This window comes from Ictalurus furcatus, chromosome 19 (assembly GCF_023375685.1).
Source record: "Ictalurus furcatus strain D&B chromosome 19, Billie_1.0, whole genome shotgun sequence".
NCBI classification, from domain to species: Eukaryota; Metazoa; Chordata; class Actinopteri; order Siluriformes; family Ictaluridae; genus Ictalurus; species Ictalurus furcatus.
This window is the reverse complement of record NC_071273.1, coordinates 10,968,958-11,041,046: the sequence shown is the minus strand read 5'-3', so window position 1 is coordinate 11,041,046 and position 72,089 is coordinate 10,968,958. Positions and strand designations below refer to the sequence as shown.

Below are 72,089 nucleotides of genomic sequence, written 5' to 3'. Positions count from 1 at the left end.
AAATAGTAGAATTATTACATGTCAAATGGTTCAAACATCTGTGACATTCATCCTATGAACCACACCTTTTCCTAAAGTCATGGTTGAAATGTTCTCAATAATCTTGCAGATTATATTAAACTGTAAGCAAAGTAGGTTTTCATTCTGCAATAAACGCTTTTGCCTTGTCTGTAATGTACAAGCCTTTCTAATAATCTTTTTATTTTTTCATATTTTCAGTGGCGTCTCAACAAAGAGGACAGCAATTTTGAAGTTATTACTTCGGAGTATCTGTCGCTTTACAGTGGTAAATTTTTAGCACTAGCAAAATGTTTCTCATTACAACACAATACAGTGATCTATCTGCACCACATGATACTATACACATAATAAACAGTACATTTGAGTATAATGTGTCATACAGTGAAATTCAGTACTGAATTGAACACAGTTTTTCAAAACAATTAGGACAGCCTTGATGTGTTATTTTCTACCGAGTAGTAAAAAATTAAATTTTTGCTAATTCAGTACATTAACACTCCCTTAACAGATATTATTAACTCCTTAGTTAACATGAACAAGCTAGGTATTTCAGCAATAATACATCATAAGTAATTATAACAAAGTACCCAACACTTGTATTAATTAATGTTTTACTTAAAGTAATAAACTAAATAAGCCAAACAATTAACATTAACCAATGTTCATGCTACCGCAATGGCTGATGTGAACCTTAGGAAACATCCATTATGTTAAATAATGCAGCAAATAATGTTAGTTAAGAGAACCTTAATGTAAAGTAGTACAGATTGTTTTTATGTTGAACACCCAATGTCAGTGAGGTTGACATTGTTTTTAACATGAATTGTAAACATTTAAGGATTACCAACATAAATAATGGGTCGCAAAGCAGAAATGTTCATGTAGGTCTGTATTAGTGGAACTGTTGTACTGTACTACTTGGGCAGAATAAACCATATGGTTCAGGTTCTATGTGAGTTTATGAGTTCAAATCCCAGTACAACCAAAGAGACATTCATGGGCCTACACTGAACACTCATTCTCTCTCACTTCTTCTGTAAATCACTTTGGTGAAAAGAATCTGCCAAGTAATTTATTTTCTGTGTGCAGATGAGTCTTCTCTATTGGCAGTGGACAATATAATAATCCCCCAAACAGCAGCTAGTCAAAGGTTGAGGCCTGACCCCATCTCTAATTCTGAAGTGGACATGGTCAAAGAAGACCCAAGAGACACCAGCTATAAAAGTGAGTAATTAATGATTTCATCAAAATCTCCAAATGCAATCCTATATCAGTGCAATTTGTCTGCATCAAAAGGTATCCATGGACCATTCAGAGTATAGCGCAGTTAGAGATTTGTGTTGCTGCCTCACAGCTCCATGGTCCCCAGTTTGAGCCTAAACTCAGGTAACTGTCTGTATTGGGTTCTACCTGTGTTACCGTGGGTTTCTGTTGGGTTCTCCAGTTTCATCCACATCCCACAAACATGCTGATAAGTGGATTGGTGGATTAATGACACTATATTGCCCAAAAATTGCCTCATGTTGAGTGTTCTTGGGTTAGGCTCTGAATCCACCATGAGTCTGATGAGGATAAAGCAGTTACTCAAGAAGAATGAATGGATTAACCAGCCATCATACTTCACAGGAAGTGCTACTTGTGGATTACACAACACTTCCTCTATATAAGCAGGTTGAGAAGGACTTACACTAACTAGGATAAGTGGTTTAACTTTCTTCTGATTGTGATTGATGCACGGTTGCTGGAAACACAGCGTTGAAAAGTTTTTTTTTTAAACAAGGGGGGCTAATTAGGATTGTGAGGATCCACGTATAGAACTTTATAAATGAAATCACAATATAAAAGTTGATGATTGCTGTGAGCAAGTGACACTTATATACTTACTTACATTTTTGTGAAAAATATACAGCCCAAGTATTTTCAAATGACTCTTGGTTCCCTGGTGGACTAGTGGCTAGCATGTGGCGCTAGCATGTGGCACTTGCATCGCCGCAGCCTATGTTCGATTCCTGGTCAGGGAATCAACCCCAGCCACTGGGGAGGGTTGCACCAGGAAGAGCATCCGGCGTAAAACTTGTGCCAGAATCAATATGTAGACGGGTGACCCGCTGTGATGACCCTGATATGAAAGCAGCCCAAAAAGGGAAAATTTAAATACGTGCATATTTATAATGTAAAAATTATTTGGTATTTTATAAATGATTGCTTTAATACAGGAATTCATTATATATATATATATATATATATATATATATATATATATATACACACACACACACACACACACACACACACACACACACACACATATATATATATATATATATATATATATATATATATATATATATATATATATATATATATATATAACTATTTTTTTTCTTGTAATATTTCAACCCAACAGTAGAAGCTTCAGGCCCAACCTCATCTAATCTAATCTCATCTCTCTCTCTCTCTCTCACACACACACATACACCAGTACCACTGCTGCAGGAGTCCCATTTGGAAAATATATTTCCTAAATGTGATTACTACCCTATTTACATATATGAGAACTCTACCATTGAGAGATACGATGGTGTAAATCATGTGAGTATAGTTTTGCTACTGTATTTTCTGTGAAGAAGTGCACTTTACCCCAAGCTTTCTTGAAAGCAAGAGTAAGAGATTCAATAGCATGCAAGAATAATTCATAAGAAAATATTTGAATTTAAACCCTAATTTTGTCTTTACTTAAACAATCAAGTAATCATGACTAAACATTACTTAAAATGTTGCATTTTGGACCTATAAATAAAAAAATCAATGTTCATTTAACTTATTTACCTACAAAATACATAAACTTAAGATTTCAAGTGTTTTGAACTCAAAAATGATTTATTAAAATAGCTCATTCTGGTCTTTCTTTAATGTGATTGGCCATCCAATAAATTTTTTCACATGACTGTACAAGTTTTGGGAGACCCCATTACTCAGTTAAATTGAGAGAATGAGTTTACAAAATCAATTGAGTACAGTCAAATTGTTAAGATTTTCAGTGTGGGAAACCTGGACAGAACTGACTTTCAATATAAATGGTTCCAAAAAGTCATCTGAGGTTCTCTAAAATGTGAAAATAAACAACATGTATTAACAAAAAAACAACACAGACAACAATCATACAGCATCATTATTATATAGATTGTTTGAATAATCAGAGGCACGAACGCTAAGATTCTATTAATACTGATGAAAAGCAGTTAGACATGTAGTTCATCATGGGTAAATAATGAATTGTGATTTTAAAGGTTCGCTACTCATCAGTGTACCCAAATGACTACACAAGGCTCGCTAATGAGGACATTAAGGCTCAGAAATGCTTTTACGAGAAGGATAAAGCATATGAGGAGGGGTAATATACTTACAATGTGTATATTAGTTACATACTGTACACTGTACTGTACATCTCAAGTTTACTGTACAGTCATTTACTAATGTTCTTGTGTTTACCTTTCCAGAGGTGGGTTTGGTCCATATCTGAAATTTGAACAAACAGGAAATGACGAAGGTAACTTACTAATAACTTGATAAAATGTTTTTCATGTTTTCTAATGTTTTTCACCTTAAGTTAATTGGATAAATCACTCAGTGTTCTAACACTGGATTTATTTGTCCAACCAACAGAGCCTGATAAGGACAAGCCAAACTGGAAGCAGGTCTTCAATGTAAAGCCGGTGGATTTTCATTCAAAACAGAGTGATTTTGTTGTCCACACCTGCAAGAGAGCAGGAAATATCATAATGCCCCAAAAAGATGTCATGCCTGTAATTAAATCCTTCAGGAATCAACTGCAGTTAAAAGAGAACACCAGGTAAAAGATCACACTGCTGTCTTGGCTTGTGAAGATGGCCCACAAGTAGTTTTTTCTGAAATTGACTTATGTTTTTGCAGTGATCTGGTCCTGAAACGAGTGATAAATGTGGAGAAGAAGACAAAGGCTGGTGTGGGCAGTCGCTACCTGCTGGAGATAGAGATGGAAGATAAAGAGGGGAAGAATGTTCTTATCTCTAAATATTTTTACACCACATATAACAAGAGATATCCAGAATTACCTGGTCTCTGCAACCCAGTAGACTTCGGATGGGACCCAGAAGTAAAAGTCCATGTTATTCTTACAGGTCAGAAATAAAGCTTTTTATGTACTCCATTGCTACTTAATTATTCTAACTCTCAATCAAAAGATCATGTGATTTCTTGATCTTGTGATTCCCAAATGCTTCTCAAATGTCATGTACGCATTTTGCCATTTTGCTTTATTTATCATCTTGGTATTTCTTTAATTGGATAACCTGGACACTCTGAAAACTGTCGACAGACTGTTATGAAGCAGTCTATAAACATATCAAATGAGTCTAAATGTGAAACAATGTTATGACTAGGATTGTAGACTAGTTGCTAATCTACAGATTATCTACTAAACATCAGCAACCTCAAACTGGACCATCCATATAAAGTAAAAGAAAAAAGTGACAGGTCATTAGTTTACATAGTGTATATGGATAATCTACTGTACATCAACTCTTAACATGGTTTAAAATTACATTTTTGACTGGTTGATGACAGTCTACAGTGAATATACAGTAAACTGTATATGTTTTCTTCATTTACTTTTTCCCTAAAACACTTCTGAACATTTGTTTCTTAATTAACTATACGGTAATTAAATTATAACTTAATTTCCTATATCAGAAATCCTTGTGTGTATACATTAGAAAAGTAGAATCACTCGCTGCAGTACATTGCTGGAGTATTTGTATCACTTGTAGTATTGCATGTTTGGAATGTTTTAAAATATTGCAAAACTGTTTCATTGCTTATTAAGGAACATCAGTAGCAATGTTTACCCTCTGGTCTTTGTCCAGAGGAACAGTGCAGAAACCTGCTGTCAGTTCCATAGTACTGGATTTGCTATTTTTGCATCAAACTGCATTAAATCGCTAAATTCTCCTTCCATACTAGATTGAACAAGGATACTTTCTTACTAAGCAAATCATCAAATCTTCAAATATTCAAATTTTGCATGCATGTCACATTCATTTACCTTTCACTCCAACAGTTAAAAATCAGGGAAGATGGGTTGTGCACTTCATCAGAGAAATGGAGAAAGTGTATCAAGTAACAGGAGACAAAAACTTCAATGTCATCATTGTAGACTACAACAGCACTGATATTGATATTGAGCAGGAACTGAAAAATGCTATATTACCAAGGTATGGTCTTTATTCACTAAAAGAAAAATGTCAACAATTGTTCATCTTGAATATCTAAACAAGAAGGTCCTTTTTTTATTATTTCAAAAAATATATATCTTTGCTTAATTTATGTTGTGTGTATGTGTTCAATTGTCCTGCACATGAACAGCTACCAGTTTATGAGCCTGGGGGGACGTTTTGCCAAATCGCTAGGAATTCAATCTGGAGTTGATCTTGTTAAAGTACGTAAGCAAGATTTTACACTGTAACAATTACAAAAAGGATATCTTATGTATTATATAAATTTGTATGGCAATTGTACTGAATGGATGGGTCTGCCCAATACATTTAAGGTTAATTTCTGTAAATACAGTATATACAGCCATGTACATATTAGTGGAGGGCACTGTACATGTACATACATACTTTTTTATTTCTTCCTTCAGGATAACAACAGTATTTTGTTCATGTGTGACCTGCACATCCACTTTCCTCCGTCGATAATAGACAATGTGCGTAAACACTGCGTACAGGGGAAAATGGCATATGCTCCCGTTGTGATGAGACTGGACTGTGGAGCCACAATACAAGCTCCCACAGGTACTCATATTACACCATTAAAGAGTCAGCAGTACCTAATAGTCAATAACACTAAAGCAAATTATCTATATCTGGCATTCTCCTGGTGGTCCATTGCCCTATATAGTTCTTTACTCTCATCACACCAGATCCTTATGAAGACCCATACTTATGAAGACCTACTTATGAAGACCCATAAGTTCAAAACACATTAACAAGCTAAATACTCAACAGTGAATCAGAAAAAGCAACAGAAAACCCAAAATACACAGCATGTGCTAAAACGCAGGGAGCAACATCTAAAACAGTACGTTCATTTAAAAACAGAGAGGACAGGTCTTTATTGACGATTGCTATTGCATATTAGGTACAGTGCGCTTTAGCCTTAAGGGACCTCAGAAATTGGAGAGATGGAATATAAGCCTAATAAGGTTATTTTAGATATGCTGAAAACTTTGCATGGCGTTAATGTGAGTATATTCACACTGAACACTCCCCTAAGGAAGTGCGGTTATTCAGGTAAATAAATAAAAAAAACAGTTACTCCTTACTATAGCAAAATACATGTACGTAACTTCACATTAAATTGTTGTTGCTAGGTTGAGTAGATAACAAACTGAAAACATGCAGTTCGTTTTCTTTGTTTTTGGTATTGCTGTTGTATTTTTTGATTTGCTGCTGTGTATTTAGCTTGTTCATTTGTTCTGCATTTACACCATGAAGGGCATGATAGATATGTGATTTTTCAGATCACATGTGTTGGCAGTATGGACAAACTCTAGCTCTGTAGGACAATGAGTCTCCAGGATGTTATCAGCATATTAAATGCTCATATCCAATATGCAACCCTGAAATTTTTAATGTGATGCAGGTTTCTGGGAAACTGAGGGCTATGGTCTGGTGGGGATTTACAAATCAGACATGGATAGAATTGGAGGCATGAACGTTAAAGAATACACAGACAAGTGGGGAGGAGAAGACTGGGAGCTGCTGGACAGGTATGCACAGGTTATTAAAGACATTTGGAAGATCACAATTCGAAGACATTTTTGTTTTTCAGAGAGTATGATTATAATAAAACAAAAGCCCCAGACAAAACAAGGAAGAAATGTTGAGACTAATCGGGAATCAAATCAAAACAGAAAACAAAAATGACCACTTGTATCAGTCACAATGCTTCTTTACCTACTCTTGCATGCTGCTATCCACTAACTCCATTCCTCTTATCTCACCTTCAGAATCCTACTGAACAAGCTGGAAGTGGAACGACTGCATCTGAGGAATTTTGCACACTTTTTCCATACAAAACGGGGCATGTGGAACAAGGAATGAAGCTTGGACACTTGTTTCTGTTCTGGCTTATGACAATAGGCAATGGTGAATATTGTATTTAGAGTTTGTACAGTACATTTACATTTATGGCATTTGGCAGATGTCCGTATCCAGAGCGACTTACATTTTATCTCATTCTACATCACATCTTGTACTACTGTACGTAAATGTCCTATAAGATTTGGGTAAATATACTCATATTTATATTACATTTTTTAGCCATTTTTCACGTTTCACATTTTAGGATAATAATGATGCCATAAGAACTATAAAAAGAGGCTTGGAATTACACTGTGACCAAAAAGCTTTCAGATTCTTCACAAAAGCCACCCTGATTAAAACTTCTGTATGCTTTCTTTATTCTTAAGCATTAGAATTCTTTAGTAAGTACACTCTACATTCAGATGTTTCTGTTACATTGCAGGATGCTTGTCATCATTTCTCACTTCTCGTAATTCATCTACACCCTTTTATGTATCATTAGTTTTAACCCATGGTCTATCTAATGGCCCAGTACATTAAGAGTGGGTATAAATTTTTGTTATTTTGTTTAACGATTTTCCATTTACTACTGCCTTTCAGAAGCTACATCAGATATTTACATGTTTCCCAGAAAACTAAATCATTTTACACCTGGTTCTTAATGTATCGTGTTGCCCTCTTAAGAGTCAATGAATGTTTTGCACCTTTTGTAATTGTGTATGAGTCCCTCAGTTGGCTTTAGTATGATGGATCTGAACATCATATAGCCATTGTTGGAAAGTGCAGAAGATGCTGGAAAACTAAATAATGTGCAGGACCATGACAAACAAGGGACATGTATCACAAAACATAAAACCAGTCGTTAATCATCCAGGTAACAACACACAGTATTAAGAATCAAGTGTATGTAAACTTTTGAATTGGTTCATTTGTGTAAATTCAGTTATTATTGTGTCTTGTGGACTATATGTAAACAACTGTTATGTGAAATAGCTTATTAGGGGCAGAATTAAATAAAAAACAAAATGCAATTTTTATGATCCCTCTTTTTTTTATTAATATTTTGCAAATTAAAATTTATGACCTCAACTTTATATACCATCTGATACCTTGAATACACATAACTCTCACTTTAAGTAGCTGCTTTATCCTGATAAGGGTCAGAGTGGATCTGCTTCCTATCCCAGAAACCCCAGGCCATGGGGCTGGGATACAGCACTCTAGTTGCAGGGCACCATGTACACACACATTCACGCACTCACTCACTTCTTACGCTGCATTTGACTGAAACTCATAACTCTCAGACAGGAATTTCCTACCTCTGACTAGGAGAAACCAAAAGAAAACTATGAAAAAAGACAACTAGTCGACTACTTTTTTAAATTACTGGTCAACTACTAAAAATAGTATTAATGTAACCACTACTGTGTAGACTGATTTGTTTTGTTTGACGTGAAACCAACTTGATTTTTTTTAGTTTTGTCTTGATTCTTTTACATAGTTCTGATAAATGTTCTCACTGATGTCATGCTTTGACGCAATGCTCGTGTTTATCATAACATGGTAAATCTGTTTATCCTTAAATAGGCAGTAGTACATTATCAAATCCCATTTAGCTTGTTTGGGTTGATAGAGTGAGATATCTATGAGGGCTTGTATTGCACCCTGCCTTCTTCTAAACTGTAATCTATGCCTTCTTTGTACAGAAATAAATCCTGCTCTATCCTCTGTCAAACACAAGATGTGAGTAACTTTAGGTATACTCAATATTTCTGGATTGTCCTTAGATATAATTTCTTTTCATTCCTAAAATCAGGTTCAACAACTTGCTCTGTACAGTGTAAACTGGGATGGGTCTCACAGTAAATCCACCCAGGGCGCAGTTCATTTGCATTTTATGTAATTACGTAGCTTCAATAGAGATGAAGACTGTATAATGAATTTATCGAGACGAGTGACGTATGTTAGGAAAAATGTGTCAGTTTGCTGCCAGAACAGCTTCAGTGAACCCTGGCAGAGATTCTACACCTCTCTGGAAGTGTGCTGGAGGAATGATCACCATTCTTCCAAAAGACAACCACCCAGTTGGTGTTTTTATGATGGTGCTGTCTAAGACTTTACTACAAAAACTTGGATAGGTGTTTAGCTGGGTTGAGATCTGCTGACTCTGAAGGTCACAGCATATCATTTACATCATTAAACCAGTCAGTGATAGTTCGTCCTCTGTAAATGGGGAAGTGCTTATCCTAGAAGATACCACTTACATTTACATTTATGGTATTTGGCAAACATCTTTATCTATAGTGACTTACAGAAGTGCTTCAAAGTGTCTATCAATAAATATATCTTCATACTGGGTAACTCGGTCACATACTAAGAGTACTATCGGTCTAAAAACTCTGTTGGGGGGGGTAGTCCTGTATGAAAAACACACAAGACAACACGATAATTATTATTTATTATTTTAAAAAAGTGCTAATTTAAGTACTTCATGAAGAGGTAAGTCTTTAGTCATCGTTTGAAGACAGCCAGTGAATCTAGCAGAAGTACATTCCACCACCTAGGAGCCAGAACAGAGAAGAGCCTTGATGCTTGCCCAGATGTTAGGAAGTCATTAATGATATTAGTGATGGGGGCTGTGAGGTCTGGAGCATTGTGGAAGGAGTGGGATACAGTGAGCAGGTGGTGGGACTGGGTATGGGTTCTCTTCTGCTGCTAGAGGAGAAAAATCCCGAAAAGAGGAGCTGGCAGGTTAAGAAATGAAACAATGATATTGTGGAGCTTGCGAGGTTCTTGTGCAGACGTTTCCAGCTTTTTCTTGTAGAAGAAGGTCTTAGCAGAAGTCACATTCGACGAGAAATGGTTAGAAAACACAAGAACAGGATGAGAAAGCTTACTGGGTTTGGAAGATACAGAGCAGAGGAGGTCCATGGATGAGGAAAGTGAAGAGAGGAAAGTGTTAGTGGCTAACTCCAGCAGTAGACAGGAAAAGGAGTCAGGGTCTGGAAGGGATGATAGAGTGCAGGAAGCTACAGAGGAAGGGGTGGTGGTGACCGGCAACTGTAGACCAGGTTCAGGACATTTCCTCCTTGTGTGTGGGAGGCCACAGCTGTTGAATGTCAGGGAGGAGGAATGCAGAAGAATGAGAAGGCAAGAGGACTGAAGCTTGTCAGAGGGGAGGCTGAAGTACAAAGGGAATGAGAGAGGTGCTGTCATTAGGGAAAAGATTGAGGAGCATGTCCATTTCTTCAGGAAAGTCTCCTAGAGGACAAGGAGGTCAGTAGAAGACAATGATCAGAGGGTTAACTGCATGGAATTCGAAGGATGAGATGTTGAGATGAGACAGGGTCAGAGATGTGAAGCACCATCTCCAAAACAAAAGCAAACCTGTAACAACACCCCTTCCAGTTTCGTGTGGATATCCATTTGAATAGAAGTGTTTCATCATTGGATCAAGGCTATCAAACAGAACTTTATATGTGGAGAAGTAGATCCAAACCATACTAGAAAACACTACAGCAAAAGAGAGTGACTGTTTTTCCCCCTCCTTTAACTTGTCACTCATCTGTATATCTGCCTTAATTAGCTAAGAAAACAATCGTTGGTGATGTTTGCGCAGTGCTAAATATGGAGCAAAGGTGTCCTGCTGTCTGTGTTCTGAATATCCAAATTACACTGAAATTATATTTATGTGGAAAGAAAATGTTGGAAGGTAATTCAATCAAAGGCAGTGCTTTACACTATACGGAATACAAACAAATAAATAATCCTGGCTTGTGGCTCTCTAAGCAATAGATTACATAAACTGCAGTGTTCAAAGATTAATTGACCTTAACATTATTAACCTATAACAAAATGAAAAGATTTGTTTTATGAGCTCAAAGCCATGTAATCTGCCTCTATTGTGGTGTGTGGAACAAGAATCTTCAGTAATTGGTTAGGGCTGAGAAAAAAAAAAGCATTTATTTAGCAATATAAATTAAACAGGCTTATTGGACAGCATAATTCCAGCAATATTTGGCTTCAAATGGCATATTTCATAAGTTAATATCAGTAGTTCCTTATTTAACAAGTGTGGGTGGAGCATACTCTTTCACACCTCATTTAGGGAAAGAAACTATTTCAATTTCTGTTAAACTTGTCAGTCCTGCTTGATGGCTCTTTGAAGTGTTTGTTCTGTGGAAGAGATCAGACAAGTTATCTGTGCTCTGAAGTTATTGTGAGCTAAGAAATCTGGGGCGTGTGTAAAATCACACAGAGTTCATATCCATCGGATTTAATTTGTTAACAAGCCAAATTCCTTTAGTATAACAAGCACATAGTAGCACACGTTGCACAAGTTCTACACTACCTTATATAGACTTTCTTGTAAAATACACTTTTATAAATATGTATGCTTGTAATATACACTCACTGGCCACTTTAATAAGAACACCAGTATACCTGCACATTCATGCAAGTGTCCAATCAGGTAATCACGTGACGGCAGCACAATGCACAAAATCATGTAGATACAGGTCAAGAGCTTCAGATAATGTTCATGTCAAACATCATAATGTGGAACAAATGTGATCTAAGTGACAGTTGGTGCCAGCCAGGCTAGTGAGAATTACAGAAACTGCTGATCTCCTGAGAAGGCCACAGAAACTCCTATAACCTATATCCTATAAGCATTCTCTTCACTATTTCCAGAAACTCCAATAGCCACTCATTACAAAAACTCCATTTACCACTCTTAATGGTTATTTGTTACATTACCAGCTTCTTGAATCCTTAGCTCCCTTTGCTCATTCAAGGAGTACCAAAGGAGTGATTAGTTTTAGGTTCATTAAATAATGAAGAAAAAAAAAGCATTAATGAGAGCTGAACAAAATAAACATCAATAAATACTGTAGGGCAGACTTTCTAACCCAGCTCTCCTTTAGTCCATCCCACCATCAGTCCATAGAAATCCACTGATTTCAGTGCTGCTTTTCAATTCTGCAGATTTCATTCATTGCACATGACTTTGTCATACATGTAAAGCGGACATATACCTTTATTTAGCAGAGGTGAAAATGTGGACTATCTGCTTCCTGTGAACAAAGCTATTTATAATGTCTGAATGAGTGGCATTTTCCAGTCTGTATTAAACCCAGACATCACTGAGCATCACTGAGTATGCATAACTGGCACAGTAAAGGTCTTAGGCAGGAGACCCTGGTACTCTATGATACAGGAACATTCCTCCAGATGAATCTTTCTTTCTGTGTAGAGTACAGTACGGTATTGTCCTACAGCATTTAACAAACAACTACACAAACAGTGCCATCTACAGGACAAATGCTAAAGTGCTGTATTAACTATACATCCTTCCATTTTCTGTAAAGCTAATCTTTACTGGGTGGCAGAGACCCACATTCACACACCCATTCATACAATATGGACACTTTTGGACATGCCAATCAGCCTGCAATGCATGTCTTTGGTCTGTGGGAGGAAACCAGAGTACCTGGAGGAAACCCCCGCAGCATGGGGAGAACATGCAAACTCCGCACACACAGGGCTGCCGCAGGAATCAAACCCAAATGCGCTAACCACTAAGCCACCATGCTCCCTCTGTATTAACTAATATCACTTTAGATATAATAAGAATGCAATTTTTATATAAATGAAAACAATAGGACTGCTGTATTTTTCACCAGCTTTGCAGAATTCTGTATTGCTCACACAATGGCATCACTGACCTGGCTTAACTTAGCTTATTCTTTCAGACCTGATGTTGCAAAACATTTGTCCACATTTCAGCATTCAGTATTAACACTACTATTACGTCATTATCTTTTCTGTCTTTCTAACTTCTCATATTTCACTCGTTCTCATGAGCGATGGTGGTGTGTAGGCTTGTTAAATGCTATTACTAGATTTGCTGCTGCTCCTCATGCATAGACCCATTGTTTTTGGCAGGTCCGATTAGAAAATAGCTTCCAATTAAAACATTAATTTGACATATTAGATTTATGTAGGAGAACAGGCCTTCACTTGGGAATTATTTTGGCTGGCCAACATTTGCAATTAATCAACCAAAAATGAGCAAACACAAATGATGTCATGATTTGGCATTCAGTTTTAGGGTAGTTCGAAAGTATGTATCATTAGCCACTTGGTGAATGTCTAACTGTCATTTAAAATATAAGATACATCCTCCTTTCTGGTTGTTTTGTCCACCAGGAGGCACTGAGAGAAGATCCTGATGATTGCTGCAAAAAGATTCCATGTCTAAACAGGTTTAACTCAAACAGTAACACATGCACACTTCTGATAAACAATGATATAGTCACCTCACAATGACTGACACTGATATCTTCTGTGTCCTTACTGCTTTTGCCCAACACACTTAGGAACTTCTTTGCTTGTTTGAGTGACATATAAAAAAACCTTGTTTAGAAATTGAAATAAAAATTGATGCATTAAAAAGTAAATATAACAGCTCTTGGCAGCAGACTTTTGGATCAAGGAAAAGGTAACTATTAAAGCAAGCTCATTTAATAGCCACATATACTTGGTGGCTGCAGTGCACTACTGTAGACTACGGTGCATTATCTTACTGAAAGTAGCCATTAAAAGATGGGTAAATAAAGGGATTCATGTGAACAGCAACAATATTCAGATACAAATGATGCTTGATTGGTGTTAGGGGGCGCAATGTGTGCCAAGAAAACATTCCCCATACTGCTACACCAACACCACCAACATGAACTCTTGACACAAGGCATGTTTGGTGGATGGATTCATGCTGGTTCTGACCCTATCATGTCGAGTTTATTCAAATTCAAGTTTCATCAGACCAGTTTTGGTGCATGGTGGCTTAGTGGTTAGAATGTTCACCTCAAACCTCCAGGGTCGGGGGTTTGTTTCCTGCCGCTGCCCTGTGTGTGGAGTTTGCATGTTCTCCCCGTGCTGTGGGGGTTTCCTCCAGGTACTCCGGTTTCCTCCCCTAGTCCAAAGACATGCATGGTAGGCTGATTGGCATGTCCAAAGTGTCCGTAGTTTATGAATGGGTGTGTGAATGTGTATGTGAGTGTGCCCTGAGATGGATTGGCACACCGTCCAGGGTGTACTCTGCCTTATGCCCGATGCTCCGTGGGATGGGCTCCAGGTTCCCCGCGACCCTGTAGGATAAGCCGTGTAGAAAATGAATGGATGGAGCGGACCGGTTTGGGTGATCCTGTACCCACTATAGCCTCGGATTCCTGTTCTTGGTTAACAGGAGTTGAACCTGATGTTTTCTTCTGCTGTTGTAGCCCATCCAACATAAGGTATGTTGTGCATTCTGAGATCCTTTTCTGCTCACCATGGTAGTGCGGAAGAGTGTTATTTAAATGACTCTGGCTTTCCTGTCAGCTCAAATCAGTCTGGCCATTCTCCTCTGTGCTCTCTCATCAACAAGGCTTTTCCACCCACAGAACTTCCACTCACTGAATGTTTTTAGTTTGTTTTTCCCTCCATTCTTTGTTTCAGAAATACTCAAGCCAGCTCATCTGGTGGCAACAAACGTACCGCGGTTAAAGTCACAGAGATCGCAAGTTTTTGTTTTGCATTTCTACTGCTCTACACAAATTTAATACTTATCTAAAATAGAAGAAGTGCTGCAAACAGAAGTGGCAGTGGCATTATTTCAGTACAGCAATGTGGCAAATGTGGAGGCTGAGATTGATATTGTGTTGTTCTTTATTATGCATACCACTAACTGTGTGTAGAAAAAATAAACAATTATATGGGAACATTCCATTTAGCCAGTTCTGCAGTGTGGAGACGGTGCGGATTTAATGTTTGGTTTCACTAACACATGGGAAAAATAATTGGAAGAATAACAGAAAGGAAGCGTTTCTGTGGGATTAAAAAAATAAACATACTGGAAGCTTTCCAGTGTGAGGACTTTTCTTCACTTACATGATCTGTGTCCAGCAGCTTCAATTTAATGCCATTTCGAATGTTTTCTCATTGTGTGTGTTTTTGTTTGTTTGTTTTTTTTGTATCTGAAGCATTATAATTTCTTCCTTTTATTCACAAAGCCATTTGATTAATTACCAAAATCCACTTTATTTAAAGGCAACAAACAAACATGAAATTAACCATTTTATTTAAGGCACTACAAGTCAATATACCAGTATGCGGCCAGTATGAGGTAGAAGAGAAAAGAGCTTTTTTTTTGGCAAAGCCATTTGAGTTCTTGAGTTTATGGAACCAGAAACTGAACCCTTTCCCTACAAACAGATGTGTTTGTGAAGAAATAAAAATGTTTAAATGCTAAGAGTAAATAAAAGTATTTTTTTTTTATGGCTTGATAAAATACCTGCATAATTAGAAATTCTGGAACGGCCACTTTCCTAAATAAGTGACGTCATAGGAAACAAAATTGACAGAAATACAATAATAGGATAACAATTAATAATACAGCATGTCTATGATAAAAAATAAGATTATACTTTAGTTGAAATAGCAATCAGTTAAACCCGTAGGGATTAAAATTTTTTTCAAGTTGTAAAATCCTGCATTTTAATTATTCATGTTAAATTTAGAATGTCACCACTGTTACCACTGGAAAAGTCACATGTTTGAGCTTTGACTGTAGTGAAAGAACCACACTCTAGGAGGGACATGTGTTAGGAACAAAAAATTGATTCCAGGGGCCATGTTAACAAAAGTTTTAAAGGAAAGATCCACCCTTTAACTCAATAAATTTTTTTGTGATGTGTGTAGTGTATTGAATAGTTAGAGAGCTGTGAGATGACAACTTGATGGTATTGTTCAAGGACATTGATATTAGTATGAGCAGAGTGTACATTACAGATGAGGAAGTGGAAGAGCTAGAGAGACTAGGGTGCTGCTGCACTGCTGTGGAGATGAAGAAAGAGCTAATTTCCAGTTGTGCCACTATCAGTGGGTAGCCGAACAGCACTATGGGTAATATAGGAAACCGTTAACCAAAATGAAAACAGAGCAACATGTCAATGAAAAAGTTTAAACCAAAAAAGGCAACATTCATAATTAAACAAATCTTGGATGTGACTGGATATTACATATTCATTATAAATATTGATATGCAAGTCGTTCAGGATGGACTTTTCCTTTAAGGCCAAAACTGGTAAGATCTCAAAAAAAAATCCCAAAAAGGATGTTTAAGTTCTAATCATATGTGTGTAACACAGTCGAAGCCAATTTGCACTTATGTCTTTTATGTCAGCTGTCCAGAGTTTTGGTTTTCTTTACAATGTGCTCATCTGTATGTGTGACATTGAGAAGTATCAGAGAAAGTATGTTCCATCATGAGTTCCTAAAGCACAGCCCCTCTCTGATGAGGCAGTTCTTTAAACGCAATATTCAGAGTCAGATGCTTTCCATTGATGGCCTTCAAAAGGAGAGAAATATATCAAGCCAAAACATGGCCCATGTGGTTGTGCAAGAAGAGTAAAGTGTGCATTTTTCCAATCAGTCATTAATCTCATCACAGCAGGAGTGTGAGAAGTGTGAGTGTAAGTGCAGTAATTGCAGTGATGGTGCTGGGCATCGGGGTAGCACTGTGGTTTTCTTCATTACTGACTTCAGGTGATGGGCAAGTAGGCTCTGTTTTCACAACGACCTTAGTGCTGGCACTTTTCTGAAACTGGAAGTTGTGTGTTAAAGCAGTGAATCTGTCCGGACCGTATGGCACTGACACAGTCTCTGTGAGTGGCTCATATCCTGGGTATGTCACCTGCAAAGACGGATTTGATACATAGATATTTACACTGTTGTCAAATTCGATCGCTGCACAAACTAGTGCACTCCCGGCCTCCCACATCAAATTACACTTGATAATTAACCCACAAGTTTCTTGTGTATTCACTCCAGAGATGAGGCCTGCACAGCAGCTCTGCCTTATAGCCCTGCCCTAAGCCCCGTTTATGTACAATTCTCATGAACAGTGCTATGTACTTGGTACAAAGTCATATTTAACATGGAAAGAAATGGTGGTAAATGATAGAATCAAGTAGTTAGGACTATTATCTGATTTTTAAATCATTTTTCAACTTCAGAATAACAGTGGAGAATCCATCATTCCATCAAAACTGCACTTGGATAAATCGTGGATAAAAGTAAATTTTTTTTACATTTTTTATTCCTCATGTAAGCTTCAGGACCATGTTAGTAAAAAGACATTAGTCCTTTTTATAAAAATCCAATACCTACTAGGGATGTAACCGAATACAGTACATATACGTTATTCAGAATGAACAGATATTGTGTTCTAAACAGATATGAACAGGAGGAGCAATATCCCTTTTTTCTTGAAAGCTGGTTCACACAGGGCATCTGGAGGTCTGCATGAGGACTTGGTTCATGCAGGACACAAGCAGATCTTTTTGTGTTGTGACAAGTTTTTGCATGTATTTGGTCGAGCAGTCAGATATACAGATACATCTATGAATATAGATGTAACAGATACTGATACAGATAGTAGTATTGCATTACCCCCCAGGTACTTACATTGGGCCTGAATAACACATTCATAAGTACTGCATAAAATATTTTATAAAGCATAACTCAAGGAATTATGAAAGGATTATATCAAAACCTGTGAGATAACATAAAAGAAAGTATATTGCTTACATGACAGGCAGCTAAGCCATTATTACAGTCTCATTATGTGAGACACTATCTAAAAAAATTTTTTATCTTGGATGTTGTATGCAGTATTTACAATGCATTTATGAAGTAGTGAGAAATATTCTGTAAGTGTCCACCTGTATTCTTAGATTTAGGGAAATCTGTTTACTGTATCTAGCTTGAAACTGAATACTCTTCAACTGCAAGTGTTTTATTTGTTTATTTTTCATTTCAAAACTATTATGAAGCACCATTTAATATCACTTAATTAAACAGTCCATATGCCAGCAAAATGAATGATTTTAATATCTTCAAACTAAAGTGGTACTCTTTTTTCCTTTACTTTTATTTGTAGCAATGTTACGAAGTACTACATACACCTTCTATAACTTTCTCAAAATGTCAGTAATGTGCTATTAGAATAAAAAAACCTATATATAAAAAAAAGACATAATTTGCAATAATCTTGATTATTTCTGCTTATAATGACAATTGAAGGTTATTTGCTTTTCTCTCTTTAAAGTAAAGACAAAGTCACATAAAACCCCATGAATTTTGGAATAAGCCTTTCATAAATTTGCCAGCATTGCTTTATTATATATGTATGTAATGCTTACAGCATGTACCTTTCACATAAAGTGTTACCCAAAATCCTTATGGATTTACATTTACATTTATTCATTTAGCAGACGTTTTTATCCAAAGCGACTTAGAAATGAGAAAATACAAGCAAAGCGATATAATACAAGCAAAGCGATATATAGCTGGGGTTTGAGTAATGTTGTTTTCATTCAAGCTTTGCTGGATGTTTCATACAAAAATAAGGTCTACTAGCATACAATTTTTTTTTTTTTTTTGTAAAAGCTATGTTCCCTAGAACTTTAAGTTATTATTTATATTATTTTAAATGTAATTGTATTATGTATTGCATGTCACTGAAAATGTATTTCAAACATGCATATAATCCTTTTTTTCTAGATAAAAATTGTAAATTAAACCCAAATTATTACTAAAAAGTAAACTTTCAAAACAACCGACATTTGCAGGAAAAACTATATACAAAGCATGCTGATGATATGCCACACTTTTTGCTGCTGGAGCAATTAGTATTTTGGTCTCTTTATCCCCATGTGGCAGCTTTCTCAGGGAGGAAACTTTAGTTTTGACATTTACTGATGATCTGGCATGCACTGAACTCCATTTGACAATAAAGTAATTCCCTGATTCCGTTCCTTTCAGTCCTCCATGGCCGAAAACTACTCTGTCTACCTCCTACTCAACCATGGTTATTTAACAGCACATAATTTGTCCGATCTGCCAGATCTGACCCCTTTGTTTAGACTGCGTGTGTGGCTTTTAGCCCAGGGTGTGAATTGCCCACTTTGCTTTAAGTGCTTTTCATTTCTCGCTGAGCCTCATTTCCTGAGGCAAGCGAGAAGAAAACAGAACCATTTTCATGGTGCCTGGCATAAAGTGAAAAGTAGTGGGGCCAGATTCTTCTAACATTCACTTAAGAGAGGACAGGAGAGACTGTGACCTGGAGATCGACATCCATCTAAATGAGGCGGCTTAACTGATGGCGTACCTACAGATCAACCCTACATTCCATACCTAATTGGGTTCAGGTTCAACCCTAGTCACCAGAAGTTTGTGAGTTCCAGTCCCCAGAGTACATGCTAGCAGCTATTAGGCCCTTAAACAAGTCCTTACCCTGAGGTGTCATGCTCTTGGGTTTGAAACCCACCTGCAATATCTGCTGATACTGTACAATGCTGTGAAAAATTATTTCTGATTTCTTATGTTTTTGTGTACCTCATACTAAATTGTTTCAGAAATGAAAACAATATCTAAGGTAAAACAACCTAAGTAAACACACAATACAGTTTTTAAATGATAATGTTAATGATTGAAGCAAACAAGTTATCCAACACCAACTGGGCCTGTGTGAAAATGTATTTGCCCCCATAGTTACTAATTCCCCAAATCTATGAAACTGTATTCATAATGGGGTTCAGCTGGACTAGATACAATAAGGGCTGATTACTGCAAATCCTGTTCAATCAAATCAACACTTAAATAGAACATTTTCAACAGCATGAAGTTGGTTAAAAGGTCTTACTCAGTAACACACTATGTTAAAACTGAAAGAAATTCAACCTTCCAAAATTCCTCCAAGAGCACAGCAATGACTCATCCAGCAAGCCACAAAAGAGGCAAGGACAACATCAAAGGACCTACAGTCCTCTCTTGCATCAATAAAGGTCACTCTTCATGACTCCACTATCAGAAAGATACTGGGCAAAAATGGCATCCATGGAAGTGTGGTGAGGTGAAAACCACTGCTAACCCAGAAGAACATTAAGGCTCATCTGAATTTTGCCAAAACACACCTTGATGATCCTCAAACCTTTTGGGAGAATGTTCTGTGGACTGATGAGTCAAAAGTAGAACTGTTTGGAAGACAGGGGTCCTGTTACATCTGGCATAAACCAAACACAGAATTCCCCAAAAAGAACATCATACCTACAGTCAAGCATGGTGGTGGTAGTGTGATGGTGTGGGGATGCTTTGCTGCTTCAGGGCCTGGGCAACTTGCAGTAATTGAGGGAAACATGAATTCTGATCTCTACCAGAAAATCCTAAAGGAGAATGTCCTGTCTTCAGTCCATAAGTTGAAACTCAAGCACAACAGGATTATGCAGCAAGACAATGATCCAAAGCATAGGAGTAAGTCCTAGTCCTAGGAGTAAGTGAAAGACTGATCTCCAGTTATTGGAAGCGTTTGGTGGCAGTTATTGCTGCTAAAGGTGGCACAACCAGATTTTAAGTTTAAGGGGCAATTAGTTTTTCACATAGGTGATAGGTGCTGGATAACTTTTTTTGCATCAATAATAAAAAATAAATTAAATATAAACTGTATTGTGTGTTTATTCAGGTTACCTTCGTTTTATGTTGTATTTTGTTTGAAGATCTAAAACTATTTAGTATAAGATATACACAAAAACAGAAGAAATCAGGATAGGGCAAATACTTTTTCTCAGCACTGCAGTACCAACTTCTTATTCGTGGTCTGTTAACATATATTCATAATACTGTATTATACATACAAAACAGAAGGCATGTTCTCACCATGATGGTGTAGTTTCCTGGCAGCAGCAGTCTGTAATACTCTCCGTTGTGATCTGTCCTGAATGGACAAAGGTTCCTCCTCCCCTGTACCTCCACCGAGGCATTTTGGACTGGAGTCCCATTCGAGTAAAACACTTGACCTTTTAAACCTAACAGGGAAAATAGATTTAAGAAAGTCTTAAATCCTTAAGGAATTAAGAAAGATTTTCCATCATAGATTAAACAAGCAAATATTGTGAATGTTTAGGTGATCCTATTGGGATAGAAGGAATTACTTAATTATGCCAATTAACCCGTGCTGGAAAACAAATTATGCTAGCACAGAGATTACATGATATGCCGTAGTCAGTGATGGTTAAAAGTTGGGAAGGCTATAGTGCGTCAGTCAAAGAAGACTTGTTCCACTTGCATAGCTTGAGTCATTACTGCTGAAGCCATGCATTTTAGTTGATGATGTAAGATGTAATCTTTCCACTTTCATAAGCATAATTTAGGACTGGATATGTGGAGCCGATACGGTGTCTAGACACTGAGTTTAATGCAATGTTCTCAGGACTGTTTGTCTTTCCAGATGATTGGCAAAGATGTGTGCTCCACACTACCTAGTCTAGCTCTCAGCACTTTTAATCATCATTTATTATGCACTTCCTAAGAATATAATTTATAATATTTTATATCACAGTGTGCTTAAATTCTCAAATCTATTTGTTCAGAAAGTGTGCATTATGTTCATATAACAGCACAGCTCGGACAGTAGTTCAGGCTGTAACATGAACGATTTTTTATATTAATGCACTTATTCTAACATGTTATTTTTCTATAGTAACAGCTCATACACAGGGACTTGTAAAGCAGATGCTCCACATAATGGAAAACTAATAATAAACGGATTTAAATATGTATCGTTGTTTAACAAAGCAAAATGTATAATCTCTGATGTAGTAAGGTTTTCTGCGGCAAATCACTGTGATATAAGCAGAATAACACATTGGGGGCTGCATCACACTCCCACTGCATGCAATATTTTAAAATAACCGCTCGGTCTGTCATGTGTTATTAATTACATATTGATATTTTAATACTGTAACCCTCAAAACCAGTGCATTAACTGGGATCTTTCAGTCAAAGCTGCTTCAAACAATGTAGATTCATCAAAATCATCTAATGATCTCTGAAATAATGTTGGAGCCATGAATCATTGTGAAATGTGTACATCAACGTTAGTAAATTTTAAAAGAAACAACCTATACTGCACTGTATGTTGCCACAATGTTGTAAATCCTGCACAAGTCTGGACACAAATTGTGGATTTTATTTAAATATAGTCAGCAGACAAGGTCAAATCCAGAGAAACAATTCAAATGAAACTCTGAATTATTTAAAGGGAGAGTTTGTAGTTAATTAGGTGGCTGCAGATTCTGGGAAATGGAGTTTGTTGAGGAACTAGTGAGTGACAGTGTGGCATTCTGGGAAGTTCACTAGGTACAGCACCAGGCCCATTTTCAACCACTGACTTTTCAAAATGTATTTATTAATGAGTATATATATTTGACTTTTTATGTTATACATAATTCTATACCATCTATACCTTCACTAAACCTTCAATTAGGGTATTTCTTGTTGCACACACTCTCTGTAATAGGAATAGATAGTGAGTCCAAGCGTTTTTCAGAAATGATTGCCATGTTACGTCTAGAGCATCCCAGAGGTTTCTAGACCTGGCTGAACAGATCTCTCTCGTAAACCTTTCTCTCTGACTCCTTTCAGAACAGCTTTGTTAAGTTAGGGTCAGAAGACTGGAGAGACCGTTTCATTTCACAGAGCACTGCCTCCTTCTTCTCCAACTCTGTCACACAGCTCTACGGTGTGCTTGGTCTGATTGAAAATCAACCATATTCAGATGTCCAAAAAAATTTTGACTGGTAATGTATACCAATCAAGTGACTATTAAATTAGCAACTTCGCATTAAAAAATATATATATATCAATTTATACACTATATGGACAAAAGTTTTTGTGGACACCAGACCATCACACCCCTATGTACATCCCAGTCCAGATTTGCTGTTATAATAAGCTCCACTCTTCTGAGAAGGCTTTCCACTAGATCTTGGCGTGTGACTGTGGGGATTTGTGTTCATTTAGCCACAAGAGAATTAGAGAGTTTCGGCACTGATGTCACCTGATTATGCATAACACATAGAAGAACATGGTAATTGAGTCGATCGGCACTCGTTAACAATGTTTAAAAACCAATTATTTATAACCACACTATCTGGTGTCACCCAGATGAGACTGGGTTCCCTTTTGAGTCTGGTTCCTCGCAAGGTTTCTTCCTCATGTAGCCTCAGGCGTGCTCATCATCCATTTTCCATACTGGGTCACGGGAGAGCCTGGAGCCTACGCCAGGGAACTCGGGGCACAAGGCGGTGAACACCCTGGACGGGGTGCCAACCCATCGCAGTGGACAATCACACACTCACACACTAAGGAGAGGAAATGCCAATCAGCCTACAGTGCATGACTTTGGACTAGGGGAGGTAACCGGAAAGCCCCGAAGCACAGGGAGAACATGTAAACTCCATGCGCACAGGGCAGAAGTGGGATTCGAACCCTCAACACCAGCGGTGCAAGGCAAAGGTACTAACCACTAAGCCACCGCTGGGCCCCCAATACCGGGTTAAATATGAATAAATTTGAATTGAATTGTTTTGTTGGGAACATACAGCCTTTACTGTCAGTAAAAGTTAAAATAAAAAATGTATAAAATTATTTGTCAACAAAATATTCAGTTAGACTTCATGATTAATCTAAGGTCTCAGTAATGTATTGTACATATTTGATAATATCAGTTATTAATATCATAATAATGATTAACTGAACATCTCTTGTATTAGTTTTCATTATGAAATAAACACAGATTGTAGGGGCTGACTGTATGGTTATAACACAGGATACTTCTATTGTTTTGGTTTTTAAGGATGGATTTATTCACTGGACAGCACAGACAGTAAACTGAATAATTCATCAGAGGACTTCTATAGGTGTAATGTTACTGGTGCTGGGTCATCTTACATATCTTACAAATAGGTGGAGACAGCTAGGCCATGCTGAAACAAACGCTTTGTCATGACAACCATGATGACAGGTCACGGATACCATGTGGGTGTCATTATCTGTGTTGTGTCTATTGTACCTAGATGTACTTGTTGCATGTAGGCCAGCAGTGCGGGCTTGTTGGCATCCCACAGACCTGGCAGGTCATTTTCTGGAGGGAATTTACAGCAGGACAGCTCAAGAGTGATCTCTAAACACTGAGCCCAAACATAATTGTAGTCCTGCATCCCACCTGAGAGAAACAGAGAGAGACAGCATTCATATATTCAAGATATATACATAATCAATTAACATGCAGACTCTTACAGTACTACAAATGGCCGACCATACTAAAGACAGCCAAGAAACCCAATTAGGTACTAATGAAGCGTATAGCAAACTGAAGCTTCATATTCTATTTATATTTTTTGCTAATAATGTTTTTTTTTCTTTGGAATGCTACCATTGTGTTATAATGACAAGAATTTCAATTGCTTTTCATGGCAGATTTGTGATTTTGGTTGTGTAGTCTGGGGAACTACTGTACTGATCTAAACAGTTAACTCAGAGCCACATGGGTATTGTTAAAGACTGTCCCATTTGCTCCAGCTCTTATTTACATGGGGAGGGCTTTTGGGGTTCCATTTCCACCAATTATGTTTAAATGGAACAGAATATTTGTCTATTTGCAGAAGTCTTCATGTTCTCAGCCAAGCTGTGGCTTTATATTCTATAAATATCTAATGGTCAGAAATTCACAAGATGTTTTGAGATCACTGCAGGTTAAAATGAAAGATGTGTTTTATTAGCGAAAGCAAACACAAGAAAAAAAAAGTCCAAAAAAGACATTCAAAAGCTAGGCGTTACATAAATTGAATAGCTGCAGCCCAAAGAGATGACAATAAAAGTCACATTAGAAAACAGGGGCAGTAATGCAAGATGATAGTGGTGCAAATAAGACTTAGCAAGCCTTAAACTGGGGAATGTATATATACAGTGGTAAATGGGCAACAGGTGGGAGCAATCAGAATGCTGGTTGAAGAAAGCATGGGTGTGGTTTCAGACTGGGGAGTCTGGGAGTTGTAGTTCCCAGTGATCTGAGTGTTTCATAACATTATATATTTAAATGCATGTTTGCTAAATACTGTATTAAAATCTAAATGATAAGACGTGCTCTAAACAGACATTCAGTGCTCAAAGGTAGTTTTATGACAGCACCATCAATTTTCCATACCGCTTATCCTACACAGGGACGCAGGGAGCCTGAAGCCTATCCCAGGCAACTCAGGGCACAAGGTCGGGGACACAATGGACAGGGTGCCAATCCATCGCAGGATACAATCACACACACACACACAAACTATGGACAATTTGGAAATTATCAGCTTATAACGTATGTCTTTAGAATGGGGAGGAAACCAGAGTACCCAGAGGAAGCCCCCAAAGCATGGAGGGAACATGCAAACTCTGCACACACAGGGCAGAGGCAGAAATAGAACCCTAAACCCTGGAGGTGTGAAGCAAGCATGCTAACCACTAAGCCACTGGTTAGGTTAGATATACTTACAGTGGGGGAAATAAGTATTGAACGTGTCAACATTGTTTTCAGTAAATATATTTCCAATGAGGTTATTCACATGAAATTTTCACCAGACATCAGTATTAACTTCAATACAATAGCCAAGGACCACTCGGAAAGCGCTCCAGAAACACTTGGAGGAAGCATGTACCATTGTCACAGACAAAACAATAGGCAATGCACTCCACCGCCATGCCTTCTATGCACGCTCACCCCACAAGACTCCATTACTAAAGAAAAGGCATGTTGAAGCTTGTTTAAAGTTTGCTACAACTCATTTGGACAAGCCTATGAAGTACTGGGAGAGTGTAGTCTGGTCAGACGAGAGCAAAATTGAACTTTTTGGCTTTCATACTGCATACCATGTTTGGAGAAGAAATGGCACTGCAAATCACCCTTAAAACACTATACCAACTATACCACAGTGAAGTTTGGAGGTGGAAGCATCATGGTGTGGGGCTGTTTTTCATTGCATGGGCCTGGCAGACTTCATATAATTGAAGGAACGATGAATGGAGCCCTTTACCGGGAGATTCTTGAGAAGAATCTGCTGCCATCCACCAGGATGATAAAGATGAGACGTGGGTGGACCTTCCAGCAGGACAACGATCCAAAGCATACAGCAAAGGAAATTCTCAATTGGTTTCAGTGAAAAAAAAATCAAGGTGTTAGAATGGCCCAGTCAGCCAACTGACTTGAATCCAATACTGCGGATGATTAATTTCTTCATAGAGGAAGTGTCTCGAAGCTGTCATTACAAACAAAGGCTTCTCCACTAAGTATTATATAAATTTCAGTTAGCGTGTTCAATACTTTTTTCCCATGTCATTCCACTTTATTACACATAACTTTATTTATGGACTTTAATGTTGTGAATTCTTTATATTTCCAGATTTCTTGAATTAATACTAATGTCTGGTGAAAATTTCATGTGAATAGCCTCAGTGGAAATATATTTACTGAAAAAAATGTTGACACGTTCAATACTTATTAACGGTTTCTACACAACTTTCAAAATCTCTGTACTGCTGAACTGCTCACTTTACACAACTGTTATCACTTTTGATCTGTTGTTTTAAGGACTTTGAGGTGTGGACACTGAGCAATCAGTGTAGAGCAAACACTGCACAATATCTTCCATGGTAAAGGTCCCAGACAAAGCACAGCTGATCCCCAAATACTGCTTTCTCACAAAAATAAACATCAGAGCTGTCTCTTATGTGACTTTGTCAAGATGGAACCTGAGCGACTGCCTGTGGTGGTTGTTTCTGCACTATCATATACTGGGAAAAAAGAGAAATATGAGCAAAATTTTGAAGAAGGATTGATTGGCGAGATACTGGCAGCAAGGACTGTCTGTTCTGCAAAGAGAACTACAGTAGAATTATAGTGGAATGGAACCTAGTTTTTTATTGTATCTACAGTAGATTCCTCTTGGATTCTCACAGTCTGAGTCTCAGCATTGTTCTTGCTACTTGCTGTAGAGGTGCTCACAATACAAGAGTCATCACTGACAATTCCAAACATATGCGAAAAATATCAGAGTATCTGAGAAAATCATGTTGCTGAACTGCTCTCACTACATCAAAGTTTTCCATGGGGGCAAGCAGGAAAAGGCAGTAAAAGGCAGAAAAAAAGCCTGTGGTGCCCCTGAACTGACATTTTATTGACAGTTGCTGAAATGTGTTATTATTTTTTCCTGCTGTTTTTAAAAAATAAAACAATTACCTTGTAGTGGATACCAGCTGTAGCCATTGGTGATGCCATCGGGGAAATCCATGGAATCGTAGCACTTGCTTCCCTTTTGCATGCTCACATGGTTAACTGAGTAAGTCTTGGCCAGGTGGACAAACACATCATTATCTGGAGTAATGCTGGAGTCCCCCTGCAGCTCACTGCCTGGATAGTTCATTCAGAGTGTATCACATCACAACATCTCAAAACAGAAATAATGGTTTAACAGAAACCAGAATGCATACTCAGGGCTATGGCTACAGTCAGGCTCACTGTCAAACACAAATACACATGATGTTCTATAAGAAATATTTCTGAGCAATTTTGTCATGTCATAATTCTTTTACAGATTTCAGATTTGTCATTTTGTGCTCAGTGAAATACTACTATTGGGCATATTGATCAAGAAATCATGGCTATGTCTCCATGTCTATGTTTATCAAACTACAATGTCTTGGGCCTTAATTAAAAAAGTCCATTCAATCATTCAACCATCTGTCTGATATAAATGTATGTACTCTTTATAATAGAAACCCAGTTAAAACCTGTTTTAAGAAAATAAATCAACAGTGCGGTGTGGTGATGAGGCCCAGCATGAAGCGAACTTACGGTTCCAACCCTGAAATTAGTTATTTTCAAATAACACCACAAAGTGTTTTATAACTCTGATACCACAATGAACACTTAACATGTTTATTAATTAAAGAACCAGACTTTGTATTTTTTATCTGTTTATAGCTGCATTTAAAGTTGTGAAACGCCATGGAAGTTCCATTTATCATTTGCATTATAGCAGCTATAATCAGTCATTCCCTTATTAACTCGCTTGAAGTTAATAAGACAAAAAAAAAAAAGGCTTGTCATGCTACTGAGAAGCAATCCATTCTGAAGACTTTCCTGTGTCAGAACAATTACACTTAAAGCTTTACCTCTGACTGTTTAAAAGAACTGACACTGGAGACTCCAGTGCTAAGTAAATGTCTACTTCACCATATCAACGATTACATACTTTTAAAATCTGTTTATGTGGAGTGTCCACAATACAGTCTCTTTGCAAGCTCTTACTATACAGTCATGGCCAAAAGTTTGCGATCACTATACTATATGTAATATATGTATAGTGATCGCAAACTTTTGGCCATGACTGTAGAAATGATAACATATTTGAATGAGTGAATTCATATAAACCTTGCAGCCAGAAATACTTTGAGCCATTCTGTTAAAAAAAATTACCAGCTGATCAATCTGAATCAAGCACTGAGTGGTGCTGTATTATCATAACTGATAACAGACGATTCTCAGAATGTGTCCTGTATGTTATTAACCTCCGTTGCTGTTATCATACGGGTAGCTGGCCACCACTGCTCCTCCATGGAGGTTAGCAGAGAGGATGAACTGCTCTGTCTTCAGCCACTTCATCACAGCCTCCACCTCCTTTTCTCTCACCTGTTCACGATTACTCAAGAATGCATCCGGAAAGTTCCGGTTCAGGTCCACGCCATTTTTATTGAACCTGTGAGTGCACAGCAGGCAGGAAATACATTAGCATAATGCTGCATAATGTTCCATGCACATTTGTGTTTCCATACTTGCTGGAAGACAGAGGGTGATTGTGCCTCTTTCAGCCTGGGGGAATGTACTCGGGTCAAGTGTCCATTATGGAGGCTGTTTAGTGCGGCATAATGGCACATGGGTTCAATTGCAGACAAAAAAATTGAAAACGTTACACCATCCCGGACTATGAGCCCTGCTCATGGGGTCTCTTGAGATTCTTATGCCCTGTGTCTGGGTCTATTCTATTCACATACAGCATCTGAATTCAACACCAAATGGCTGGTTTTCTGGAAACAACAGCAGTTAACAATGTGTGTTAGAAGTATACATGTGTTGAATTAAGTACAGTATATGGCAAGCAAAACCACTGATATTTCTCATATAATATACAATTATATAAAATACAGATCACTAAAAGCTCTGGCTCAACTGACTCATGTGCTACTGATTAGGTGTTTACTGCAGTGCTGTGATGGATACAATGAGGTAATCCCTCTTAATTCTTACCACTAATCTTCCCAAGCAGCTCTGTTTAAAAGTGCTGCGCTCAGACATTCCTAAAATACACCCTAATGTGATGTTGCTATACAGCCGTCACTGTTGTGAGTCCAATTATCTGATTCATTTAAGAGACTGGACGATGAGGCATAATAAATGCAGCACGTGCAGAAAAAAATAATAATAATGAGGAAAATTAACACATACACACAGGATTTTTGTTTTTATTTGTTTTTGAAAGAGGCATTAAATTAATTTGGTGGTCAGGCTTTTTAAAAAATAAACACAAGAAAAATAAATAATGTAAATAGGATGTGTGGCAAATTTTATTTGTCCTTTATTTATATATTTATTTATTTATTTATTTATTTATTTATTTATTTTAACGGTATGTTATTATACTCACAATACAGCTAATTCTTAGTTTCCAAAAGGAAACTTACCTTCAAACGTCTGACCGATTCATTTCCAAAATACCCTTATTTATGTATTTATGTGCTTATTTACTTATTTGCGTTCTTCCAATGACGTATGCAAAACAACTTGTAATAATCATTTTCCTTTGCGAATGTGGTGTTTGAAAGCTCTATAAACATGACAAAATGCAGATGCCTCTGAAATCATGTTCTCCAGGGACTGGTCCAAGCCTTTGACGGAAGAATCTCAATGATCTTTGCAAAAACAAAAACATAGTTCTGGCACATTTTGAATTGTTCTTAAAAAAAAAAAAAAAAACATTGGTTGGTCTCTTTGTGTGTGTGTTTTTTCTTGTTGTTGTTTTTGCTTCTCTGTGAAGACACAGCACTAAAGTTTCCCCACAGTCCTCTTTAAAAAAGCCTGTATAAATGTGTTTAGACTTCAATCATATGATAAAAAAGAATGCATTTAATATCATTGCTAGTTATGTGCTGGTTCCTGGATATGTAGCTCTATAATTAAGTTAATAAATAAACAGATAATGATTTAATATTCGTTTTTGGTAAACCTTCAGTATAGGATTAATATACTCTATTAGACATATTTAGTTTCACTTTATTGCACAGATATTATTATTGTTCCCCTTGTAGTACAACAATCAAACTGATTATTTTACAATTTTTTTTAGGTTTATTAATGCTTTACTTGAATTTTCAGATTATTACCTTATATTGTTTTACCCGCTTCTCCTAAATAACTTCTGTTTCTGGAAAAGTAACCCTTAATGTATACTCTTACTAATATGTTTAATAGTTTGAGTAATACTCATGTGAAATTGAACTTTATATGAATATTCCATTTATATACCATTTGCTTTATTTTAGGTAGTACCTTCTTTAACGCATAAAACAATTAAATCACACACATTCTTATAGTGTAAGTCAAAAAAGAGATGTTAGTAAGGAAAATAAATTAGGCAAGAATATGAAAACATTAATGAAAGCAGTAACAAGCTGTTTTATGTTGCCAAACAACTAGCACATTAATTATGATTATAATTGTAATCATAACTAAGTATAATTAACATTACTATCACTATAAAATTATATTAAATTAAATGATTATAAGGAGTGTTTGTATTCTTTGGAATTAAACTGCAATATAAAGTTCATCTTGGTATACTCGACACCTATGACTTGAGTACTGATCCTTTTCAGAGGGATTAAAATCAGGATAGTAACAAATACTTCAGCACAGGAAACAATATAGCACTGCGCCAAAGCAACACAAATGGGACACAAATGAAACTACACTGCAGCATTCCCTGAAGCCACAATCAGACAGATTCTCTTTTGATTTCTGAGTAAACCATTTTTTTGTTTGTTTGTTTGTTTCTGTTTTATACTCCAGAGCTATTTATTGTGTGTAATGTGTATACTGTGCATATTTCCTGTATGTATATGGCATGCAGAAAAACATAATACGAGTAAAATGAGTAAAATGGTGAGATAATAAAAAACTCAGTAGTCTGAAATATCACTGTGAGAAAAAGAGAAACATAGAGGGGTTAAATAGAGAAACGAGACAGGGGTAATTCAGTAGGAGACACTAATTAACAACAGTGGCACCACAGTAAGTAGAACAGGAAATACTGACAATGAAACAAAAGTGCTGGACAAAACAGAATAGACTGAGACTGTGTACAAGGTTTTGGATGTGGCTCCGCTATTTTAGACCATGTTTGGTCCAGCTGTTCTTCTATCAAATTATAGTGCTTCTATTGGAACACTCAGATTTAGTGAGTCATAAACTGACCAGTGGTGTGTGTGTGTGTGTGTGTACGTGCAAGTGTTCTGCTTTCTAGAACAAGATGTCGTTTAGTGTTTATTTAAGGCACTCCTATTAAGGCACTCCTATTCAGTATGCCTTTGAAAATAAATCTGACAACACGATGGACTGCCATCAGATATAGACGGGAGCCTTCAGCCACTGAAAATAAGAGGTTTGAACTACTCCGATTTAAATGGAATGTTTGTTCGCCTTCAATTAGATCTTTCTGTGCACTAAGGACATGGTTATTATAAACCGAGGCTAATGTACATGCACACATAACAGTCCTGAGATCAATATCATAAACATTAAACATTAACTCAAAGGTAATGAGAACACTTGATTGCTCACCCATTAACTGGGGTAGAGTCCAAAGGATATAAAGTGCTTGTCAGAGCATTAGTGGTATATACGGTGTATATACCACTTTTCTGTAAAAAATGTCCTAATGGAGGCCTACTCTTAAAGTCTAAACATTTTCAGCACTAAGCCTATTGTAGAGTGGAAGGTTAATTTTGTGCATAAGGAATTTTTATGTGTGGACGTGTTGTCTTTTGTTATATGAAGTATTACTTTCTTGTTTGCTGCTTGAATACAGAAATATGAGTATAAATGTTGAAAAAAAAAGAGAGAGAGAGAGATAAATTAGTGCATAGCAACTACTATTTTATTATTAATAACAGCAAGTACTTGTTAACTGAAAAGTTTCTAAACTACTGAATTATTTCTGGCAGTATTGAGTTTTGAGCTCACGTCTTCAAACTAGGGCTGTGTGATATGGTGATACATATCGTAGGACGAAAGAAAAATTTGCAATTTTTTTTTTTTTTTTTTTACATATTTTCTTATCGTCAATGTCACAAAAACAACTTTTTGGCATCACTGAGGTCAGAGCTACTGTAGGAACTACCAGCGGTTTGCTGTAATAAAAACAAAAACAAGCATGACACAGAGCAAAACTCCCCGCAACACTCCAACACAGAACAGGCATCACCCCAACTATAATATGAGGAGCTTGTACATAAAAGGGAAATATTTCTGTCGTTTGGACTTGGTTTGGGTAGAACAAATCAGAAAACAGTCATTTGTAAGGTGCAGGATGCCACAGATCAGTTCTGAATGCTTGCAGTAATTTTATATAGATAATTATTTCATAAATTATAGAGAAAAAGTAATATATCATGATATACTGTATATCGTTTCAAGATTTTAAATGATCCATATTGTGATATAAGTTTTTGTCCATATTGCCCAGATCTACTTCAAACTATTAGTTTAAAATGATACCATGTTACAAATAACTACCCTAATATTGTAGTCAATACCTAATCATTCATTCATTCATTCATTCATTGATATGATTTGTTCTAAAGATATACAAATACAAATAATATAAAGAGGCATACTTTCTTTTTTTCTTTCTTTCTTTCAGTGGTTATGTTCACAGTCATGCAAGTGAGAGGTTTTTTTTTTTACTTTAAAAGCAAGAGGTTGGATATGAAGCTTGCAGGAAAAAGAAAGACCACATTTGCTAACAGTGACGTATGGTGGCTGGTGTAGTGGTGGCAATGATGCAGCAGAGGCCTGAGTTTACCATCCATGATGACTGCGCTGGCATTTCTACCTCAGAATTTTTTTCAGTGTTTCCTGAGGTATGGTGGTAGCTTAAAAAGATAAATAAATAAAAAAGCGATAATGCCATTCCAGATACAGATACAGGTACATATCCAATACTAGACATTGCTAGACAACACAACTGTCTAGTGTTGTATTTAGTGTCTAGCATATTTACACTAGGAAATATATCTGCATTACAGTTGTACAGTAAAAACAGCCAGACGATGTTGATGATAATAGAGGACTACAATGACTATTTTTGCTGAACAAATGAAACGTGAATCAATTCATATTTTTTTAACTAACCTGTCCCATCAAGCAGTTTTGGAATAGAGAAAAAAGTTTATGGTACCTACGCGGCAGAACCAGCATGGTTACTACTGTCATGTTTGTCTCAGACATTTAACTGTTATCATTAATAGAATATACATTAAAATAAATAAATAAATGCACATTGAACATTAAAGACTGTTAGATGAGTTAGCTAGTTAGTATGTAGTGTCACTGAATGCAGTCGGATACTTTTGTTTACATCACATACTTTTTAATATTACTCCACTTAAATACAGTTAATATCTGCATTCAATAAACCTCCCATGTATGAACATATTTAAAAGTATGTTCTGTGTAGGACTAGATTTTTCAATGGACTTTAAGATAAATGTTTAGTAGATAGTAAATATGTGTATGTGATTTATACACATATTTAGCTCAGTATTCATATTGATTTTATGAACAATCTCCTGCCAGTCATGTAAATTGCTGATATTGATGTACATGGATTGTTGTTTGTTGGCGTTATTTGTCAGGGGGTAGCCACAGATGGCGGATGTGGGTGACTAGTCTACTATATGACTGATGTCTTATGTTGCTGTGCCAGCTCTGACAGGAAGTTCACAGTGAGAGCTTAGGGGGTGCAAAAGACCATAGCATGTAAAGAATACTAGAAGAAAAACACACTAGGACTGCACTACATTACATCTTCCCACTCTCAGTTATTTTATCTTTCATTCTCATCTCAATTCCATCTAGCTACTTCAAGACATCTGTTTCTCTTGCTTTATGTCCAAAGTTTTTTTAAAACCCTTTCTCTCTTTGTCTGCTTCACACTCTCTGAGAACTTTGAGAAATTTGATTAGCCTCTGTATAGTGACCTGTTCTGTATCTCAGGTGTACTAAGGGTGCAAACCTGTTGAAGATGGTTTTAATCCTCTACGGGATTATATCATTATTTATAACATAAAAAAGATTTTTAAAGAAATACTTTGAGTCACATGTCTTGAATAATACATTTTATTTCATATGATCCGTGTGTATGATAATATCTAATATGCTCATAAAATGTCACAATGCATTTCAATAGGTTCGTTTCCAAATTATGTACCATTACTGGTCCAGATGCTGTATTTTCTTTCATGTATTTATCCATCAGTGCCTGCAAGTTCATCTCTTTGTGCCAGCCCTGCTTGCCAAAAGTTGCCCACTGGGTGTTTGCATTCCATGTCCAGCTCCAAGCCAGTGAGCCTATTCTTACCCATTTAAAGTGGAGGCAACTTTGACTCCAGTGCTTCTAATGATTTGCTTAACCCAATTAAACTATACGTGTGCAAGCTACCTTGAGGGATATTTTGTAAGTAACCACGGTGTGAAAAGGGGAATTCATGACCCTACAGTATCTACCTTATGTTTTCAAACCACCACTCATGCAATGCAATAGGGTGGCTGAACATGCTTGAAGGAGAGCACTAATTATCTTACACTGTATCCATTACCTAAAAGATGCCTGCAACTTTCTGCATTGTTCTGATCAGTGGAAGCGAGAAAGGCTATCTGTCCCAACAGCACAACAGGGCTAGTTCTGCTCTGGTGAACTTGGATGAGTATATTTTTTAAAAGTGCTTTTGTGTCATTTCAGACATCATCCTACAGAGTCATTGGGCATGTGTGCAAGTCATTTGAAAAGTTTGAAATAGTTAAAGAGTGAATAGTAAATAGACCTCCTACTCAACTTTGATAAAGCTTAAAACACTGGGAGGCACACACTGAAGAAAAAAGGGTAGTGACTCCTGGGATTCAGATTTGGGCTACATCAGTATTCAGACATAACCACAGACTTAAGTGCAGTTTGATTTAAGCACAATATGTCATTTTTGAAATACTTTCAAAAAAACTTTTTTTCACAGGAGAGACCATCTTATATTGCTCATTATTACATGATATTACTCATCTCAAGGATCTATATACTATGGATAAAATTATGAACACTTAAATACAGTAACGTTACAGTTTCTAGTTAATTGCAGGCTTAGCAGACGATTGCTTGGTCAGCATATATTTTAAACCATGGACATGTTTTGATTAAGGAAAAACACATACTGTAAAATTAACAACATCATTGTTATTATGAACTGGACAGCACAAAATAGCAAATTAAAAGTGTGCTAAAATAGTTTCTATGCTGTGCACACATTACAATTTCATGAACTGAGTTTATCATATGCTTTCATTAAGTTGTGTGCACAATTAGCTGCCAGCTCCCCAAAAAAACTATGGGATGTGCTGGATCAAGTGCTATTTTATAAGCTGTTTAATAATGAAGGTAGAAGCCATTAAAATTAAACCAGATTTGCAGTGGATAATGAGAGAATTACAACTATTCATGCAATACAGTATATTGATAATATACAAGATTTCTTTTAGATGTTATTTCAATGCTTGCCATCCTCTCACTCGTATATCATTGTAAAAGCAAACAAACAAAACGCTATTTTACTATTTTACATAACTGATTATTTTCTAAGACCTAAAGGAAGTAGCTTGTGTTTAAAGGTGGTGGTTAGGCACTATTTTATATATATATATATATATATATATATATATATATATATATATATATATAATATTATATATCTAATATTATATATATACAGTATCTCACAAAAGTGAGTACACCCCTCACATTTTTGTAAATATTTGATTATATCTTTTAATGTGACAACAATGAAGAAGTGACACTTTGCTACAATGTAAAGTAATGAGTGTACAGCTTGTGTAACAGTGTAAATTTGCTGTCCCCTCAAAATAACTCAACACACAGCCATTAATGTCTAAACCGCTGGCAACAACAGTGAGTACACCTCTAAGTGAAAATGTCCAAATTGGGCCCATTTCATGGACTCTCCACCATGACAATCTGGATTTGATTGTGTGAAAAGCAATTAATAAAGCAACTAAGTTTTTAATTTCAAAAATCAGTTTAGGATAAAATTACTCTAATTATAATGATTAGAGTGATTTTATTATATTCCAACTGCTCCACCTATTTTTATTTAAATTAATGTAACAACTTCATTTAAAATCTATTGTTTGGGAAGGATTTTTGCTTTCATAACATATTTTGTAATATGTTAAGTTACTCTTTGCTCAGAAAAGCTCTTTCCACATGTCTGCGCTCTCGACCGTTCAGTTTATGAACATTCTACAATAATTTCAACATCTCTGCAAATTATCCATTGGCTCCCCTCTCTGTCACGTCATGCTCTAACAGAACATCTGTGTTTAGATTGTTGCTATGTACACGCTCATCATTATTGCCCTAAAGGTTTTCTTACCATCATGGTTTTTCACAGTGTTCAGAATTTGTCCTGATTTTTCTGAGAACCATTGTCTGAATCTTTACTCATTTTACTATGGATTTCATTATTTTGCTGGAGTTTTGCCATTTTGTAGTCATGCATAAAGTCATTACAGAGGATGTCTAACACACTCACTGTTCCTGCCTTCACATAGAGCCCATAATGCAGTGTGTAAGAAATGGGTCCTAGGTAGAAATATCAAATAGGTGCAAGTCACCTCTCTCTCTCTCTCTCTCTCTCTCTCTCTCTCTCACCTGCCCAGTGAGTACATGCAGTCACGTCCTGACGACTCAAAGCCATCTGGGTTCATCGAGGGCAGGATGTGTATACGCGCGGTGTTCATCAGATTCGTCACAAAAGGGTCACTCATATAGTTGCGGGTCAGGTAATCGATCAGCTGGAGCAGCAAGACTCGCCCCACCACCTACACACACACACACACACACATTCAGAGAAAAAGAACAGATGTAGCCAAAAACTTTCCACTTGCTATGCCTTAATCCATTCCCTATTTATCATACAGAGAACGTTTTGGGATGCAGTGATTTTGCTGAATAGTTCATTATATCGCTCATACATCTGATGCACACTTCTCACAGTAATGTACCACAATGCATAGTGATTTCTTGCAGCTCAATAATCTATTTGTCAGGATGGATCAAGAAGCGACCAGTTTCATACTAAAGCTACCAGGTATTTATTACTGATGTATTTAATTAAGGAAACAGTTTTGAATTCTTCTGTATTGTTGTGATTTTTATTTGCGAGGTAATTTGTAATGTAATAATAGATCATGATGGTGTGTTTCTGGTGTCTGAATTCAGACCAGTCTCCTTTACTGTTGCTCCCTGATATGTATTGCTCTACATAGACAGTAACAGTGAACAAGTGAAAGAGCGATTTCAGGTACAAAGTCTTTTACCAAAAATAAAAAAATAACAAACTCAAAGCTCACAGGGAATCCTGTCATGTTAAAGACGTTCAGTAATAGGTCTCTAAAATAAAATATATCTGTGGGTCACATGTTTGTATTTAACACACAAATAAATCTCAGGGTACGTGTAGAATAAATGAAATGTGCTTTTATAGTTCTTTAATTACAATGCTTCCTAAGACACATAAAACTAGACTAAATCTTTTTTTAAATTTGGCAACTGTTATTCTGAATGACAGAGGAGAGATGAAGGTTGTCTTTATCATCCAAAGAGCAAAACCAATTATGCTCTCTGTTCATGGAAGGCTATATCATCATCAGGATTCAGGACAGGATAATATCAAGAAGATTAAATACCATTAAACACCAATATTAAATACCAGGCCTATTTAAATGTTACATCATTTTCTGTGGTCAATGTGGTGAAGAGTTTCTGCCTGCACGGAAGGAGAAAAAGAGCACGTCACATAAAACTGTTCCTTCTCAGTGTCAGAACTTAATTAAACACAAATTAAACGGATCGCTCCAGATAGAGTGTGTATGGATAGCCAGGGGAAATGTATCTGTTTCTGTCTCATGACTGGGAGATTATATCTTTTTATTAAGTGCAAAAACTTTAAAAACGTGAGCCTAGGGAAAGACACACAAGCACATAAATATACACACAAACAAAAACACACCGTGTGCATGTACTAATAAGGGCCCTCACACCCAACTATGATTAAGAACAAGTTCAAATCACCAGCTAAGTATCTGTCCGTCTGTGTTTGTGTGACTGTGCCCATGTGTCTCTGTGATTACCCTGTCCACATGATTACTGTTATCTTCTCCTTGCAGTAACACCCAAGAACTACTCTTTCTAATCACACTGCAATCAGACACAACTGCTCTGTGAGTTACAATGAGGATCACACACACACACACACACACTGTGGAGAGAAAGAAAGACTCATAGAGAAGTAAAAGAAAACATTGAATGATTGAAAAAAAAACAGACAGAGCAAAAAAAAACAGAAAGATAGAGCTAGGAAAACAGATAATGAGGCAATGAGACAATAAGGAAGATGATTACAGGAGAGAGATAAATAAAAGAGACATAGACAAGGAGATCCATATTGAGCTTTTGAGAAAAAAGAAAAACATAACGCACTATGCCCTGGATGTGTAGCTGGTCTAATAAACTCACTAACACAACTTCCTCAGCGTCAGGTCCTCTCCTGGCCCCAGCCCTCATCGTAAGAGACATAAAAAGGCATAAACATCCCTGATGGATGTCTCCAGCCCGCATGTGCTTTGTTTCAGTAATAGAGATTGTTTATACTGTTTCATGGACACAATATACACTCCTTCACTGAAGTCTAACCTCACTGTGACACCAAGTTCACCTGACTATCAGGAATGATTAGTCCTCAGCTACAATTCTTCTATGTTGATCCTGTCTAGATTCTTGTTGTTTTTAGGGATTACGTTTTGTATATCTTTGATTTAAAGACATTTAGACAAGAGCACTTACAGGATGTAAATATGGGTGTAATGCTTGTGCAATCTGCATTTATGTTTTTAAGGGAGATTTATTGTAAAGGGTGTGTGAACCTGCAGCTTTCTGAAAAAAATCTGCAGCTTTCTTTTTTGGGTAAGGTTAAGGGTATGTCTGATGTTTAAAAAATACCTGACTCTCCAGCAAAACCTGGAACTCTTGTTTTAGCCTTGTTTAGGCGTATTGAGGTCACACTATTGTTAGGGCTCGGTACCAAAAATGAGTATCCAAAAAGCACTGATCGAAACATGTAGGTTTTACTGAGTACCAAAACGTCTTAGATATCTTGGACAAAAATTACATCATACTTGCTCCGGAGTGGAGCAAGTGTTCCTATACTTTTGCTCACCTAAAAATTGGGTGGTCTGATACAAAAGGTTCTATGTTTGATGTCGTTTAACACATCTAGATGTAAATACCAGGAAATAAAAGCTGAAATCCTAAATTCTCGTCTCATAGCCATATTTTGATCTCAAACCCAAATGTCTTTGGTGTATAGAACAATATAATTGTACAGTATAGTATAGCAAAGATAGCATTATTTAGCTATATATAGTATATAAGTCAATAGAAATAGCCCACAATAACAGGAAATACAAGACTGTGTGTGGTCTTTTCAGGTGCTGGAAGCTGGCAGCTTGAAATCTGATTAAACTGTCATTTGAGACATTTAAAGCTTAGCAGAGAAGTTCACTTTGCTACTACCATGTTAAAATCTTGCTTGATATGTCTATTCCTGTTCTGGGACTTTATCATTTAGCATCAGTGTGAGCTATCTAAAGCAGACTGGCAAAAGTACCGCTTCTGTTACATTGTCAAGATAAGCACAAATGCCTTCACCAGCTGCACTACACTACACTACACCAAACACAGGGTTTATTTACTTTGTGGTTCTAGGTGCTAAGATATTGTCTGTCACCACCATTTTACAGCAGCTACACTGTAATCTAGAAAAATGTAGCTCTGCTGTATTCAAGCTCTCCTTTAGAGAACTGTAGCAGCTACATGAAAAGTATGCACTCAGGCTACAGTGAGGGGAAAATAAGGAATCCGACATTTTTATTTATTTAATATAGTTCCAGTGCATATACCCACTTTAGATTTACACTCATAATATCTTTTTAAGTTTGTACTTATACATATGAACAATAGGTATGTATTCATAAACATTCATAAAGATATGTTAGTTCAACAAAACAGACTTCATGTAAAAACCATAATGAAATTTCCTTTACTTTCACACTATCTGTTGTTACCCACATGAGGATGGGTTCCCTTCTGAGTCTGGTTCCTCTCAAGGTTTCTTCCTCATATCATCCTAGTGAGCTTTCCCTCGCCACCGTCACCACCGGCTCGCTCAATAGGGATAAATTCACACACTTAAAATCTGTATCCAGCGTTTATATGTTTCTGTAAAGCTGCTTTGAGACAACGTCCATTGTTAAAAGTGCTATACAAATAACAGTGAATTGAATTTTTAAAAAACAAAACTGAGCTGTTGTTGGCAATTACAGCTTTCAGACTACTGTACAGTTTACCACTTGTGATGCTCCGACCTCTGTATTTCACCGTGGGTATAAAGCGCTTTGGATCATACACACAACCCTGCTTTTTCCAAACACTGATGCTGAATTATTGCTAATGAGTTCTATTTTTGTTTCATCTAAAAGTCCAAATATTTTGTCCTGATTTGTCTAAACGATTTTAGATGCAATTCTCTGTGTTTTTTTTTAAACAGAGGACTTTTGCATGTGGTTTAAGAATGGAGATGATTGAAGTGCAGATCATTGCTTGTTGCTCTCTGTGTAACTGTTGTTCTTGCTGCTTTCAGGTCATCCTTCAACTCTCTTCTAATGACTGTTGGCTTCTCTCTTACCTTCCTTATCATTACTCTGAGGGTACATTGTGAAATCTTGGGTGACGCACCTATCCAGGGCCAGCTAGTTATGATTCCATGAACTTTCCACCTGCATAATATCAAAACTATTGTACTGACATGTGTAAGGTCTTTGCTATGGCTCTGTAGCTTTTTTCCATTCCATTGTTGCTTAATAATGTTTTCCTGGACAATTTTAGGTAGCTCCTTCACCATGATTGCTGCTTGTTGTGTGAAATCCTCCCAACCAATAGCAACATATTTTATAATGACACCAGGTGCAATTTTTTTGCAGTATTTATATTCAGATTTTGGGCACAGAGTGGCTTAGTGGTTAGCACGTTCGCCTCACACCTCCAGGGTTGGGGGTTAAATTCCAGCCGCTGCCCTGTGTGTGCGGAGTTTGCATGTTCTCCCTGTGCTGTGGGGGTTTTCTCCAGGTACTGCGGTTTCCTCCCCCAGTCCAAAGACATGCATGGTAGGCTGATTGGCATTTCCAAAGTGTTCGTAGTGAATAAATGGGTGTGTGAATGTGCCCTGTGATAGATTGGCACCCTGTACAGGGTGTACCCCACCTTGTACCCGATGCTCCCTGGGATAGGCTTCAGGTTCCCCGTGACTAGGTTAAGCGGCATAGAAAATGGATGGATGGATATCCAGTTCTTTTTATGCAACCTTTACATATATAGATTATTTTTAATATAGTGTCTGAATACGTTTTCCCCATCAGTTTCATTTTTAAATGTGTGTTTGTTTATACTTATAAACAATGAATAATACACTATAAGGCCAAAAGTATGTGGTCACCTGACTATCACACCCATATGTGGTCCTTCCTCAAACTCTTTCCACAAAATTGGAAGCACGCAATACTATAGGATGTCTTTGCATGCTGTAGCATTACAGTTTCCCGTTACCGAAACTAAGGGGCCCAAAAATGCTCCAGCATGACAATGCTCCTGTGCACAAAATGAGCTCCATGAATAAAGTGTCTGAATATTTATTTCCCCTCACTGTACATCAGTGACTTCTTCAGCTATTCCACACTGACACATTGCTATATCTCTCTTTTTTTCGTTTCATTGTTTCAAAAAATTCAAGCCAAAGCATCTTCTCAGATGGAATTTGGAATTTGGTCCAGATGGTGTGGATGTTGCTTAAATAATATGTTGTGTGTTTATTGCTTTAGAAAATATGCACTTCATCTAAAATGGCTATACACTGTAAAGTTGGCAATGTTCCAAAAAAATAGGAAACTGAAAAAACACTGTTGATGTGGATATTTAGTATTATGCCTACAATCACACTGAATAGGGACAATAACACTAAAGGATAGACACCCAGAAACACCAAACACACATACAAAGATATTAAATATGCTGAAAAACAAAGTCACGGTCTGACTCTCACACACACACACACACCCTTCCCCTTGTTCTCTGGTAAGTGTCGCACTTCACCGCTCCTATCTGAGCTTCTGGATGTCTCCAGCTGATTATAACGCTCATCTTCTCATATGAAACGGACCCCAAACAAAATACACACTCATTTAAAGCCTGCAGACATACCCCCACCCAGTGCAAATGTGGCATCCCTGTAAAGAAGATGGACATGGAAGAATGGCTCCGTTTGCTTTGGGCAAACGAGGGCGTTTCTCTGAATGTTTTTACGCCTTTGTTATATAAAAAGAGCACTTTATTTGCTACTGCATAAAATTGGCCACAATGGTTTCCAAGAGTAATGAATATAAACCGAGAGGTTTGACTAGAGGGTATCTGTGTGAGTGTGTGTCTCACCTCATTACCATGCATGTTGCCAACGTATTTGAATTCAGGAATGCCAACATGATGCTTTCTAGGATGTTGACCCAGTATTAGCACCCAAAGCTCTCTTCCTGCAAAACAAAACAAATGCCTGTCATCTAGCAGTAAAATCCCCACAAGCACCTGGCAACCCAGTGTCACATCAATTCATTCATTCATTCATTCATTCATTCATTCGTTCGTTCTAATTCTCTCTCTCTCTCTCTCTCTCTCTCTCTCTCTCTCCCCTCTCTCTCTCTCTCTCTCTCTCTCTCTCCACTCTCTTAGCCTCAGTTCTTCTTTCTATACGTCATGTCACTCAACACTCATATTCACACAGCAAGTCAGAGCATGTTAGAAATTCACAAGACGAACTGATTCAGGAAGCCTATTCATTAACTCTCCACGCTCCAACCCAGACATAAAATGTTTACCAGATGTTCCAAAGCACAAATAATGCATTTAACATGACATTTTTATGTGAGGTGCAGTTTCTAATAGAAACTGTCATCGAGATGGAGTTATACATTGGATATTTTATGGTTAAGTTTATAACTGTACATGTATAAGAGATAGCCTGGACAGAACATTACTAAGTAGTGAACAGAAACTCTTCTGCTCTGTGGAGAGGTCTCACAGAGGTCATGTTGTGTTTTATACATTAAACTGCTTCATATGGAATTTATGAAGTTTAAAAGAAAGTGACCATGCACACTGGCTATAAATGTTTAATTCAGTGTTACAGTGAATCCTAAAATCACTCCTCACAAAGCCAGAGAACACCTTGGACGGGAACCAAATACATCACTTGCACTCATGCCACTCCTATGGGAAATTAGCCAATCCACCTATAGGGCATGTTTTAGGATGTGGGAGGAAAACAAGAAAGCCCATGCGGATAGGGAATGAACATGTAAAACTCTGCACAGACACGGATTAAACAGCACTCAAGACTGAACCCCAGACCCTGGAGCTACATACATTTCCTCTAATTAAAATGCTTCTCATTAGCTCATAAATAATTGGGCATATATTACATTTAATTTGGGGTTACATGTCTTACTTTTGCATCTATCTTGGTGAAACATTCAAGGGCAATGGCACCATTTCATTGATTCATTCACTCATTTACAGTAACTGCTTTAACCTGGTCAGGAACACTGGGTGCAAGGTAGGAATACAGAACAACCATCTTCAGAAGATAATACCGTCTTCAAATGGTATTACCTTCTCACATATTCATATATATTTATATAGTGGCAGCTTAGAGTGGACTCTACCTAGTGAAATGTTTTTGGGAAATAGGAGGGAACTCAGGTACCCATAGGTGAACATGCGAAAAGTCAAATGGCCTGGAAACATGTGAAACTCCACCCAAAAAATCAGGCTCAGGATAAAACCAAACTACAGTACATGAAGCACAACTGAACCACTATACTCCAGGCCACTGGCTATAGATAGGTAGGTATGTAGGTAGGTAGGTAGATAGATAGATGGATGGATGGATGGATAGATGGATGGATAGATGTATGGATAGATAGATAGATAGATAGATAGATAGATAGATAATGAATCTTTATTGATCACATATACATATGCACAGTGAAATTCTTTCCCTCAAATACCCAAACCTATTAGGAAGCTAGGGTCAGAGCACGGTGTCAGCCATGATACAGTGCCCCTGGAGCAGAGAGGGTTAAGGGCCTTGCTCAAGGGCCCAACAGTGGCAGCCTGGCAGTGCTGGGGCTTGAACCCCCGACCTTCAGTAACCAGAGCATTAACCACCAAGCCACCACTGAGATAGATAGATAGATCGATAGATAGAGGGCACTGTGGATAATTGGTTATCACATTTGCCTCGCACCCTGGGGTTTGGGGTGTGAATCCCACCTCCACCCTGTGTGCACTGAGTTTGCATATTTTCCCTGTGCTTCAGTGGTTTCCTCTAGGTACCGCAGACAAAATAGTAATGCGGGTGTCTATACAATTCTGAATCTCAAGCTTACAGACTAGATGCAATTGCTTTGCATGTTTGCCTCACACCTCCAGGGTTGGGGGTACGATTTCCACCTCCGCCCTGTGTGTGCGGAGCTTGCATGTTCACCCTGTGCCTAGGGGGTTTCCTCCAGGTACTCTGGTTCCCTCCGCCAGTCCAAAGACATAAGTTGTAGGCTGACTGAAATTTCCAAATTGTCTGTAGTGTATGAATGGGTGTGTGCAGTTGTGCTCTGTTCTGGTTGGCACCCCATCTAGGGTGTCCTCTAGGGTGTCCTCTCCTATTTAGCTGACCTCAATCCCCAGTTTCTTATCCTTGAAAATTTGACATACACATTTTTCTCTTGTATCTCAGATGATAATGTCAGGCCTATTGGTGGTGTGTTTTCGATCCGTGATTATGAGCATATCCCACATTAATGTAACTTGTTCATTTACTGTCATAGTGGTTGGTTGCTGAGTGTGCCATGTTTCGGATGTTGGTAGTTGTAGTGCTTATATAATTTCTGATTAGCTCTGGAAAGCACTACAAACTAGTAGTTCTAGTTCTGGACATCCACTGATTACTGGTTTATCATTCTGATCTTTAAGTACTAGTAACCTGGCTGTAATGCTGCAGGCTGGGAGCCTGTCAGGTCACTGAACAAAGCAGGTCACTCTAGTTGGCTTCTGGATTAGGTGCAGATGTCCCAGGTCTCCTTGAAGCTCACCTTCCCTGTGAACTGAACTGAGGTTACACTGGAGGTTAATCTTGGAAGCTGGACAATCTGTTCAAACTTTAAAGGAAAACATGGCCAGATCAAGACAAACGACCTACACACAGCCAGTGACAGAGACAGACCCAGAACTTTCAGCAAATGAAGCTTCCTCTGAAGTTCTAAAACACACTGAAATCAAGTATCAAATGAGCTGCCAGTTGAAAAGCCTTACTGGCTGGAATTAGAAGGTCACCCAAGGTTTAATCAGCTTAAATCAGCTAAACTGCGGACTCATGAGACAGACGTCTCCCTGTGTTTGTTTAAAGTAGTCTTTAGTTTTTCACACACAGCGGACCACCCAAAGGCTGAGAGACTGAGTGTGGCAGTATTAGCATCCAAAGTAATGAACATTAAAAAAAGAAGGACAGAAAAAAAGAAAGCTAGTAAGAGAGCAAGAGGGGAAAAAAGGACAAGGAGGTGGGGGTGCCTGGCAGAGTCCCCTGTTCCCTCAATACTGGTTTTGTGTTGAGCCAGGAAAGCAACCTGATCCAACGGGTCTCAAAATGCCATGTACTGGCACCACAGATATACCAATGCGTCTATAACCTTGTAATCTAGGAATAGAAACATTCGATGTCCACAATGCATTATACAACCTATTATCCTGGAAGAAAAAAAAAAGACATAAATGTCATATACAAAAAAGTTTTCATGACAAAAGTGAAATTTTTACCATGATTTATACCATGAGATTTACATAGAATAATGAAATGCAGCTGTTTAATATTAGAGGCAACTGAGGAGTTTTACACAACACTCAAACCAAGGAAAGATTTGAGGTTCAGTGTAGAAGTTACATCATCATGAATAATTTTTCCCATAGTCAGTCCACAGTGAGTCTGGCTTTTCATACTTTTTTTTTTTCACTAAATGAGATGCACTGTGCTCCTCTGTGGTTTGTGTACACAACCCTTTTTGAGCCTGAATGGCTATTTCAATCAGAGTGGAACTGATATCACTTTCAAATTACAAATGAGAAGAGTGCATTTATCATTCCAGTCCAACCATGATAATACAGGTCAGATCAAAGCTGTCTTTCAGGGGGACACAGAAACAAGGAGAAGCATCTCTGAAGCAAGGCTTTGTACATCCTCTGAATGCTCGAGTGAAGAGGCAGCAGAATTATATCATCGGCCTCTACCTGTGCCAAACATGGTGAGAACAACAATGCAAAACCATTACCTGGAGGACAAACTGTTATTTCAACACTTGAGATACATAAAAACTAAATGTAATGCTGAGAACTCTGTTTAGGGACAAATGCTATATTTTTATTGTACAGAAGAGGGCTGTTATATTTTAAGTTTCTTGACACTTTCCTGGGGTATATCGCAAAATTTATTTAAAACAAACAAACAAACAAACAAAAAAACCTTGTGTTTAATATAATTGCTATATGTTCTATCCATCCATTTTCTGTAGCACTTATCCTACACAGAGTCGCAGGGAGCCTGGAGCCTATCCCACGGGACTCAGAGCACAGGGCAGGGGACACCCTGGATGGGGTGCCAATCCATCACAGTGCACAATCACACACACACACACAGATTCACACACTACAGACAATTTAGAGATGCCAATCAGCCTACAATGCATGTCTTTGGACTAGGGAAGGAAACCAGATAACCCGGAGGAAACCCCCGAGGCATACGAAGAACATGCAAGCTCCGCTCACACAGGGCGGAGGTATAAATCGTACCCCCAACCCTGGAGGTGAAGGCAAACACACAAAGCACTTGCATCTAGTCTCTAAGCTTGAGATTCAGAACTGCACAGACACCCACATTGCTATTTTGTCAGTTAGACTGAATGATGACACAGAATATCGAACAACAGAGGTTTTGGATTGAACAAGAGAGGTTTTGCTCTAGATCTCCACACGCAATTTCACTTTCACTTGGCTGTAGTGGATGCTGAGAATTGTACACCCTGTCCAACACGTCCTCAGAGATATTTTATGGAAAACAAAAGAACAATTAAACATGACTTCTGTCTCTCAGTGACCATGTTACAAAGAATGGACGGTGGAATTACACGTCAATTTCCCAACCATAAGTTGTGTACAAATTGCAAAGCAGAGAAGTCGGGTCAAGTTACATGTGACGTCTTCTGAGGTTTTTGTAAACAATTCTAATCAGAACATTTGTAAGCTAATAGTTTGTGTGTTAATTAAGCAGATAGTAATTAAGTATAGAAATAGTAACTTATTATTACAATATGCCCTGATAAGTAAATATGAAACAGTTATGCCCTTGTGGGTGGCTGTGACTCAGGTGGTAGAGCGGGTTGTCCACTAATTGTAGGGTTGGTGATTCGATTCCTGGCCCACATGAATCCACATGCCGAAGTGTGCTTGGGCAAGATACTGAACCCAGAGTTGCTCCTGATGGCAAGTTAGCACCTTGCATGGTAGCTCTGCTACCATTGGTGTGAATGTGTTTGTGAATGAGAACCAGTATAAAGCACTTTGGAACCACTAACTGATTAAAAAAGCACTATATAAGTGCAGACCATTTACCATTAGTCTAGTTTACACAAGTTACAAAATGATGCTATTTTGATATAGTGTTTCTACTTCATATATACAAGCTGATAGTCATTCTCTTAACAAGTCTCTTAACACTATTCTAACACTATAACTGAATCCTAGCACTGCCAAGCTAGTATTTTGCGACCTTCAGTGTCATAAAAATTGCATAAAGATACCGCAATGTACTCCACACTGACCGCTTACGCACTGCCAGTGAATGTGCTGTTGTTTCTCTAAAGCTACACAGGACATGACAGGCAGAGGCATGTGTCAAAACAGCAATCAGCTTTTGATAATGATAGTGACTAAATACAATGAAATTTTACATTGAAAGACGAGTGTACCCACTGTAACTGCGCCCACCAATATTTCAATACTTCAAAATCGTCTCCTAGGTTACCCTAGGTTATTTCTATAGATCGTTTTCTATATGATGTTTTAGGATCATCAAATGCAGCTTAAATGCATGTCACAAGAATAAAACTTGAGTAAAACTTTTCACTCCATTTTTTAACTGTGCAACGTCACTACAAATGTACTGTATAATACCAAACTTTACTGTATATTCCTTCAGTTGAACATCCAATAAACCCACTAGCTTTTGCTGACCAAAGCAAGCCAAACTAAGATCTGGTTTGCTGCAAGTTGGGTAGCAGTCCTAGCCAACACCTTACATAGAGGACATCGAGACACACAAGTTTCCCATAACTCCAAATATGATTATTCAGTTTTCTCACGTTTATCATAACTGAAAGGATATGGTGATGGACGTCTGATGACTTGATTTTGACCCATGAATTTTTATCCTGTAAGTCCCTGGATTTGACCCCAGCTGATTCATACTGCCGTAGCAAAACACTAACGTCCCGCTGCTCCAGAGAGACTGCGGATGTAATTTTGGTTAGTGTAAGTGGTTTTGGATGAACCTCCAACTGGATGAATAAATGTAAAACCCACAGGCTTTCCAGGAAGCTTGAAAACTCTATTTAGGCCACTGATGTTATTTCTGACCTCAGCTTGCTCAGCCTGTACAGTAAGTAGGTTCTAACCATGAGCGGAGTTTGACATTTGAGCCCCGGAGTGAGGCTAATTGGACAAAATGCAAGTTCATAGTGTTTTCAGTTTCAATTTACTGTTCAGTGCCTGTCCAAAGCATCTAGAGTACCTTGTTAGATAACACATGGAATAAAGGGAGAGAGAAGCAGAAAGACGAAGAAAGAGAGCGAGAGAAAAGAGCGAGAGAGAGAGATAGGCAGAGCGAGAGAGAGCGAGAGAGAGCTGCAACAATAATGTTTGTTACTGAGGATAAAATTAAATAACTAAGGGCCTATCTAATTTACAAGCAGATGCCTTTTTTATATCCTGTGTAGATGTGGAGTGGCTGTTTAAAAATGCCTAATGTCATAGCTATACCAATTGAAGTTCATCTATAATTGGCTGAATGAACTGTCGTGATACGTTAATACAAAAACAAGACCAAAAAAAATGTTTTAACAGGGCATGTTAAAAAATTAACAGTGTAGTATAGCTAACTAGCTAGTTAAGACCAAAATTTAATAGTGAAGATTCTTAAAATTACAGTAAATATAATTGTCTAGTTAGCCAAGGCTTTGGATTTTGCTGTGGGATTTTACTGCTGAACGTTCACCAGCTCTTCCGTGAGCATCCATCCCTGGAGACATGTGGGTATGCAAGGGAGACCTAGCGAGACATTAGAAACCATCTTTTTATTGTTTATTAACACATTTACTTATGCTGTGGCTTTGAAAGTTTTGTACAGAAAATATAACTAGTTTGCAATTCATTTACACAACTATTACTGCCACTGCTGCTTGGGGGTCGGGGTCAGGCTCCCCCGGTCCACTATGAACTCTGCCCATGGTTCTGACTACTGTCCATATCCTTTATAGAGGTCTTAAGCATTCCCAGACTCTAGTCGTAAGAGTGTGCCAATGTGCTTGTGCTAGCTCTGAAGGTTACATTTCTTGTCATGTTTCACTAGGGGAAGTGCACAAAAAATGAATGAATGCCATATTGTTAGGATTTGGAGCAAAAGAACTGTAACATTTGTCAATATATCGCAAACAGTACTCAAAATTTTTTATCCCAAACACTACACTATCTTTAACTATTTTATTTCACCTTGTGTCTCGGGTTAAAATGACCTGAACATTATCTCTGTGCTATAAATATACAGTAATATATACAATATGATCTATTCACCCTGAAGGGCTGGGTATGACAATATCCAATAAATAATAAACAATAAATGAAATTCCATTACATTATTTCAATTTTCCATTAAATAACAAAAATAAAGGTATCATTGAATGTATTTTCTTTCTTTTAATTTGATTATTTCTAGAAGGATTTGTAGCATGTATCAAGACAATTATAGTGTCCCAAATGACATACTATACGCTATATACTTACACTATGCACTATACACTCTGCCATCTAGTGTGTGAATTTCACAAGGGTAGTATCGTCTCAAATGGCACACTTTCAGTACTGTACTAACCGGAATTATATGCTGTTTCCCGGTTGATGGCAAATTACGTCAAACGCACATAATGCGATGGCGCTAGCATTAGCTAAATAGCCAAAGAGATAGCAAAAATTAATTGGTACATTTTACTGTTTATGTTAATGTTTTCTTTTGAGCCCAACAAGACCTCAGTCACCGTCAGACGGAGGCGTAATCGTCTCCGCAAGCGAATTTTTGCTTGTACAATTTAAAATCAATAATTAGGTTTAGATGTGGCTATGGCTGCTGTCAGTGTAAACATCTTTTTTTCAACTTTATTTATGGACTTTAATGTTGTGAATTCTTTATATTTCCACATTTCTTGAGTTAATACTGATGTCTGGTGAAAATTTCATGTGAATAGCCTCATTGGAAATATATTTACTGAAAAAAATGTTGACATGTTCAATACTTATTTCCCCCACTGTAATATATAGCTATAGTATAATCATGTGCTGTAAATCATCAACATACAGCATTAAACTATATGCATAAACCAGTTGCACATCAGTAATGTAAAATAAGATAAGTTCGCTCAGAGGAAAAAAAGGCTCCTTAATTGTAGGCTTTTAATGTACGCAGACCTAAGCTTAACAGCATTATCTGTGGTGCTACTATTGAATAAGACAGGAGAAACAGATCCAATAATATCTCCAAGCAGTTTATGATTTGGTTATATTTGTTAATATTTGCATCTGCTGTATTTTTTGCACATAAAGTGGAAAGCAAAATAAATGTGCTGTTACATTAAGGCCTGCTCTGTGTAGGAAAATAAACAGTTCATGTATAGACATTTTAGTCAGTCAACTATCTGAACCAAATAGCCAACAACAAGCACTTTGTACTATAAGAATTTCAAGGAGAATAAACAGAATCCAGGGACATGGTGGCACAGTGAAGTGATGACTAACATCTCAAGTGAACTGGGTTCAATCCTGAGCTTAAGTTAATGTCTGTGCAGAGCTTTACATGTTTTCCTCATGTTTCCTCTCGGTTCTCTGATTACACTATGCTAAACTGCACATTTACCAAATATGTATGTGTATGGTGCACTGCAGTGGACTACTGTCCTATCTAGTGTGTATTCCCCTCTCACACCCAGTGTTTCCAGAATAGACTCCAGATCCTCCAAAACCATGAACAAGATATAAAGTGGTTAATCGAGGTGAATGAATGAATGACCGAAATGCACAGAAGTGATTATCGTAAAATATACAGTATATCCTGAGCAATGAGCAAGCAAGCCAAGAACTATGACATTTAAAAAAAAGACAGAAGGAAACCCTTGGATCAGTTATAAAAATGCAATTATAGGGATCCGTCGGGATTTCAGACACATTTGCAGCTGTAGCTGAAAAACCACAGGAAGGAAAATCCCACATGGAGTTCCGGTATGCAGTATGGCATGTTGTCACATATTCAAGGGAGAGAGAGAGAGAGAGAGAGAGAGAGAGAGAGAGAGAATATAGATGAGGGAGAGAATTGGGAGTTATAGAAAGAAAAATAGACACTGAGCAAGTGAGAAAGCAAGGGTGAGAAAGAGACTCACAAACATAGAGATCGAATAATAGAGGCGCAAAAAGAAAGGGAAGAAGAAAGAGCAAGTAAAAGAGATGTGAGGGAGAGACAGGGAGAGGTGATACACTAAAAAGTGTGAGACAGAGAGAGCAATATCTATGACGCTTTGTCATATAGCTGTGAAAATTCTCCTCAAACAAAGTTCTCTTAGTTCTTGCCAATAGGCTAAATCGAGGTAAATCAAAGACAATCAGATTTCTCCAAATGTCATGATCCCACTGTTGGCACAACACAAAACATCCAGCATCAGAGCTCGCTCACATGAACCGGACTGAACATTCCCCATACATACACCATATCTCACATCAAGCTGAGCTATATAAGCAAAAAGAAGCTTCCACTAAAAGATGGAAAAGCATGCTGACAACACCTTTTCCTTCTCACTAGTCTTTCAAATACAGTATGTAGAGTTCTACCAGTGTCCAGGGTTTCTGAGTTATGCTTTCTTGGACTTCCAGATGCCTGAACCATCATCAAGATCACCATGATGTTCTATGAGAATATAAATGCCTTTGCTCCCGGGAGAAACTGGTCACAAATAAATTTGGAGAAATCCAATAACAAGCAACCGATAGTCCAAACACTGCATCTGTGCATAAACAACTGGGAATTTGGCTACTAAATGTGTATATATATATATATATATATATATATATATATACATTTGTTTCAAAACTATTTAATAAAGAGCAATATTAGTTGAATGTGCCTATGTTCAAATTATTTAACTTGATAGCTTTTTCTTCTTCTTTTTTTTTTTACCACAAACCTCCAAAACACGTTTGGTGGATTAATATTAAATGTCAAAATAAATGTGACAAAGTATGACAAATTCCTTTTTTATATACAGTTGGGTGGCTTACAGCATAATTTATATATAAATTATGCTTTAAGGTATAAGCCTCTATCCCTCGCTTGTTTGGACAATAAATAAATAAATAAATAAACAATGCAGTCCTTGTGGAAATATGAAGCACTGTATGTTCTGTATGCTCTGACCCTGATTTTGACACTCTGACACTAAGTATAAACATTTTCCCTTCACATTTGTTTTGTGTGTATATATATATATATATATATATATATATATATATATATATATATATATATACATACATATATATTTATACACACACACACACACACACACACACACACACACATATATATATATATATATATATATATATATATATATACAAAGTTCTGCAGTCCTGTTTTGATTCGATTCTCATAATAAGTTTGATTTTTTTTTAATAATGAAATATTCCTGTTTATTATATATTTATAATATTCCAATAAAATTTATTTAGTTCCAATTGTCTATCATTTTTGAATATGTACACTATACTACCCAGCCGTAAATCCAGGATGCGTTCCCACTTCATGCAGCGTTCAGGGAATAGTCTGAGCAGAATAAAACGGATACTGAAAGTGAGTGAATGATTGAGAACTTACCTTCAACAGACAGGCCGATGCTGTGCAGGTGTGTGATGCTGGAGTAGTTTTTGCTGATTTCGTGTAGATATTGCTCCACCTGAGCCGTGTTGTGGTATCGAAACTCCAGAGCTTGGCCCAGTGGCACCACAAGAGAAAACCAGAACAGCGATGACAGCAGCATGGCATCTGCTCTCTCTTACTCCTCCTGCACTCTCTATCTTTCTATCTACAAAATCATACACCAAGAACAAAAACAGCACAATTCAGCACCAGAAATGTTGCCTGAGAAACTAAAATTAGACCATAAAGTCAGTGAACAAGATTTATAATGGGTTGCCGATCCAACCGGCATATATAATGTTTTGTTTGTTTTGTTTAACCAATTTTACATTCATTTGGTAGAAACTTTCATCCAAAGTGAGTTGTGTTGCACAATCCAAAGAAAGCACAGAACAGAGAAGTTGTGGGTTAAAGTCTTTAACTAAGGACCCACAGATTGCTCTCGAGAAGCTTTTAACTGTCTGAAGCAGGAACTTGGAAGGTTGCACTAGTTGTGGCTTGAAAATTCAACCAGTAGCCAGATGACTGGGTTTCTATAAAGAAATGAAGAAAAAGCTGCAGAGTTATACAGAAGCAGCTATCTGTTTGGTATCAATACCAAAGTTTATCACTAATAAATAGTCTTTTGCGTGAAGAAATGAAAAAGACTGATGCTCAAATATTGAAGACGACCAAACTCAATTGATCAAAATCAAATTTCAAAAAATGAGAGGAAACAAATTGAATTAACAGAAGTGTAGAAAAACATGTTGTACACCATAATGGCAGCTTTAAAGTGTAAACTGCTTAAATATGCTCATGCTGCCTTCAGGTCCCGTTTGAAATATTGGAAATACAAGACGAACGCACATGAACGCCAGCACAATGTCGTTCTTACAACTTTGCTATGAGCTTTCACAACAAAAAGTAATGGCATCCCACAACACGAATGACGTCTACAGTAGACAGTAAGACTTAAGCAGTAATTATTTATGTTAACTGTTCAGTTCTTTATTTTCTTTCAGTATGGCAGAATAAACTTCTCGTCATTGATAATACAAACTTAAATAAATAAAACCAAAGACGATTTCTCACACTGCCTAATTTTTTTTTCCCTCATGTCATCCACTTGAACACACACCACATCGTAACGACCACCTTCAAACTCAGGCACAAACGTCCGAGTTGGACTTGAAAGCAGCAATAAATATGAACTGAAGCCTATTAGATAAAAAATAATAATAATAATAATACGAAATATGAACAAGGCTAACTTTTTTTTTTTTAAAGAACTCCTAAAAGGAGAACAGATCAGTTCAGATCAGTACACTGAAAAAAAGACATCTTAACAAATAAAGATATATTGAATAAAGGAAAAGTTAGGTAATATTTCTCATTATGAGAGTATTATGTAACACATATAAGACCATTAAGCCTATTTCTAGACATATTTACTAGAATTCCAAGTTTTAAATGGTCTTGTATTAGCGGATATGTTTGTTTCAAGCTTGAACTGAGTAAAAATATCTACAAATCATCTAACATTTGTTTCAAAACTATTTAATAAAGAGAAATATTAGTTGAATGTGCCTATATTCAAAATATTTAACTTGATAGCATTTTCTTCTTTCTTTTTTTTACCACGAACCTCCAAAACATGTTTGGTGGATTAATATTAAATGTCAAAATAAATGTGACAAAGTATGACATTTTCAAATTCCTTTTTTATATACAGTTGGGTGGCTTACAGCATAATTTATATATATATATATATATATATATATATATATATATATATATATATATATATATCTCCCTGGCTTGTTTGGTGGCTTGTTTGGACAATAGATAAATAAATAAACAATGCAGTCCTTGTGGAAATATGAAGCACTGTATGTTCTGTATGCTTTGACCCTGATTTTGACACTCTGACACTAAGTATAAACATTTCCCTTCACATTTGTTTTGTGTGGTGAAGAGTTACAACTGTAGCCTACAAGATCTGATCCATCCCCAGGATTTCACAGTTTTTATTCCTTTATGGAATAAAGATAAAATGATCAAACTCTCGTTCACGTTCCTACACATTGGCCCCGTCCCAAACCGCACACTGTCGCACTAAATACTTCTAAATACATTCAAAACTGCATAGTTCTATGAATGTTTGGGAAGCAGACAGCTCTGGTGCAGTGATGGTGTGTAGTGAGGCATTGCTCAGCAGATATTAGTCTGAACCGTGCGGCTGTTGAAATTCTGCGCATCAGGCGGCAGAAATTAGCAGAAATGAACTGCTCGAATTACCCCAGGAGCTAAATTACCCCAGATAAATATGCAAGAAGGATTAAATGCAGGTTCATAGACTATATTTCTACATACCTGACTGGTTTTATTTGTCCAGGTAATGTTTTAGAGTCCTATTCACCTCGCGAGTCTTCCTCCAAGAGAACAAGTGACTGCGCGTCATTACGCAGCTGCTTTCCGAGCTCCGTGTGTGCGTGTGTGTGTGTGTGTGGCATTGATATGTGTGTGTGTGTGTGTGTGTGTGTGTGTCTGGCATTGAGTATCAAATAAACCACCCATTCTCATTTCTGTACAGGCTACCGTAAACCTCTCGCGCGGTCCGTTCCGACAAGTCCTCCCCGACACCGATCAGTCATGTTGTGGAAAGCCAAAGGGTTCATACATGCCTCCAAAAAAGTGCGTTGTAGGGTCAGAGGATCATGATACAGCACCCCTGGACTAGAAAGGGTTACTTAAGGCAGGGGTTCCCAAACTTTTCCAGGGAAAGGCCCCTCAAAAGGCATTAACATTTGACGGAGGCCCCCCTTTTGCAAGATGTCTTTAAAACACATTAAAAATACAGACTTCTGAATATATCCCCCCTTTTTTTATTAATAATTACATCTTACATCTTTACATTACATTACATTAGGAATTGATTGTGTGTGTGTGTGTGTGTGTGTGTGTGCGCGCGCGCGTGGTTTTCTGAGAGTGAGAAAGAGAAAATCATGTATTTATTTATTCATTTTTCACACCAAATTGTTGAGGCCCCCCGGGCGCCCCCTGGCGGCCCCCACTTTGGAAACCACTGACTTAAGGCCCCAACTCAAGGCCTTAAGCCGAGTGCACACTTTGCGATTTTTTAATACTACTTTTTAATACTACAATTTAATACTAAATTGTGTGTTGCAATTTGTTTACATATGCGTCATTTCCCTTTAGAACAGTAATAGGCAGAGAGGACTTTTAGCCGACTGAAACTAACCAAAAGTTATTTGCGTGGCGTGGGAACGTAATGACGTGAGGCGTTAATCGATCTGTGTTCTATAACATGTAAAACGGGAACATGAAAGCAGCTCATGTAAACACCTTAATCAGAATATTGTCTTATTCAGAATAAGGTCAATAATTAGATACTGCTGTCCACGTAAACATAGTCAGGAACAGTACATTACATTTTGGATTGGAAAATGGATACCTCTATGTTCTACAAACATGCCCGCTTTTTGAAAGCCACACAAGTAGTCATTTGGCTGATGCAGTGATGAGTGTAACGACAGAGTGGAAGTTAGAGAGATCTAACATCACCATCCCGGTTACCACAGGCAATGCACAGAACATGGTGTATGCGATCAAAGAAGCAGCTAGACTAGATGTCACATATTGGATGCTTTTAGGCTTTTAGCCATCTGAAACTCACCACAAGTTACTTGAGGTCAAGCATGGGTGAGTCCTGGCTGTCAAAGTTAGCACTGCTCTGCATTGAAAGGGAATTTGACATTGACAAAGACAAAACCTTTGCTCCGCCCCTGGTCCTTTGCTTGTCAGACAGTACGAACATGATCCCCACTGTAAGCCATGTTACACTGTAGGATCTCAGTTGTCATTAATGTCGAACTGTATGAAAAATCGTCAAGACACGAAAAACAGACACACGCAAGAAGATTCGTACGGAGTAGGAGAAGCCACACTACAGGACTGTGCCTCAAATCTTCTGATACTGCCAGAATTTAATTGGAGGAAAAATTTGATCACAACGGCCGTTAATCAGCAGTCGGGGAACATGTCAAACTAGTGATCAAAGACTACAGATTTTGGCCTAAGATTATAGGAATCTTTTAGGATTCTCAAAATTTGTCTAACACGACCAAATCGTGGCCAAAACCGTACAGTGTGAACCCGACTTTACTCAAGGGCCCAACAGTGACAGCTTGGCAATGCTGGGGCTTGAACCCCCAACCTTCTGATCAGTAACCCAGAGCCTTAAGCGTTCATCCACCACAAAAATACCACAAATCCTTGTACATAACAATGCAACGAAGCATCAATTTTTATAGAATAGGCCTATAGGTTAAAACAAAGTCTTGCACTATGGAGTGTATAAAATTCTCTATTTATTGGCAGATAATTTGATTACTATACAAACAGTTTAGGGTGCCGTAGGTAGAGGTGCTGCCTCACAGCTCCAGGGTGTCTGGTTCAATCCTGAGCTCAGGTTACTGTCTGTGCAGACACACACACACACACAAACACACACACACACACACACACACACTCGCCATGGGGTTTTCAGTCCTTGCTCCCAGTTTTCCTCTGGACCCACTGCACTGCTTCCCAGGATAAAGCAGGTACTAAAAATGAGTGAAAGAATAAAAAAAGTTTTAAAAAGTTATTATATTAACCTTTGTGTGTGAGGCCTACTTCTGTAGTTTTGCGGAAAATGTCAATGATTTACATTCTGTCAATAATTTAGCAAAAAGCTTAGGAAGCCAGCCAAATAAGTCCAAGCCTAAAACTGCTCATGTGTTTTAAACTGAAACCTGATATATAATACCATCACGGACTACTACAAACTCAGCTTCTTGGTTGCTGCAGTTACTGAGCACTATAATCAACACACGATACATAGAAAGTTATAGAACTATATATACCTCAATTTGAATGAGTAACATGAATGGAACAGTGGTGCAGCTGCTAGTTTTGCTGGCTCTCTCATACATTGCTGTTTTGTAGGTGTTACTTTGATATGTGATTGACTGACATTTTGACATTTCCCAGGCTTTCAGAAGCAATTAAACTGGAGAGCTGTGAGAAGAAGCTCGGACGGGTTCAAACAAATCAAACATTTAGAACACAGCAAAAAAGAACTGCTTTGCTGCACTGTCAGTTCCTTTTTAATAGATATTATTTTCTGCTTAAGTCTTTTCCTGCCATCCTGGGGACTGGGGACCCTGCTCTCACACTCCAGATAAATTAGGTCTCATGCATACATGGTAAAAAAAAAACAAAAAAACGTCACCCACTGTTTGACATGCATTTGCATCTAAAAACTGGCGATGCATCTATAATGTATGTTTTGGTGAAGAAAACAAAGCGTGAAATAAATCGACACAGCTCGACTAATGCCCCTGCATGGCTCTGTAAATAGATACATTCTGCCTGTATCTCACGTGGGTCAGAGAATAGATGTCCAATCAACTGTACTGTATGTAAATCAGGTGATGACATCACAGTTCTGTACGTGTTGATGTGTTGTAGTTTAAAATGGCAAGCGGCAGAGACAGGCCGTTGATAGAGCCGCACCCTGCATCATATACTGTACAGTAAGTCTCCTGTCTGAGAACATTTTCGGTTTGCAATCAATCAGTTACAACAGCGATGGTCATTAAATGTTGACAGAACAGTCGTTGTTTGTAGACATTGGTTGATGCGAGTGCCATTTGCTCACGGCAACTCATCTAACATCATCTACGCCGTCATCACCCGGGTATTGATAGTGCACAGTTGCAGGTGATGCAGAAACAGCAAGTAGTCATTTGGCTGATGCAGTGATGAGTGTAGCGACAGAAGGTAAGTTATAGAGACCTAACATCACCATCCTGGTTACCACAGGCAATGCACAGAACATGGTGTACGCGATCAAAGAAGCAGCTGACTAGATGTCACATATTGGATGCTTTGCACACATTCTTACTCTTGCAACTAAGAAGGCAGTAGCACTTATATGTCATCTACTGAGAAGGTTAGAAAATTTGTCACATTTTTTCAATAAAAGCACAAAAGTAGCTCGTGCTCTGAAAATCAAGCAAGAGATGCTAGATATAGTATCTGTTCAAAAATGAACACATGACATCCCAACTCAATGGAACACCATTTATGACATGATGGAGCGATATCTGGAGCAGCAGCATGCCATCTACTCTGCCCCGAGGACAAAAATGATAAAAATAATGTCAAGGACATTGCAGGGTTTTCTGAGAGTGAACTGAAACTGGCAGAGGAAATAAATCATGTGCTTAAACCCCTCAAGCCAATTACAACCCTCTTGAGCACTTGAGCTCCCTCTGTGTCACTGGTCCTCCCTCTAAGGACAATGATTCTAAAATCCATAGCACCTGCAGATGATGACTGTCCAAGGCATACTCTGCCTTGCCTGGACACAACCTTGTGCCTGAACATTTACAGAGAGATTGTGGAACAGCAGGCTTTTTTTTTTAAATCTCATCAAGTAATATATTGTCTTGGGCTTTGAAATTTATTTTTGCCAAACCATGAGGAATTTGAACCGTTTTCCTGCTTCCAACAAAATCGATTTCGAGAACTGACTGTTCACTTGCTGCCAAATATACCCCACCCCTTGAAATGTGCCATTGTAATAATGAGATAATCAATGTTATTCACTTCACCTGTCAGTGGTTTATGTTATTGCTGATCAGCAATGATATTAGATACAAGTAGAGTTGGGAGGGTTAATTTAAAAATGTATTCCATTACAGTTATAAATCGCTTCATAAAAATGTAATCAGTAACGTAATCCAAGTATCACAATATGAAAGTAAAGTAATCTGATTATTTTGGGATTACTTCAAGGTCACATGTAAGGTCAAGAGAAAAGCAATGTGATCTACAATACTTTTATTTAGAGCATATTTTAGAGCTTAAAAACATGTGTTAAATAAATAAATAAATAAATGTTCACTGTCCTTGATGCAGGTTAACATTACATCACAAACGCTAGGGTGATCATATTCTGGTTTTCCAAAAAGAAGACAACTTTTTTCCTCTATTTTTAATTTTAACTTGAATTCACTGAAAAAGACACATTATTAGCATCACATATATGTATATATATATATAAAATTGTTTTCACTCTGCTCACGTTTGACATTTTTTCCTACATTCTTTTGAATGTCCATGGAATAAAATAAAATATCAGATGCCACGAGTGTACCTAATGCACAGCAATGTGATAACATGAAATAAATAAAGACCTTATACAGTGGGGGAAATAAGTATTGAATGCGTCAACATTACTTTCTGTAAATATATTTCCAATGAGGTTATTCACATGAAATTTTCACCAGACATCAGTATTAACTCAAGAAATCCAGAAATATAAAGAATTCACAGCTTTAAAGTCCATAAATAAAGTTATGTGTAATAAAGTGGAATGACACAGGAAAAAAGTATTGAACACGCTAAGTATGAAGAAATTAATCGGCCGCAGAATTCAGGTGTGATTTTGGCCCATTCTTCTAAACACATTGTCTTTAAATCTTGTTCAATTGGATTCAAGTCAGGTGATTGACTGGGCCATTCTAACACCTTGATTTTTTTTTCTCTGAAACCAATTGAGAGTTTCCTTTGCTGTATGCTTTGGATCGTTGTCCTGCTGGAAGGTCCACCCACGTCTCATCTTCATCATCCTGGTGGATGGCAGCAGATTCTTCTCAAGAATCTCCCGGTAAAGGGCTCCATTCATCATTCCTTTAATTATATGAAGTCTGGCAGTACCACGTGATGAAAAACAGCCCCACACCATGATGCTTCCACCTCCAAACTTCACCATTTCTTCTCCAAACTTGGTGTGTAGTATGACAGCCAAAAAGTTCAAGTTACTCTCGTTTGACCAGACTACACTCTCCCAGTATTTCATAGGCTTGTCCAAATGAGTTGTAGTAAACTTTAAACGAGCTTCAACATGCCTTTTCTTTAGTAATGGAGTCTTGCGAGATGAGCGTGAGCAGTGGAGTGCATTTCCTATTGTTTTCTCTGTGATGATGGCACCTGTTGCCTCCAAGTGTTTCTGGAGCTCTTTCCGAGTGGTCCTTGGCTCTTGGGCTACTCTTCTGACTATTCTTCTGACTCCCTGGTCAGAAATCTTGTGAGGAGCTCCTGTGTGTGTCCCGTTGATGATGGAGTGATGTTGCTTTCACTTGTGGATAATGGCCCCCATGGTGCTTACTGGAGGATTCAGAAGTTTTAAAATATGTCTGTATTCTATTCCATCAATATGTTTTGCAACAATAAGGTTCCGAAGGTCTTGGGACAGCTCAGCTTTTACCCCTCATGAGATGTTAAAGCCGAATCCCTGACATTATCTGGAATTTAGAAATCCCGGCCAGACGCTTTTTAAGGTCTAAAAAAAGAGGACATGTCCTGGAAAAAGAGGATGTATGGTCACCCTAACAAAACCATTTCAGAGAACAAATTGTGTTAATTTCTACAAAATTAACTTTGTTCAAAATGTATGGTTGCTCATGTGAGCCACGACTGGCAAGAGAGAACCAGAACTATAATCAAGCAACTGTCTATATTGTGTTATGTCAAAAGTTTAATTTCTTTGGTTTTAAATGTAAAAAAAAAATCGTAATCCTGATAGTATTCCCATTTTTTACCAAATGTACCTGTAATCTGATTACTTTGTTTTTTGACATAACTGTAATGGATTACAGTTACCGGTTTTTTGTTTTCTGATTATGTATCGCCGTTACATGTATTCAGTTACTCCCCAAGCCAGTATACAGTATATCTATCCATCCATCTTCTGTACTGCTAATCCTACACAGGGTCGAGTTGAGCCTGGAGCCTATCCTAGGGGACTCAGGGCACAAGGCAGGAGACACCCTGGATGGGGTGCCAACCCATCACAGGTCCCAATCGCACACACACACATTCACACACTACGGACAATTAATTAAAAAGTAAGAAGATGGAGAAAAGTGTAACAGAAAAAATGACAAAAAAGTAATAAAAAGTGTCCCACCGCATGCATAATGAGGGCATTATGCTCAGAGGGCATAGTATGTATATCCGAATATGTATTATTTTAAACTACATGATATAAAATATAAATATTGCAATTAGAAATAATAAAATTTATGTCCTCCCTCAGAAGAGTCCAACCATTGCAATACCAATAAAAAGATCTCACACTGGAAACACCATGCATCAAAGCAGGAGCTTTTGGAGAAGAGATTGTTCTTATACATAACTTCATTCATTACTAAACATCATTCCATGCTGATTGAGACACACAAACCACCCCCTTTGCCCCCTGAGGGAGAGATACCATCACACACAGCAAGCGCCTGTCTGTGCAAGTTCATACACAGGGTGTGTGTGTGTGTGTGTGTGTGTGTGTGTGTGTGTGTGTGTGTGTGTGTTAGTTATGGGGCTTTAAACATAGACAAGACTTTAAGTGGTTTTATGAAGTACATGCTCAGCAGACAGTGTTTTACAACAACAATGGGACATTACACTCCATCTCTAGAAATTATATTTACATTAAATAAAATCAAAACCAAGAATCAGTTGAGCAACTTAAACTCTCGAATCAGTTGAGTAACTCTAAAACTAAATATGAAAGTCAATACTCATCTTCTGAGTATGTGCGTTTCTGTCTAGATGTGTCTTTTTCCTCACTTGTCTAGGTAATTTATGATCCTTGTTCTTTTGGTTACATGTTAAGTCTTTTTCATCTTGCACAACAGAATAATTTGGAGTGTGACTGACTTGGGTACTTTTTTTTCACATTTTGAAATCGGAAAATTATTAAACTTCTGCACATGGATAATGTTATTTATTCAAGCAAAAACATTATCTGATGCCAACTGGGCCTGTCTGAAACTGTATTCGCCTCCGTAGTTACTAATTACGCAAATCTATGAAACTGCATTCATAATGGGGTTCAGCTGGACTAGACACAACCAGGCCTGATTACTGCAAATCCTGTTCAATCAAATCAACACTGTGCCAAAGTTGAAAGAAATTCCAGAAATGATGAGGAAGAAGGTGATTGAAATACATCAGTCTGGGAAGGGTTACAAAGCTATTTCAAAGGCTCTGGGACTCCAAAGAACCACAGTGAGAGTCATTATCTCCAAATGGAAAAACTCACAGCACAGTAGTGAACCTTCCCAGAAGTGGCAGACCTTCCAAAATTCCTTCAAGAGCACAGCAACTACTCATCCAGGAAGTCATAAAAGAGGCAAAGACAACATCAAAGGACCTACAGTCCTCTCTTGCATCAATAAAGGTCACTGTTCATGACTCCACTATCAGAAAGACACTGGGCAAAAATGGCATCCATCGAAGTGTGGTGAGGTGAAAACCACTGCTAACTCAGAACATTAAGGCTCGTCTGAATTTTGCCAAAGCACACCTTGATGATCCTCAAACCTTTTGGGAGAATGTTCTGTGGACTGATGAGTGGAAAGTGGAACTGTTTGGAAGACAGGGGTCCTGTTACATCTGGTGTAAACCAAACACAGAATTCCACAAAAAGAACATCATACCTACAGTCAAGCATGGTGGTGAAAGTGTGATGGTGTGGGGATGCTTTCAGGGCCTGAGCAACTTGCAATAACTGATGGAAACATGAATTCTGATCTCTACCAGAAAATCCTAAAGAGAATGTCCGGTCTTCAGTCTGTAATTTGAAACTCAAGCGCAACAGGATTATGCACCAATATGTAAATAGTTCAGCCAATTTTTATTTGATTCCTTATTGCTTACCACCCTACAGAAAGACATGTATCCCACATATATGTGCCACAGTTCAAGACAATTGGACGTACAGTTCATGAGAAGAAGTGTTTTTTGTAGTTTTTGACAACTTTTCAATGTTGGGGAAAATCTATTGGGCAGACTTTATTGGTCCCAATGGATGTTTTGTTCCACATGTGAAATAAGACCTGTATACCAATTTTCAGACATTTTGGACTTATGGGGCGGAGGGAAAATCACGTAGACTTTGGGCATGGCCTGTGGCACCACCTATGGGCTCGTGGGACATTTGTGGTGTGAGTTACTCATGGTCTGTAGTATCAGTGTGCCAAATTTAAAAACTTTTACCATTCAGATCTTGAGTTATTGGGAACCTTAGGGAGATAAGGAGAATAATAATAATAATAATAATAAGAAGATGAAGAATACTAACAATAATAATAGGTTTCCTCCTAATGGAGGAATCCTGATAAAAACTGTATTGTGTGTTATTCCTTTGTTTTATGTTGTATTTCGTTTGAAGATTTAAAACTATTTAGTATGAGATATACACAAAAACAGAAGGAAAAAAAAACTTTTTCACAGCACTGTATAAATAATTTTAACAAAGTACTGTTTTTTTCCACTTTATCAAGCAAGCTGCTTTAAGGGATTTTGAATATTATAATAATAATAATAATAATAATAATAATAATAATAATATACTGCATTTAGGAACGAAACCCTTCAATGTCCGTGCTATACAATATATTACTATACTGTGCAATCTCTAAAAGCTGTGGAAGTTGCACAGTTTTTATTTTATTGTGTGCCATAATTACAATATGTAAGAAAAAAAGTATCTTCAGATAGGAGGTGTCACTCAACGTTTAAAGAAGTTGTATGTTCCCCCTGCGTGTGCCTGATTTTCCTCCGGGTTCTCTGGTTTCCTCCCACCTCCCAAAACCACGTAGCTAGGTGAATTGTCTACTCTACATTGAGTGTAGATGTGAATGAGCTTGTGATTGGTGCACTGCGATGGACTGGCAACCCATCCGAGGTGAATTCTCCCACACTGTGTTCATTGTTCCACAGGATCCACTGCAGCATAGAAAAGGATAGAGGTGTTACTGAAGAAAAATGAATAAAAGTTTAAATATTATCAATTTTACTGAGCCAGACATCTCAGTTGAGGTGAGTGTGTGATGATATAGACATGTACTATACTTGTACAAAACTGCTAGCTGTAAGGTTCCCTTACTTGTTTTTTCCCCATTCTAGTAGGAAACAAAATCATGTCTTGGAGGTTTGGCTAGATTTGGGGTGGAGAGGAAAACTGTATACAATTCATTTGCTCTTGTTTTCCTCTTGATTACTTGCTTTTTCCAATGGGTGAGTCAAAGTGAGCAACTGCCAAGTGAATCTTATGTGGTGAATAAAAATCATTTTTTCTGCACGTGTGATTGCCAGTGCTAGCTGCGGTTTATTCTGACAGAACCCCTAATTGGGGAAAAAGTAAGCAGAGAAGATGAACAAAGTAAGCAGAGAAAAGACTTTTGTTTATCTTGCTTGTACGAAAGGCCCGAACCAATTATTCCAAAGAGCAGGTTTAACTGTCAGCCATTAAGTGAATAATGTTTGTCTGGATGTGGTTTTGCTTTGCCACTGTTATCTTCACTGAAAGCCGACGCAGTTAATCAGTGCATCAAAAGCTGTTTATGTACAACAAAGATTCAAGTCTCAGAATTATGTTAGCATACATTTACACACAGTAAAAGCTTGTGTTACTGACATGTGTGTGTATGAAAAGCTTGTAAAATTTTTGTTATGCATTCATGTAAGTTCCCATGGCTGAGCCTCTCCAATGAAGGGTATGTGTGTGGTCTATTAATCTTTTACTATGGTTAAATGATCCTTTACTTATATTCATTTACCAGATGTTTTAATCTGAAGTGGGTTAAGTGGGTTAGCAAGCAAACAGCTGATGAATCCTAGCTGATGAGACCTAGGATTAATAATAATACATGAAATAATCGTATTTATAATATACAGTTATTTGTAAGTGTACTTTTTGTACACTTTAACTATTGCCTGCTTACTTCTCAAAGTGACGACCCTGATTAAATAAATGAATAAACAAACAAATAAATACACCAATTTCTGGGGAAAATCTTACTTCATCCACTGAGCATCTGACATGAAAACTGTAATTTAGTCTGCTTTAAAAGGAAAAACAGAGGTTACCCTCAGTGAGTGTTTCCTCTGCTCTAACACACCTGATTCAACTCATCAGGTAAATACTGATCTCTTCATGAACAAAGTCGTAATTACGAGTGGGGAAACTCTGGATTTTCTTTGAGCTCAGAGTTTCTGAGTTTGGTGCGTGTCAGTAAGAAAACATGGTGGAATCAATGGATGCGACGTCTATAGTTTACAGTAAATTTGTTGAAATTTAATGTTTACTCCTCTCAGAAGCAGTTATTATGTGTTTGGTACTGTATATGCAGGGTCGTTCCTCATCTCAAGTGGTCCAATGCAGGATGCTCAACCATTTTTAATTTTTCTAATTGTTTTTTTAGTGATTACCTTCATGTATTTGCATTGACTACAGCTCAGAAGTCACTTACTGCTTTTGTCACAGGAGAAACACCACCACAGCTCTGTTTATGACACTGTTCATTTATAAAACACCCGATTGAACACTGTACTTCCATATTTGAATAAAATATATTCACGTATACCAACTGTACACCTGTACCAACATGACAGATCAGGCTGGTTCTTCAAATCTGGCCCTCGTTGGTCCACTGTCCTGCAATCTCAAACTCGCAATTTTTACAGCAGAATGCTATTATAAAGGACTTATTTCTCTCAAAATTTTAGGTTCATATCTAGTATAGGTATAGCTATAGGTCCCCCACCAAAAAGATATTCAACCAGAAAGTGAGGGAATTTTTTTTTAAAATTTCGCACTCTCACACCGATAAAAAACAAAACAAAAACAAAAACAAACAAAAAACCCAAACAAATAAACAAACAAACAAAAAAAAAACGTTGAACCTAAAGTGTTCTGCATGCACACTATACTTACCAGAGGTACTCTACAAAACAACTTATTCTGAGACTCGAACCCTTTATAACTCATTATAAATTGACCCTAAAAGTGGAACTGTGAGCAATCTTAAGCATTACATTTGGATCACTCAAAAATTTTTGGAAAATTAAAAAGCAACCAACTTTGCTATTATTGGACCACTGGAGATGGAATGACCCTGCAGCAAGTATTGTCAGGCTTATTGCCTGCACAAAACACAACAGCATTGTACAACTACGATATAATATGTAACAGTAAAGTTTACAGTGGCTTCATAAATTGATTAAAAACATTTTTTTTAAAAAAGCAAAACACCCCTGATGCGCATTCTTTGTTCTTAATTTTCTAGAAGCAGAGTTTTAAAAGCTTGTGGTGTTGTTTTGTAGTTAATTAAGAAAAGGTGCACAAGTGACTTGAACGCATCTGACATTACGATTATGACTTCCCAACTCGTACATATGAACTTCCCAGGAGGACCTGAACGCAAAGTAAGTCAGGTGCGTTACTGCAGAGAACACATCAAACAAACACAGACAGCCTGAAGACTAAACAGAGACACTGTGGGTTGAGCAGACTGATAAGCTGTTTTCAGTACAGTGTGGCAGTCAGAAGAAATTATAAGGGTATGCACTATACAGTGATAACACAGTCAGAAATAACTGCACTGTTTACATGATGCTACTGTATACTGGTATAGTGTTACAACTCTGTGTCTCTCTCTCGGTCCGTCCTTCGCTCTACTATGTGTTTAGGATTCCTGAAAAAGAGCCAGATCCGATGTGGGGATTGGAAAGACGTCATCTCTTTAGAAGAACCTACAAGGGAGACTGGTGATGACAATAGTGGCATGTTTGAGCCCATCATATCAGTCCTGTTAACAACTGACGCACACTGTTGTATATTCTAGGTTTGTTCTAGCAACATTTTATACTTTTCTTTGCACCAAGCTAGTCTTTGTGTAATAGAGCATTATGCCAGCTTTTGTACTTTATTAGCTACAGTTGCAGTCAAACGTGTACATACGCCTTGCAGAATCTGCAAAATGTTAATAATGAAAAAATAAGAGGGATTGCATTTTGTTTTTTATTAATTACTGCCCTTAATAAGCTATTTCATAAGTCCTTTTAATTCACCTTTTGTATACTTTTGAACAGGATGATTGGTGTTCAACCCCAATTCTGAAAACGTTGGGACAGTATGGAAAATGCTAATAAAAAATACATTTGTAAATGTACTTTGACTTGTATTTAAACAAAAAAACGTATAAAGACAAGGTATTTGATGTTTTACCTAATCAAGTGTATAGTTTATTGAATATAAACGTTTATTTTGAAATTGATGCATGCAACACGTTCCACAAAAGTTGGGACAGGGGCAATTTAGGACTAATAGCGATGTGAGAAGTTGAAATAAGAAGGTAATGTGAAACAGGTGAGGCAATCGTCTAATCATAGTATATAAGGAACCTCCAAGAAAAGGACTAGTCCTTCGAGAGCAAGGATGGGCCAAGGCTCCAAATCTGCCAACAGTTGCGTCAGCGAACAATCCAACACTTTGAGAACAGCCTGGGCATCACCGGAACGGCTATGCGCTGGGTGGAATCCTATCTCTCAGACAGATCCTTCGAGGTATTGTGGAAGGGAGGTATTTCTGAAACTCAGCAGCTCACAACTGGGGTTCCTCACGGGTCAGTTCTGGGTCCACTGCCCTTTTCTATTTATTCTACATATCTGGGGTAGATGATTGAGTCTCATGGCTTCTCATATCACTGCTATGCTGATGACACCCAGCTCTATTTGTCCTTCCAGCCTGATGATCCATCTGTCTAAGCACGAATCTCTGCTTGCCTGTCGGACATCCCGGTCTGGATGAGGGAACGCCACCTTAAGCTCAACTTGGCAAAATCTGAGCTTCTCGTCATCCCAGCCTGCCCCTCAATCAATCACAACCTCACTGCACAGCTCGGCTCAACCACACTCAAGCCAACCAGGACAGCCAGGAACCTTGGGGAGACTTTTGATGACAGCTTGACCGTCACAGATCACATTTCAACAACTGCACGGTCCTGTAGGTTCATTCTGTACAACAATAAGAAAATCTGACCCTATCTCACCTAACAGACTACACATCTATTAGTCCAGGCTCTCGTCATCTCAGAACTGGACTATTGCAATGCACTACTCTCGGGCCTCCCAGCCAACTCCATCAAACCCTTCAGATGATTCAGAATGCAGCAGCACGCCTCGTTTTCAACCAGCCCAAGAGAACCCATGTCACACCCCTCTTCATCTCCCCCCACTGGCTTCCTGTAGCCACCCGTATCAAATTCAAGACCTTGATGCTCATGTACAAGACCTTGTCTGGAACAGCACCCCTCTACCTCAACACTCTCCAGAAGGCTTACGGTCCCTCACACAATCTGCGATCGATTAACGACTGACGCTTAGTAGTACCTACTCAGCTTGGCTCAAGGTCCTTTTCCGGAACCTTCACACTAACTGTCCCTCAGTGGTGGAATGAACTTCCAACCTCAATCTGGACCACGGAATCTGTCACTATCTTCAAAAAAACAACTAAAGACCCACCTCTTCAGTGAACACTTAACCAACCCATAAAACGCCAACCCCCACATTATCCTTAAAAAAAAAAAATACTCTGGCACTTACACCTCTACTCTGCGCACTTTGCTTTTCTAGAACTCAATTATAAATCTTGTATGGTAGCACTACTTGTATTGTTCTCCGCTTGATATATCGCTTTGCTTGTATTTCCTCATTTGTAAGTGCCTGCTAAATGAATGAATGTAAATGTAAATGTGCTGACATCCAGAGCAGGATGACGCCAAACCACATTCTGCCCGGATTACAAGCGCATGGTTGCGTAAGCAGAGAGTGCGGGTGCTAGCATGGCCTGCTGCAGTCCTGACCTGTCTCTGTTTGAGAATGTGTTGCACATTATGAAGTGCAAAATAAGGCAAAGAAGGCCCTGTACAGTTATGCAGCTGGAGAAATGCATAATGGATGAATGGTGGAAAATTCCACTTGCTAAACTTAACCAACTGGTGTCTTCAGTTCCCAAACACTTAATAAGTGTTATTAAAAGAAAAGGTGATGTTACACAATGGTAAACAGTCGACTGTCCCAACTTTTTTTTTGCAGTTATCAGATTTGAAATCAGAAATAAATTAAATTCACAAATAATGTGTTTTCAATATAGTACAGGGTGAACTGAATTTTCAAATGACTCTTTTTGTTTTTTTTTTGGTGTCTGGTCTCAGTGACACTGCGAGCCCGATGTTAACTTGTTTCTAGGGACAAGCAAACAGAGTTATAAATAGGACTTCTGCTAAATAATTTAAATAAATGCATGGGATTAGATAAACTGAATGACCAGTTTTGTCAGCTCTGCTATGATATTTTTCAAGGTGTTTTTGACTTGTAATAAAGATGGTAATAAAGACGGTGTCATTTGTAGTTCAACTGCTTGCATTGGGATGAATGCTTGTAGCACTCCTGAGTACTAGCATTTATAGCAACATTTGTGTTTAGCTGCACCTCTCGCTCATCTTCCTTTAACTGTCTTACACTTGTTTTTGGTAGAAATTTACACTCATTGACCAATTTTGTCAAATACCATCCAGTGTTACATTCACATTTACCACATTCAGCTGATTACAGGTGAACTGCACTCTCTTCTACATCATAAATCTGTTCTCCATCCATTAAATAAAAGACACCAGGATAGGAACACCTCTTTCCAGATGCTAAGTGGACAAAGGATTATTCTCAATGCAGAGAAGGTAGTGGTGCGCTAGCGTCTAGTGCAGGTATAACGTTGTGCATACAGTGCAGTGGCGATGCTGGGATTTTTATCTCAGTGTCACTGCTGGATTTATTACCAGTCTAATAGCCAACAAATATCCAGCCAACAGCAGGACAGAGGATGATTAACACATACTGTACATCCACAAGGTGAACCAACAAAGTAGGTGCGTCTCGAAGGTCAGTGTTCGTATCATTGTGTCCGTCTGTACTGCCATCTTGTGGCTAAAAGTGTACAGTGCAGGTTTTGAGGTGGTACAAAACTACAGGAAGTGGTCTAACCTCAGACATAAGTAATATACAAGCCTTAATCTTACCTCAGACTTAATAGAAATGATCAAACTACGGCAGCAATGTATACTTCTCCACACAAACACCTAACAGCTCTTAATAATAATAATAATAATAATAATAATAACGATATTAAAGCACATTCATTTATTTTGTTTATATTTTAATCAGTTTAATATTGCATTTAAAAAGGTTTTCACATAAAATTGTCTTTATGTTCTCTTTGTAGTTTAA

At 37.7% G+C, this 72,089-nt stretch overlaps 2 protein-coding genes across 3 annotated transcripts in view; one reads left to right on the top strand and one right to left on the bottom strand.

The window, feature by feature from the left end:
- LOC128623632 (beta-1,4-N-acetylgalactosaminyltransferase 3-like) overlaps positions 1–7,622 on the top strand; it is a 14,148-nt gene extending 6,526 nt beyond the window's left edge. Inside the window, exons 9-20 of the mRNA XM_053650769.1 lie at positions 220–286; positions 1,111–1,245; positions 2,504–2,613; positions 3,312–3,415; positions 3,522–3,571; positions 3,688–3,874; positions 3,955–4,181; positions 5,120–5,273; positions 5,425–5,497; positions 5,702–5,855; positions 6,706–6,832; positions 7,073–7,622. Of these exons, the coding sequence (XP_053506744.1) occupies positions 220–286; positions 1,111–1,245; positions 2,504–2,613; positions 3,312–3,415; positions 3,522–3,571; positions 3,688–3,874; positions 3,955–4,181; positions 5,120–5,273; positions 5,425–5,497; positions 5,702–5,855; positions 6,706–6,832; positions 7,073–7,166 (1,482 nt within the window). The 3' untranslated portion in view covers positions 7,167–7,622. The remainder of the gene's footprint in view (positions 1–219; positions 287–1,110; positions 1,246–2,503; positions 2,614–3,311; positions 3,416–3,521; positions 3,572–3,687; positions 3,875–3,954; positions 4,182–5,119; positions 5,274–5,424; positions 5,498–5,701; positions 5,856–6,705; positions 6,833–7,072) is intronic.
- Positions 7,623–15,157: 7,535 nt separating this feature from the next.
- On the bottom strand, positions 15,158–56,844 carry cpm (carboxypeptidase M). 2 transcript variants are annotated; one of them, XM_053650447.1, is made up of 9 exons: positions 56,259–56,844; positions 53,862–54,069; positions 43,010–43,107; positions 37,121–37,290; positions 28,641–28,828; positions 27,310–27,480; positions 24,103–24,255; positions 20,907–21,055; positions 15,159–16,884 (listed from the first exon to the last, which is right to left on the bottom strand). In XM_053650447.1, the coding sequence occupies exons 2-9, from the start codon at positions 54,022–54,024 to the stop codon at positions 16,636–16,638; spliced, it is 1,341 nt and encodes a 446-aa protein (XP_053506422.1). In that variant the 5' UTR covers positions 54,025–54,069; positions 56,259–56,844; the 3' UTR covers positions 15,159–16,635. The 2 variants fall into 2 exon arrangements, with proteins under 2 accessions (XP_053506423.1, XP_053506422.1); XM_053650448.1 differs by lacking the exon at positions 56,259–56,844 and having other exon boundaries at positions 15,158–16,884; positions 43,018–43,107; positions 53,862–53,950.
- Between the last annotated feature and the right edge of the window lie 15,245 nt (positions 56,845–72,089).

Coding starts and splice junctions, on each gene's coding strand:
- cpm (XM_053650447.1), bottom strand. CDS start 54,024: ATGCTGCTGTCATCGCTGTTCTGGTTTTCTCTTGTGGTGCCACTGGGC. Junction 43,108..53,861: donor CATCGGCCTGTCTGTTGAAG/GTAAGTTCTCAA, acceptor TTTGTTTTGCAG/GAAGAGAGCTTTGGGTGCTA. Junction 28,829..37,120: donor TGCATGTACTCACTGGGCAG/GTGAGAGAGAGA, acceptor GTGCACTCACAG/GTTCAATAAAAATGGCGTGG.